Raw genomic sequence first — 72089 nt, 5'->3', positions numbered from 1 at the left:
TCGGCAAAGAGTTCCCAAGCATATGAGAAGTGAAAGAAAACACAAAGAAAAATATAGTAAATGTGTCTAGGTAAAATTTAAATGTTTTGCTTGCCCATTAAAGGCTTTCTTCACCCACTGATGTCCAGGCTATCATGTGTCTGACATCAGAATGCCAGGCTGAGACAACTTACCTCATTTCCAGATCTTCACAGTCCTTTTGACATGTTGACTCTGAGCTGTGCATGTCAGATTTGTTCCCTGAGCTTCAGTATGTCCCAAAATTGTGTCACTCTTCTTCAGTTCTGTGGTTATCTTCACAAAAGCAGGAACTTATGTATGCTCTTGAGTTAGTGGTGGTGCCCAGGTTTGTTCAATAATGCTTGGCTATAAAATTGCGCAACACTAACTGGATTCAGGTGTTACTGATTTGACAAGCCAAACTGCATTGCATCTTGTTGGATGATGTACTACAACAGTCCTCAGGGAACCATAGGGGAACCTTTCCCTTTTTTTCTCTTGGCATTTGGGTTTGAACTAGAATCATGAATTCCGCAATTACAAATGTTTTATATTCCTCCCAGACACTTCCAATAGCCAATAGAGCGTTTAACTCTCAATCACCAATAGCTCTTCCTTGAAGCGGGCCACTTCTACAGCAATTTAGAGGCCTATTCTAAGCACACTCTACATCTTTATCCCTCACTTTGAAGATAGTGCAGTCCATTCAACCTCCTTTATCTGCAAGTTTGAAAGACTTAGTAATCACCTGACCCGCACTGGCAAACAAGTTTCCAGGAATTTTAGTCACAGGTGGGGGACTATGGGAATAACTGTGAAATTAAAGCAGGTTTGCCAATTACTTGTTAATAATTTAAATTGAGGTGCAAATAAATACTGCTTCTAAGGTCTAAACATACAAATGGCAGTTCTATGAATATAAACCAAGAAATTGGCTCGTGATATTTTACCCATCAGACATTTCTAGGCCAGTGGAAAGTGTGTGAGCCCCTTCCTTTCATCCACTCTCTCCTTTCCCTCACTATATGCTTCTGCACCTATTTATACTGCAATTTATACATGAAAGCAGAAACTGTCATGTTCACTCGTGTATCTGCTGAATAGTTCCTGGCATTTAGTAGACATTCAGGAAACATTAATTGAATGAGTGAATTATATAGACTCAATTGCATAAAGCTTCTCTGCCATAAATTATAGACATCTGAACTGAAGATTCTCTAGTTAGCCTACATAACAAAGGAAGGTTTAGCATTGGTGTGGGGACAGAGCCCCAGAAAGCAGTTTCCAAGCTCTCAGCCTCACATAGAAAGGTGCTGGCTAAGGTAGTAAATGGCCATCAACTGTGATTAGATGGCCATCAGCTGTGGCTAGTTGGCCATCAGCTGTAACCAGTGAGCCATTGGCCACTAATACAACTGCTGTGGCTACGCTAGCAGATAAATGGGGGCTAGCAAGAAGATAGTGGCTGAGCTAGCAAGTGGTGGAGTGTGGATTGTAGATTGCAGAGAAGCAGATTGCTAGCAAGTGAGATTGTTTGGCAGAGACAAGTGGATGGCGGGTTGCGGATAGTGTGGCTCCTGCCTCCTGTGTCTCCAACCCAGCCACCAGCAAGAATATAGTGGTATGACTCCCCTATCTATGGCTCTGTGTGTGTTCTTTTTGGCCTCACCACGTCCTGCGTTCTTATGTGGGGAGCGGGACAAGAGACCCTGCAGGCTACCCTGCACGACAATTGGTTTGGGAAAGAAATGGCATTAAAAGGACAGAGAGATGACTACACAGAAAAACTATTTTGAGACACAATTAGACTATCTCTTAGAGGAAAAATGTTGAAAGTAGGAATGGATTGGTTTGATTCAAATAATTCTCAGAATGGCGAGGTCATCTATTTTTTACCTCCATTGTCCTAAGAGTAAAACCCGTTTTACACCTCAGAACATGTGAGTCTTTTGGCCTCCACCAGGCTTTGCCCTGATTTGCTCTATTAATGTCTTCACATAACTTTATTCAATTCTATTAATTCACAGAGCCTTTGAATCCTAAGAGTATAGTAATTTTAAAATATGCTTTTCTTTTGCTTAAAAACATAACAGTATCCTGAACATTGTTTTGTTTGAGTCCTTAGGTGTTCTATTTTAAATTGCATTTTCATGATATATATCTCCCATCCTTTGCCCCTTTTTCCTGTGGGCATGCCTGTAGAATTGGACCATAATATTTTAAAATAAACACTTTCTCCTATTATTTATTAAGCTAAAATTTTACTTAGCTCTTGGATACTTTATTTTCTTTGAAACAGATTCCTAAAATTTGAATTTTAAAAAACAATCACAATTTAAAATTATTGTTTCCTTGTTAGACAAAGAGACTGTCCAGGAAATGTTTTCTTAAAGTAATGAAAACAATATTAACTTAGGATTTACAGAATGACTTTCATGAAAATTATTCTTTGCAATAACTGTAATATTTTGGTTATATCCACTATAATATAATTTAACTATTTGCTATTATAAATTAATTTTCCCTAATGTCATTCCATAATTTATTTTTTGATATCTCAGTGTCCACCTACATTCATTGAAAAAAATCGCTAGAGTGAAGGAAGATAACCTAGGTTCTGTTCTCAAAGGACTTATCAATTTCTTCTCAAACTCTAAAGAAATACTTCAAAAATATGTTTTCAGTGTAATAAAGGAAGGTTTTTATTTTGCTTCAAGTAATATTAAAACATCAATACAAAAATGCAAAATTTGATACTGATGACTTGAGGGTTGAAGAAAGTAAGATAAAATACATACATAAATAACTACATTTCCTTTTCAATAAAATCTGGTAACTTTATATATTTTCCAATAAGATTATCTGTGTAATTTTCAAACACCATTCGTTTTTCATTATTCATTTTTCTTTCTAGAGGAAGGTGAATATCTGATAAGAAGCTTTTAAAAATACTATATTAGTTGGTTATATTGTATACTGTGGTTAATTTTGTCAGTATCCTGATGAATTTTTCCACTAAAAGGATGCATATTTTAAAATTTGAAATAACTTGCAAAATTAGTAATAGAAGATGCAAAACATGTTTAGGAGTTTCAAACATTCTTTAGATATAGATGGCAACTTTGAGACTAACATTCTTAACACAAAGCTCAAATAACAAAAAGATGACATATTGGCTAAGTGAAATAAGTCAAAGACAAATACTATATGATCTCACTTATATGTGGAATCTAAAGAACTGAATAAATGAGCAAAGTAAACAGAAATAGTCTCAGAGATGTAGAGGAAAGACTGATGGTTGCTAGATGGGAGGGGGATTGGGGATGACAGGGAAGGGGAGGGAATTAGAAAGCATAAATTGGTAACTACAATATTGCCATGGGGACATGAAAGAGTTTGGGGAATATAAGTAATAATGTTGTAAAGATTTTGTATGGTGTCAGATGGGCACATGTCTTATTAGGGAGACCACTTAAGTGGGAGACCACTTCATGGATGGTGTAGATCCTGACCACTACATTGTACACCTGAAGCTGAAGCTGAATAATATTTTATGTCAACTATAATTTTACATTATAGTGAATATATATATATATATATATATATATATATATATATATATATATATATATATAGTCACTGTCACAGGATATGTGGTACAGCATAGGGAATAGAGTGAATGGAATTGTAATATAGATTTATATGACATCAGAGGTGCAATAGATTGGGGGAAGGAGGTTATCACTTTGTGAGGGGTGAAATGTCTATTACATTGTTTTCTACATCTGAAAATAATTTAAAAAACAAAACAAAACAAAAAAACATGGCATATTGGGAGAGATTCAAGATGGCAGAGTAGATAAATACTGTGTGTACGTACTTCCATGAACTCATTAAAATTACAACTAAATTATAGAACAATTAACCTGGAGAACCATCTGAAGTTTAGCTGAACAGACGCTCTATGACTAAAAATATAAAGAAGCCACGTAAAAACTGGTAGGAGGGGCAAAGATGCAGAACAGTCCCCAAACCTCAGTGGGGTGGTTAAGAATCAGGAAGGATATCTTGGCCATGGAGATGCCTCCTGGAGAAGCAAGGCTCCTCAGCCCAGAGCAGGTGCCAGGAAGAGGAGGGTCTCCACATCTGGCTGTGAAAATCAGTGGCGATTCCAACCACCGAGGTGGGCTGGAAGGTAGGAAACCCAGACATCCTCTTAAACGGCCTGCACATAGACCCACTCGTTCGCAGGCACTCACCTTGGGCTCCAGCAGAGGGACAATGACTAATGAAGCGTTGGAGACGTACAGGGCACAGAATGAGGTATGTGGCTTCAAGGGAGAAGACTGGATGACCTTCAGCATTTTCCCTGTATGAGGTCCTGCTCTCTTGCATCCAGTAGGCAAGTGTCATTGTTCCTGTGTTGAACCTGCCCCCATCATGGCCAAATCCAAATCTGATTGGACTAGTGAGCTCCACTGCTCCACCCTGCTGTCCCACTGGGACCCCACCTTACCTAACTCCCCTAATGCTGGAGGTACTTTCTCCTTGTGCAGCCAGCCACACCAACATTGCTCTCTTTTTTTGGAAAATTATCAGAGTCTGGTAGGCCACCAGTGGGCAGTGATAGGCCCCTGTGTGCTCTGAGACTTTTGCTGAGTAACTCCAGGCTCAGCACTGGCACCAAACCATAATTTACATTAACCTGGTGACCACAACTTGTCCCACTCTAGTGATCCCCTGAAACCTTGTCTCACTCAATTTGCATGAGGCTTTATCAGCAGATGAAAGTTAGGCTCCGGTAGGTAACAGCAGGCCTCCGGGTGTCCTGACTTTTTGCAGAGCTACCCCAGACCTTGGTTGGTAGCATGGCCTTTCCCATTCATCTCCAGGTTTAGCACAGGCAGTGAACAACTGCGGCTCACTTTGTAACTCCTACCAGGTAGTCCTTGAATGGTGACAGGCAGTGGATGACCTGGGCCTGCAACAGAGCCCCTCCCAAGAGGCCCCAGAACAAACATACTTGAAGGTTGGCTTCAGACCACAACAGAGTACCACGCAAATAACCCCACAAGCAGCACACACAAAGGGTGGTCTCAACAGTCACCAGAGTCTGCTGGGACAAATCCAACTCAGTGGTGTAAGCCCCTCTCCCCCCGCCCCACAGCAGCCCATAAGCTGTGGACATAGCCAAACCCCACAACCAGTCAGCCTGAGGGTAAATCCCACCCACTGATGTGCCAAGCTCAATCAAGTTTCAGCTATAACAGGAGGGCACACACAACCCAAACAAGGGATACTTCTGGAGCACTTGGAACAGGTGACCAGGGAGACTAGGACACTGGGCCCCACAGGAAACCTACTACTTAAGGCCACTTGGCCAAGACTGGGAGACGTAGCAGATCTACCTAATACATGGAAACAGAGAGGCAGCCAAAATGAGGAAACAAAGAAATGTGTCCCAAATGAAGGAACAGGAGAAAAATCCAAAAAAAGAACTAAATGAAATGGAGGTAAGCCAACTACCAGATACAGACTTCAAAACAATGGTTATAAGGATGCTCAAGGAACTTAGTTAGAAGTTCAGCAAAGAAATAGCAAACATAAAAAGGACATAGATACCATAAAAAATAAACAGTCAGAAGTGAGGAATACAGTAACTGAAATGAAGAATGCACTAGAAGGAAACACCACCAGACTAGATGAAGCAAAGTATCAAATCAATGATTTGGAAGACAAGGTGGCGGAAAACACCCAATTGGAACAGCAAAAAGAAAAAAAAAAAGAATCCAAAAAAAGAGGAGAGTTTAAGAGACATCTGGGACAACATCAAGTGTAACAACATTTACATCATAGGGGTACCAGAAGAGGAAGAGAGAAAGCAAGAGATTGAGAACCTATTTGAAGAAATAATGACTGAAAACTTTTCTAACCTGGTGAAGGAAATAGACATACAAGCCCAGGAAGCAGAGTCCCAAAGAGGATGTACCCAAACATACCCACACTTAGACAGATTATAAATAAAATGACAAAGCTTAAAGACAAAGAGAGAATCCTAATAGTAGCAAGAGAAAGGCAACTAAGTAGTAACTTAAAAGGGAGCTCTCATAAGATTGCCAGCTGATTTCTCAACAGAAACTTTGCAGGCCTGAAGGGATTGTCATGAAATATTCAATGTGATGAAAAGCAAAGACCTACAACCAAGATGATTCTACCCAGCAAGGCTATCATTTAAAATCAAAGGACAGATAAAGGGATTCCCATACAAGAAAAAGCTAAAGAAGTTTATCACCACCAAACCAGTATTGCAAGGAATCTTAGAGGGATTTCTTTAAGATGGAAAAAAATATCAAAATTATGAATGATAAAAAAGCAATAGCCTCATATCTATTAACAATTTCTTTCAATGTAAATGGATTAAATGCTTCAATCAAAAAATGTAGAGTGGCTGAAGTGATAAGAATACAAAACCCTTACATATGCTGCCTACAAGAGACTCACTTCAGATTGAAAGACACACAGACAGAAAGTAAGAAGATGGGAAAAGATAGTTCATCAAAATGGAAACAAAAGCAAAACACAAACAAAAATCTGGTGTAGCAATACTTATACCAGACAAAATAGACTTTAAAACAATCGCTATAACAAGAGACAATGAAGGACCCAGTAACCCCACTTCAGGATATCTATGTTAAAACACCCAAAACACTACTTTGAGGGGCCATGTGCATCCATATATTCATTGTAGCATTGTTTACAATGGCCAAGAAGTGGAGGCAGCCTGGGTGTCCACCAATGGATGAATGGATAAACAAGAGGTGATACATATGTACAATGGAATATTGCTTGACCGTGAAAGGGAATGGGCTCTTGCCATCTGCAATAGCATGGATGAACCTAGAGGCTTTTGTGCTGAGTGAAGTATATCAGACAGAGAAACACACATGCAGTGTGATTTCACTTATATGTGGAATCTAAGAACCAAATTAACAAACAAAATAGAAACAGACTCATAGATACAGAGAATATTTTGATAGTTGCCAGATGGGAGGGGGGTTGGGGATGTGGGTGAAAAAAGTGGAAGGGATTAAGAAATACAAATGGATTGTTACAAAGTAGTTATGGGGATGTAGAATATAGCATAAGGAATATTGTCAGTAATATTGTAATAGCTATATATAGTGTCAGATGCATACTAGATTTGTTAGGGTAATGGATGGGAGGGGTGGGGGGCAGGGTGAAAGGTGAAGAGATTAAGAAGTACAAATTGGTAGTTACAAAATAGTCATGGGATGTAAAATAAAGCATAGGGAATATAGTAAGTGATGTAGTAATAACTATGTGTAGTGCTAGGCGGGCAGTAGACTTAGTCGAGGTACGGCTTCTTAAATTATTTAAATGTCTAACCACTATACTGTACACCTGAAATTAATATAAAACAATATTGAATGTAAACTGTAATTGAAAAATTTTAAAAGGGGAAAGTTGAAGGGGAATAAGAGGACCAAATTTTCAGGTATAAAACAAATAAGTCATGAGGATGTAATGTACAGCATATGGAATATAGCCAATAGTATTGTGATAGCATAGTATAGTGTCAGATTGTTACTGGACTTATCATGGTGGTCACTTCTTTGGTATATAAATGTTGAATAACTGTGATGTACCCCTGAAACCGATATAATATTGTATGTTAGCTATATTTTTAATATTTAATATATTTAATGTATTTTAATAAACATCTTAAAATAATAAATGAATAAATAAACAAACAAATAAATATTGCTATTGAGTAGGAAAAGCTGAACTATAATTGAATGCTTGAAAGGTCCATTCCAGCCTGAGAATACTTATTGAATTTGTCCACTGCATGGACATGATGAATTCAACTTCTGCAGTTAATTTCAGGGAACTTTTGTGTGCTGTTTTGGAAAACTCTAATGTGTTTCACATTCCTGGTGCGATTTAAATAGCTTGGAAGTACGTTGAAAATGAGAGAGATGATGTAATTCAATATTATTACCCTGAGTATAGTTTCTTTTGAGAAGCCTCCATTGTATTTCTTCTGTGAAATTCTGTATTTCTGGAAACAACATTTTAAAATATACTACCAGCCAAAAATTTTGAATACTTTATAAAATTTAAATTGAGACAGTATAAACAAAAAAAGAGTATACTTGACAAACCTATTGATTGTTGATTTTCTAGGTGGGAAATAGTATGTCAAACACGTACCTTCTGGTCTATTATCTTACCAATATTATTCAGTAAGAAATGACTTTATGCCTATTAAAAGTATGAAAACTCTAATTTCAGAAGGCTTGTCTTAGACAAATGTTAATATCTCTGAACCTCAGTTATCTAATCATAAATGAGAGCATATACTATCCCTACTTTGTTTTTCAGGGTCATTTAAAAGCTTAAATGAGCTTCCATGTAAACGGTGTATATTGGGAGGATGTCAGAAACATTGGAAGTGAGGGAAGTGTGGGGAGAGAACCCAGAATATAATAGTGTTGAGTTCAAGCCTGAAGACTAAGAGAAGGTCTCTCAAATCTACAGACTTTTAGCACTATTCTCAGACTGGCCGCCTGTTGGAGAGAAATAAGTGTAGAATGTATGGAGACCTAGCATAGAGATCCATCTGTCCCATGTAGATAAATGTGGACCTTAGACAATCTTCAAAATGAAAATATGGATGATTTCAATTATGTGTGTTTTTGTTTGTTTATTTGCTTTTTCAAAATATTTTATACTGGACAGAATTTGTTTTTACACTGACGGAAAAAACTTACTTTACGCAAAAAATACAACAGAAGGGGGAACTTTTGCAGGATTGTTACAAGAACTAAATATGCTGCTGTAATAAAGCACCATGGAAACGTGACCTTTTATTCTTTGCTAGAATGGTGAAGAAGCCTAGCAATAACGCTAGCCAGACTTTTTTATTGGAGAGGTAAGCAATCTGAGGTCTAAAAGATGAATTTATTTAATTAAGTGATTCTTTTCTTCATATTGCTTTCAATGTACCACATTATTAGAAATATTGTAGACATAGAATTTGGAAAATCAGACTGAGAAAAGTAACTTTTGTAGCAAAAAGCAAGGGAAAACATCAGGTTGGCTCAAATGAGCTGAGCCTGGAGTTTGCTCCTCTTGAGTTAACTAGGTAGTGTGTATCTAGCAGCTAATGACCCAGTCAGAAGAGAAAAAAAACATACTGGTGATTTGGGACAGAAGCAAGGTTGGAAGTTGAATAAGAAAATAAGAAAAAATGAACAGAAGGAAAAGGAAGTAGGAAAAGAAAAAGGAAGTGGGAAATACAAAAATTAGGTGCCACTTGCTGGTGTGTCTATTTTGTTATCTATAACATAGATGTTTATATAGTATCATACAGAGAAGAGAGATCTGAAAGTGGGAGCTGAATTTGAATCCTGACTCCACGCAATATGAGCTATCACCTGAGAAACTTAAACTATTGTATAACAGTGTCATTTTCTCTATTAATTATGTTTGCTTTCACCAGATATGGGTTGAATACCTATTATGTGCCAGGCATTGTACTTATTATTTGATTTATTCCTGCCCCCTCCCCCAATTTGCCAAAGCCACTCTATATAGTATCATTAATTTAGCGAAAAAGACCCTTAGGCTTAGCAAGTTTAGGAAATTTACCGAAAGTCACAAAGTCAGTAAACAGTGGAGTTGAAATTGAAATCTTGGTTAGCCATATTCCAAAGCTCATGATTTGTATCATATCATGTTGCTTGTCTTGTTTCAGAGCAACAATAACAAAAGTAATTAAGTGTTGTTCAGCTATCAGTCCTAAATATGAAAGATCAATAAAGTACTATATTTTAAGTGACTAACACTTAAATACTCAATAAATATTTATTGACTGATGGATTTTTACTGCTCCTTCCTTCCCTTTTTTCTTTTCTTTCTTTCATTCTTCTGATTTTTCTTTCTCTTTATACATTGCCCAATAATTTTTCCATGTAATATTTATTTCTTTCTTTTATTGTATGTGTATCCTTTTAAGTGTGACATATGGATATGTTTGATATAAGTTCAATTTGATTGTATTAGGCAATTGTAGTAATATAATTTGGCCTATTTCTATTTTGCCATTTTTCTTTCTATTTTATGCTTATATATAATTTTTCTTCTATAGAATTTTAATTTTAGAAATTAGAATGCAGACACTCAAGAGGTGAAACATTTTAGCTAAAGACACATGATGAAAAATGGAAGTCATGTCTCCTCACCCAATTCTGTGCAAATTTCCCTTTGTTAAAGAACGATGGCTATGTTCTAGGCACTGTGTTAAGTTTCCCTGGATCGTTTTATTCATTAAAAAAAGATTTTTATTAAAATATAGCTACTATAAAACATTATATTACTTTCAGGCATATACCATAGTTATTCAACATTTATATACCTAAAGAGGTTGTCACCATGAAAAGACCAGCAACCATCTGACACTGTACCATGCTATCACAATATTACTTACTGTATTCCCCATGCTGTACATTACATCCCCATGACTTATTTGTTTTATACCTGGAAATTTGAACCTGTTATTCCTCCTCACCTTTTATTCCCCCTTTTAAAATTTATCAATTACAGTTGACATTCAATATTATTTTATATTAATTTCAGGTGTACAGCACAGTGGTTAGACATTTATATAATTTATGAAATGATTCCCCTGACTAGTCTAGTACCCACCTAGCACGACACGTAGTTATTGTCATATTATTGGCTATATTCCCTATGCTTTACTTTACATCCTATGACTATTTTGTAACTACCAATTTGTACTTCTTAATCCCTTCTTTTTTTTCATCCTGCCTCCATCCCTCCTCCTATCTATCACCCTGATAAATCTAGTATCCATTCAACGTCATACATAATTGTCATAATATTATTGACTATATTTGTTGTGCTATATTCCCTATATCCCCATGACTTGTGTAATAATAAATTTGTACATGTTTTTTTATAATTCAATATTTTTTATTTGAAAAATAGCAAGAAACATAATTGTATTAGATGTAAGGGTACTGTGTTAATTGGGTCACAGTTTCTCAATATGTTTATATCTTTCTCAGTCTGGTAACATTTGCCAAAAAGTGTAGTACTATTAGTAGCATAATGATTTAAATGTTCTCATAAGGGATGATGTAGACTGTATGGTTAAAGGAAATATTTTTCTGCACTTCGCAATTCCATCTTTTATTTGCATAGGAAAATGTTATTTGTGAGAAAAACAAAGTCCAAATTAAAAGTCATCCAGGTCGTTAAAGTAGTTTATTCAGAACATCATAAAATTTGAAAGCCTCAGCCTCCAATTTTTATGAACAGTGCAGTAAGCACTCATTTGAATTAAATAAATAAATTAAATACATACTAGAATTTGCACGTCTTAATCCCTTCAGTGGGTGGTCTTATGGGTGCTCCCTTATAGGTAACTAACTGCTTTTCTCTTGTTGCTTTTAAGATTCTCTCTTTGTCTTTAACCTTTGGCATTTTAATTATTATGTATCTCGGTGTGGGCCTCTTTGGATTCATCTTGTTTGGGACTCTGTGCTTCCTGGGCTTGTATATCTGTTTCCTTTGCCAGATCAGAAAAATTTTACATCATTATTTTTTCAAATAGGTTTTCAATTCCATGTTCTCTCTCTTCTCCTTCTTGTACCCGATATGAAGCAAATGTTGGTATGCTTGATGTTGTCCCAGAGGCACCTTAAAATATCCTCTTTTTTTTTTTTCCTTTTTGCTGTTCTGATTGGGTGTTTTCTGCTACCTTATCTTCTAAGTCAGTGATTTGATCTCCTGCTTCATCTAATCTACTGTTGATGTCTTCTAATATATTCTTTATTTCAGTTATTGTATTCTCCATTTCTGACTGGTTCTTTTTTATGCTTTTTATCTCCATCTTTATGTTTCCTATCTCTTTGTTGAACTTCTCCCTGAGTTCACTGAGCAACCTTATAACCAGTGTTTTGAACTCTCCATCTGGTATATTGCTTGTCTCCATTTTGTTTAGTTCTTTTTCTGGAGCATTATTCTGTTCTTTTATTTGGGACATGTTTCTTTGTCTCCCCATTTTGGCTGCCTCCCTGTGTTTGTTTCTATGTATTAGTAGAGCTACTATGCCTCCTGGTCTTAGTAGAGTGGCCTTATTTAGCAGGTGTGATGTGGGGCCCAGTGGTGCAGTCTCTCTGGTCACCACAGCCAGTGATCCAGGTGTGCCACTTGTGTGGGTTGTGTGGGCCCTTCTTTTATAGTTGAATCTTGGTTGCTGTTTGCACATCAATGGGAAGGACTGACCCACAGGTTGATTTGTTTTGAGTACTGGTCATGACTATAGTGTATGAGCTGCTATGCAGGAGTTGTCCCTATATAACAGGATTTGCTTTAGCAGGGTTCTGGTGCCTGCCCAGTATGCCCTTTGGGTGTTTCATCCTTGAAGGTGGTGGGGTGATGCTCCAGCTTGGTCCAAAGGTGGCCACTGAGGTGCCAGTCCCAGGGCCTTCTATGAGGGTATCCATTCCAGGCCAAGTTCAGCTGCAGCCTATGTCCTGCCTGGGATCACCTGGCATGACCCACAAAGCAATTTGCAGATGATCACCACCCACACTGGGCATGGAGGTGCCTCAAGAGGCCAAGCCACAATCCAAAGCTGACTGGTGCTAGTGCTGGTCTTAAGGCTGCTCAGCCAGAGGTACAGGACATATTGAAGCCAGATGATACTTTTTGGGTTTTTGTTAACCTTTTAGAGATTTTATGAAAGTCTATAGCATGAGCTAACACTGGCTATTTGTATGGAAAAGCCACTAGAAGTGGTTTAGGTGTGTCTGCAAGATAGGTGGGAAGGACGCTCAGGGAACCACTAGAGTGGGCCAAATGAATGGTATTAGCCAGGTTGATGGAGACTCAAATATTACAGCCACCTGCATCTGCATGTCGGGAGGTGGGGAGAGCTCAACAAAGAAACAGTGGCTTCCACCAGCTCCTCCAGCCCGACAACTCAGTTCCTTTCTGTATGTATGTCCCTGGCACCTTTCAAGCTGCTGCCCCCACACTGGATCTCAGAGCAAGTGAGCCTGTCAGCAAGTAAATCCATGCTCAGACCCTTTAAGAGGAATGCCTGGGGTTGCAGCCGCTTTCATTTCACGCAGCCACAATCTCCACTGTTTTTCACAGCCAAAAGTTTTGGGGACTTCTCTCTCCAGCACTGGAAACTTGGGCTGGAGAGCATGATGTGGAGCTGGAAACCCCTCACTCCTCTGAGGGTGGGGCAGGGCCTATGCAACTGAGATATCCCTCCCAATTTTTAATGGTCACTCATGTGGGTGGGACCACTCATTCCACATCTCTGACTCTCCTTCTTGAGGTGGCTTCTTCTGTATGTCCTTAGTGTTCAGCTAGACTTCAGTCAGCTCTCAATGATTTTTTTTCTGTAGTTTAATTGTACTTTTGATGTGGTCATGAGAGGACGTATGCGCAGCATTTACCTAGTCCACCATCTTGACCAGAAAATTATTTATACATTTTTTTTCTGTTGTTTCTTCTATATTGACTTGGCTGTTGCTATTTTTTTCTTGATTTAAAAAGAATATATCCTTTGAATATTTTTTACTGAATTACTTTGTTTTTCCAAAACCACTTTCAGCATTATATTCTTTAATTATTAAGAACAAGAACGAGGAGAATTTTACTACCCTGTTTCCCACCACCACCTCTTAAAAGTCTTCTGTTTGACTTTTCAACAGGATGTAAAATAGTAGAGAAATTGATTACTAAAATTGATACAGATACAAGGATAGCATTTGAGGGTTTTTGTTTGTTTGTTTTTCTGTTTTTAAAAAAGCATATATCGTGAGAAGAGTAAAATTAGATATTCTATTCCAAATAGAGCAGCCAGTGTAATCTGTTCCAAGCTGTGTCAGAATATGTCATTTTTCTTCTCAGGAGGCTCCAATGGTCTTAATTCACTCAGAGTAAAGCCCTAAGTCCTCTCAGGGGCCCTATACAATATGTTTCACATTACCTACCTGACCTCATCTTCTATTCCATCTATTTCCTATCACTCAATCCACTCTAGCCACACAGGGCCTCCTTCATCATCCTTCAACACATGAGCCATGCTCTCACCTTTGGGCTTTCCCATGAACTCTTTCCTCCATCTGAACCAGTTTTCCACCAGATATGCATATGTCTAAGTTCATCACTTCCTTCAAATCTTGGTCAAATGTCATTTTATGATTATCTTATTTAAAATTCTAGGCACCAGATCCCCCAATCTCTATTAACTTGCTCATTTTATCGATGGCAATAACATGCATATTTCTAGTATACTGTATCATTTATCATGTTTGTTGTTCATTCTTTTCCTCTGTCTCTCACTAGAATGTAAGCTCAATGAAAGCAGAGGTTTTGTTTGGTTTTCTGCTATATCCTAAGATACTCATTTACTTAATGAACTTTAGACTGTCTGACAGAAATTTTAAAAAGAACTATAAGAAGACATTAATGTTGATTTCAACAGAATTGAAGTGGTAGCTATAGATTAATCTTCACCCTTGCATATACTCTGCCATGACAAATGATCAGTTCCAGTATAGTTAGCACATAGGTTTGTGTTTGAACAGATTGCCATAAATTTAAAATAGAACTAGAGCCCTGGAAGTATTGTTTTTAACACATATGAAATCACCTTCAATTAGGATAGAAAAATTGCAGTTCATAAAACAGACAAAGAAACTGCTGCAGATATGGCTCAAAAAAATCACTCCTGATTAATATCTAGACATGAAAGCATTCTAGTGTGGAGCAAAAGAGCACTATATTGCATTAAAAAAATGGAAGGTGTCGTTTCTAAAATCACAAATCTATTACAGTACTAATCACAGTGTTACTGGATACAGCAAGGACATCTTGAAAGTTCAAAATAAGAGGAAAGATGATATAGATGAAATTAAAGTATCATTAGTATCTATTTTTTCATTAAAATTTATTGGGGTGATAATGGTTAGTACAATTACATAGGTTTTAAGCGTACAATTCTGTAATACATCATCTATATATCACATTGTGAGTTCACCACATAGAGTCAGTTCTCCTTCCATAACCATATATTTCATCCTGTTTACCCTCATCACCACTCCCTTCCCCCCTTACCTTCTGGTAACCACTAAACTATTGTCTGTGTCTATGCGTTTTGTTGTTCTATTTGTTTTCCTTGTTTCTTTGTTGTTTTCAGTTTTATATCCCACATATCAGTGAAATTATATGGCTCTTGACTTTTTCTGTCTGACTTATTTTGCTTATATAATAATCTCAAGATCCATCCATTTTGTCGCAAATGGCAATATTTCATCTATTTTTATGGCAGAGTAGTATTCCATTGTGCACATATACCACATCTTCTTTATCCAATCATCTATCAAAAGACACTTTGGTTGTTTCCATGTCTTAGCCACCATAAATAAAGCTGCAATGAATGTGGAGCACATATATTTTTACGGATAAATGTTTTCAGATTTGGGTGTATATACCCAGGAGAGGGATTGCTGGGTCATATGGTAATTATATTCTTAATTTTTTTTCAGGAAACTCCACACTGCCTTCCATAATGGCTGCACCAGTCTGCATTCCCACCAACAGTGCACAAGGTCTGAAATTGCATTCGCAAACTTGCCACCATATGCTTATATTGGCAGCACTGTACAAACAGCTTGGTAAGGTTTCATAGCCTTGGTATATCAGTGTCTCACAGCTGTGTTCTTGTCAACATGTGGCAGTGTCTTGCTGAGTGGCATTTATTATTGTTATTGTGTGTTTTTGAGTGCCGTCACAAGAATGTCTAAGCTTGAAATAAAGCAATGAACAAACAATAAATTTCTTCTTAAACTTGGCAAGTGTGGAAGTGAAATCAGGGACATGTTAGTCCAAGTTTATGGGGATAATGCCATGAATAAAACGGCAGTGTACAAATGGATTAAATGTTTTTCTGAGGCGAGAGAATGCATCACTGATAAAGAGATGTCAGTGTGACCAGTAACAAGCAGAACTGACAAAAACATTGCAAAAATTCATTGAATTATGTGTCAGAATCATCAGCTGACTGTGAGAAGCATAGCAGACCAAGTAAACATCGATAGAGGAATAGAAAAATCTTAACTGAAAATCTTGGCATGAGAAAGTTATGTGCAAAAAATGATCCCAAAGGAGCTCACCAATGAACAAAAGCAAAGGAGAGTTGAAATTTGCCGAGACCTTTTGGAGAGGCAAGACAATGCTTTAGGTCGTGTTATCACTGGGGATGAAACATAGGTGTACCAATATGACCCTGAAACAAAACGTCAAAGTGCACAATGGAAGTCAACCAATACTCCATGACCAAAAATTTCCATCTGTCCAAATCAAGAGTCAAAAAGATGTTGCTAACCTTTTCTGATATCAGAGGGATTATTCATTATGAATTAGTACCAAATGGACAAAGAGTTAACCAAGTTTACTACTTGGAAGTGCTGAAAAAGCTGTGTGAAAAAGTTAGATTAAAACGACTTGAACTTTTCTCCAACAATTATGTCTCTTGCATTACGACAATGCACTAGCTCACATGGCACTGTCTATGAGGGAGTTTTTAGCCAGGAAACAATAACTGTATTGGAACACCCTCCCTGCTCAACTGATCTGGCCCCCAATGACTTTTCTTTACCTGAAGATAAAGGAAATATTCAAAGGAAGACATTTTGATGACATTCAGGACATCAAGCGTAAGATAACGACAGCTCCGATGGCCATTCCAGAAAAAGAGTTCCAAAATCGCTTTGAAGGATGTGCTAGACACTGGCATCAGTGCATAGTTTCCAAAGGGTAGTACTTCAAAGGTTACCATAGTGATATTCAGCAATGAGGTATGTAGCACTTTTTCTAGGATAAGTTTGCGAACTTAATTGTCCAATCTTGTAAGTATACAAGCATATTTTTGAAGATAAATAATGAATTTACTTTCAAACAATATAAAAAATATTAACAAATGAACTGATTCAAACTTTCACACAAGTCAACAGAGGAAAATTTCCTTACATAAGTGTGTATTTCTATGTTTACCACACCAAAAATTGGGCACTTGAGGGATAAAAGTGCTCAGAACGTGTGGCAATGTGTTGTGAATTAGAGACAATAAACATTAATAATGTTGACTTTAATAAACACTTAAATAGATGCTCCAAAAATTCTTATTTAAACTGTAGCATAAAAATCTGAAAAAAGAAAAAAGTAAAAAGAAAACAAAATTAGCCAGTAAATCAGGTAAGAAATAATGAAGCTGTGAAATGAATGAAACTGTTCAAAAGTGGAATTACTTTCTCAAAAGAATGAAAATTTGGCATCAGCGTAGGAAACGGGAGGAAATTCTTATAAGATTAAACACTACATAAGAAATAATGAAAGCTCTACTTCCTTTAAAGATGACAGAAAATGTTAAGATGATTATATAAAGGAAAAAGTAATACCAATGACAGTGAAAAATGAAAGTATTATTTCTAGTCAGATGTTTATAAGGAAGAAAATTTATAGAAAGAAGAAAAAGATTTTCAGCTGGAGTTGGACGAAAATCAATGAGTAAGAGATTTAATTCTGACTAGACAAAGTGTAAATGATGAAAGGATAAACAAGAAGAAGGAGAGAAACATGTTTGGTGGTAGTTTTAATAATGCAATAAAGAGATGGTACCAAAATAGGAAATATGTTTAATAAAAAATTATTTATGTAACTATTTTAAAAGGAAAAAAAAGGTAAATGTCAAAGGTGAAATTCCAAAGAAAAGACCAAGAAGATGCACAACTTAACAGAAAGCGTCAATATTGAAATGTGAGCAGTGTGCTTTTTCTTAGATGTGAGGATCCATATCTGAATTTAATATAGGAATTTTAAGTAAGAGTGTGCAGTCTTTTGGTGCTTTTTCCAATGGTTTATGTGAGAATAAGAAAATGACCAATAACATGGGAAGAGGTTTTAAATTAATACAGTTTTAAAAGAGAGGTAAAAAGGCTTATGATTGGAAGTGCCAGATCTGATTTACCAAAAAAGTTGCTGAAACATCCATTATCTTCATTCGTCATACCAAACTATAATTTATTTTCTTATTATATTCTTCCACATATAGACTTAAGCTCCTAGAGGCCAGGAATCATGTCTAATTCATCTTTGAATACTGAGTGCTAGAACAGAGGAAACGTTTCATAGATGGGCGCTGAACTGAATAAGATATGTGAGCATAACATATATTGGTTCAATGACCATCCTCATGCTAGTTCATGAATGAAAAAAGAAGTTTACAGTAATCTGTGGTCTGAGTTGAGGTTGCTCCTAACTGTACACATGATCAATAGAATAACTGAAAATAAAACATGTATCAACTTTAAAAGTAATAAAGAATACAGTTGAAAAGGAATTTGGTGCACAGTATTCAAAATGTATACAAACGATGTAACTTTTTATAGCCTTTCTTGATCCACCAAGACCACAATTTTTACAGGAGTGATACTGCTAGAGATCAGATGGAAATAGAAGGTAGTGAATATTTATAATATACAAATTGTTCCTCATCTGTTTTGTAGGTTAGTTAGAGAACACTGTGGGCACTGGTGGACTTCAGATAGGCCAGACTGCCAGCAAGGAGGTCAATTGAAAAGCTCATGTGAGATGCTAAATAGAATGAGAATTGTGTACCCCCAAAACTCATATGTCAAAATCCTAATCCCTAGTACCTCACAATGTGACAGTAGAGATAGGTCCTTTAAAGAGGTAATTAAGTTTAAATGAGTTCACTGTGAGGGCTGTAATTCAATATGGTTGGTCACCTTATAAGAAAACGTGGTTGGTCCACAGGAGCTCATAACTTTAATTTAGGTCAGATGATAGAGAGATAAATGATGATGATGATGATGATGATGATGATGATGATGATGATGATAGATTGATTGATAAATAGATGATAGATAGATGGATAGATGATAGATAGATAGATGATAGATAGATAGATAGATAGATAGATAGATAGATAGATAGATAGATAGATAGATAGATGATAGAAATGAGACAGAGAGAGAGAAATGAAGGAAAGAAGGAAGGAAGGAAGGAAGGAAGGAAGGAAGGAAGGAAGGAAGGAAGGAAGGAAGGAAGGAAACGAGGGAGGGAGGGAGGAAGGAAGGAAGGAAACGTGGGAGGGAGGGAGGAAGGAAGAAAGGAAGGAAGGGAGGGAGGGAGGGAGGAAGGAAAGAAGACAGAGATTTAGAGATAGATAAAAAGAAGCCAGGCATGAAATAATGCACCGTGTTTCGTTAACCAAAGATAAAATTAATCAAATTCTGTACATCAGATTTCCAATAGAAGAACAGAGAAAATGGGAGGTGAAAAAATAACCATAGATAAAGCATTTGGCTTTAATCCTGAGGGAAGCTACTTTATTTTCTGTGACTTGGCTAAAGCGGCAAGAATAGGTGTAGATGTAAATACATTTTTATGTCCAAGGTGAGAGAAGAAATGTTGAGTCATTCATAGCTGATGTTTCCAGTTTCATTGACTAAGTGGAAAGTCAGATAACCTTGAAGTGAGAGGAGTGATGGTTTGTTAAAATGGATACTAAAGATTTGGAACAATTAGTTATAGGAAAAATAGAATCAATAATATTTATATTTTTAAGTTATTTTTCTTTGATAGCATATACAGTAATAGTTCTAAATTTTGTGAGTTCATATCAATATTAGATAAGGAGGATCTTTTTTCTTTTTTATTGCTAAATGTATTGGGATAGCATTGTTTACATGTCGAATGCTATAATATTATATACATTGTTTACAGTAGAATGCTAAGAGTTGATGGGTTATTGTGGAGGAAGTGCTGGAGTTGGAAAACCATCACTTTACACTATCGTGGTAAAGATTGGATCTGATCAGGACCCTCAAAGGAAGCTAAATCTAGGGAGAACTTGTAACAGGCAGCAGGATATTTACATGATCAAAAAGTGTCTTTCCACTGATCACTTATGAACTATAAGGGAGAAAAAAGTGTAATTGTACAGTGCAGAAATCAGACCATACTTTGACCAATTTATGGCAATATTGAGAAACAGATAAACATTGTGTACCTCTAGATGTGATATCCTGAGAAGGACACAACATTATCTATTTATTAATATGAATATGCGGTGAATGAAACATCTAAATTAAGTTGTTCATTGTTTTTAAAAATTGGATTATATTTCAGTGACTGAAAAAGAATTCTCTAACACGTTTCACATCATTTGCGATAAATTATGAGCATTAATCAGATGGGAATGTTTTCTCTTCTTGTATAAATTATAAGGTTGACTTATCTTTCATGTTTAGCAAGGCTTAACAACATAGCCTCTAGAGATCGAAAAGTAGAAACAACTTTATTAATTAGTTAATGGAGGTATATCAGCATATACACTTCTTACTGTCATGTTATGTCTTTGCTTAAGCTTGTTTTGCTGGCATCTTTCATCTTGTATTCTTGTAATATTAAGGACAATAAGTGAAAGAAGAGCTCAAGTCTAACAATTCACCTTAGAGAACCAATGATAATAATTTTAAAAATTAATTTCCCTCCCAAAAAAAAGATGGATGCAAAAAATTGAACAATTTATGGTGTTCTTTTAGTGATTATTTAAAATTGTTGAAGTCCTGACTTTTCCTTAAAATCCTCTTGTTTTCTGACCTGAGCACTTACCATAATGTTATACACATTAAGTAATTAATGGATATTGTTTTCAGTGTTTGGGCAGGAATACATTTTGCGTAGGTCTTTGTCTCACCAGTCATGCATACAGGTCAACTTTTTATTATTTTAACGTGTCTGTTCTATTTGGTTCCTGCTTCTCAGGAGCATTTTGCTGCCTACCCATACTGGCACTGCCCACCCTACATCTGATTCTTCTAGGTCATCTCTGTAGTATTAGGATTTGTGAAACCATACATGCCCCATATTGTAGCCTTTCTAGTATCATTCTTCATTCATTAAATATTCTGAGGTGTAAACTATGGTACCATAGTTGTAAACTATGATATAAGTAGATGATTAGAAACTTCAATTGCAGAACTTCAACCCCTATAAAGCACAGACAGATGTATTAACTTATGTTGTAAATAGTTTCCTCCCTACTGGATATGAAGTTCATTCTAGCCAATATTTCTTTATTAAAGGATAAATATAGTCCCCAGATGGAATTTGGAAAAACATATTACCACTCCAAATCATTTTGTCCCATTGTAATAATCACAAGAGACCACAGGGAAGAGTTGTAGTAGTGCAACCAGTTTAGGTATATACCAGGTGCGACTTGGAATTATGTCTCTAGCTATGTATGCACTTGTTGAACAACAACCAGAAGAGATGAGGAGAGAGAGACACGGAATCCCATTTTGAACTTTGGCTTCTGTAGGATTTCACATGGGTTACGCATAGTGAAAAGAGATAACACACACATCGCTCTGTTGGATTTATTTTGTCAAGTTTGCAGAATTTTAAAAAGAGGAAGCTACCTAGTACAGGAGCTAATGCAGCATGGCTTTGCCCTAATAGGACAAATTCAAGAATACTTTCAGTACAAGGTCCTGCCAGAACTAGGAAATCACCAAACTCTTGTTATACAACGGAACTTTTATGCCTGGGGTTTCTATTTCCATTTGAAAGACTAAATAAATCCCAATATCTGTGTTTCCTTTTGAGGGAATGTTGATGCATGTAAGGCCCTAATGGTTCTTGGTGCAATTTAACCATCAGCAAAGTAATATCAGCTTTCATTGTCTCTGGTTCTTTTTCAGAGACCCAGGAATCCATTTCCTCACAATGCACTCCCTGATTCTTGAGAGATTTAACCCTGAGCTTGGTCTAAAGATTGTGATCACCAAACTCTTTCCCTTCTAGCTATGTTTCTTCTGGAGTTTATACAAAAAGACCAGGGTCAAACATTATAAGGCAATTACTTAATCGTTCAGTATTACTGCTTAAAATGTTTATGCATTTAAACCGCTGAGCAGACATAGCTCTCTTTGAACTCTCTCTATATAAAATGTCAGTTCTAACAAACACCAAGCCTTCCTTATTTATTAAGTAGGGAAAATAGATTTTTTAAAACCCTCAGCAAGTCTCCTCTTGAAGTTCTTTATGTGGTTTAAATAGCTAGTTAATGTCAGTTAATTTGAAGCACTACTGACAATTTTCTAAGGGAAATCCTCTCTGAAAGCAGCATATAAGATTAAATTTTTAAGCAAAATAAATGATTGTAGTACTACTCTTCTCAAAAAGTCAAAACCATCATTATGATATTTCTTATTAAGATTTCATTTCTCTTATGTGCCAAACACAGTACTGACAAGCCTTGTCTATACAGGTTGAAAAACAAATGATGACACTCTAAGATGATGCTCCATAAAAATGATTCTTAAAATTATTTGTGAATCAGAATATTCAAAAAGAAATGAATAACATTTATGAATCCTCAATTTTCTACAAATCCATCTATCTAAAATAATTTATAAATAAATTTAAGGATTTCAAATATCCCGAGGGTCACTGTGTCCTGAGTGTACATGAAACTCCAACTAACAGTCCAGTTCTAGGACAGTTTTTGATAACTTCTGGGCCAGAGTCATGGACATGGCTTTCAACCTGTCCATCTAACTTACTGGTAATGCAACTTACTGGTAATGCAACTGCTCTCTCCATGCCTCAGTTTCCTCATCCATATAAGAAAGATAATATAAGTACCTTCTCCATAGCAACTGTGTGAAAAATATTCTTTCAAAAAATATTTGTTACATGATTAATATATTATGGTCATTTGTTCAATTGTATGGTAATGCAAGAGTGAACAAGACAAATAGTCTTCATTAAACTTAGAGTCTAGTAGGGAAGATAAGCAGTAAATAAATAAAAATTGAATTCCATTTTGGTAGGTACTATTGCAGTGACACACAAAGAAAGTATAGTAGAGATCTGAAGGATAAGCCAGTGTCTTTTTTATTCCCTCGGTAAAGGAATCTGAGAGAAGTGTACTGTGGGCAGAGAAGGGCCAAGGGCAAAACCTTCCTTCAAGGAACTGAAAAAGGTCTATGTCATTGTAATCTAGAAAGAAAATGTGAGACAGAGGCTGTAGAGGAATGAAGGCCAAGATCATATAAGTTACTGTCCATCTTAAGGGCTTGGGATTTTATCCTAAGAGCAATCAGGAGTCATTAAAAGATGTTAGGTACGTCAGTGACAAGACAAAATTGTTTTTTAAAAGTAAGTCTAAATAGACAATCTAAAACAGAAAGCACTAGACCCATATTGGTCCACTGATGAACTCTACCAAATATTTAAGGAAGAAATGATACCAGTTCTCTACAATTTCTGCCAAAAGTTAGAAGCAGAAAAAAATACTTCCTAATTCAATCTACCAGACCAGAATTCCCCTAATACCAAAACCAGACAAAGACATCACAAAAAAAGGAAGCTACAGACCAATATTGCTCATAAACAAAAATGCAAACTCCTCAATAAAATTTTAGCAAATCAAAATCAACAATGTTAAAAAGAATTGTACACCACAACCAAATAAGATATATTGCAAATATGCAAGGCTGGTTCAATGAATGTAATCTCTCACATCAGTAGGCTAAAGAATACAAATCACATGATCATATCCATAGAAACAGAAAAAGCATTTGACAACACCCAAAAGGTCATTCATGATAGAAACTCTCAGCAAAGTAGAAATAAAAGACAAGTTTCTCAACTCAGTAAAGAATATCTACAAAAAACCTACAGCTAACATCATACGTACTTGGGTAGAATCAGGAGTATCAGGACAAGGGAAAAATGTTCTCTCTCAGCAATTCTTTTTTAGTATTGTACTGTAAGTCCTAGTTAATACAAAAAGATAAGAAAGAAAATAAGTGGTATACAAATTAGGAAGTAAAAAATAAAACTGTCTTTTTTCACAGATAACATAATCATCTATGTAAGAAACCTGAAAAAATCAACTAAAAACCTCTTGGAATTAATAAGTAACTATAGCAAGTTTGCAGGACATAAGATTCGTATATAAAAGACAATCATTTTCCTCTTTACCAGCAATAAACAAGTGAACTTTGAAGTTAAAAACACAATACGATATATATTTGCACCCCCCAAATTGAAATAGTTAGGTATAAAAAATATATGTACAAGATTTATAATTGAGGAAAACTACAAAGCTCTGATAAAAGAACTCAAAGAACTAAATAGAGAGATATTTTATATTCATGGATAAGAAGAATCTGTATTATCAAGATGTCAGTTTTTCCCAATTTGATCTATAGATTCAATGCAATTCCAATCAAAATAGCGGTAAGTTATTTTGTGGATATTGACAAACTGATTCTAAATTTATATTGAGAGGTAAAAGACCCAAAATAGCCGACAAATATTGAAGGAGAATAACAAAGTTGAAGGACTGACACTACTTGACTTCAAAGCTTACTATAAAGCTACAAGAATAAAAACAGTGTGAAATTGGCAAAATAATAGATAAATAGATCAATGGAATGGAATAGGGAACCCAGAAACACACCCCCATAAAGTCAACTGATCTTTGACAAAAGAACAAAGGTAATACAATGGAGAAAGCACAATCTTTTCAAAAACTGGTGCTAGAATAACTGTACTTCTATGTGTAAAAAATAAATGAATCAAGACAGACTGTACACTTGTCACAAAAATTAACTGAAACTGTATCATAGACTTAAATGTAAAGCATAGAACTAAAAATCTTTTAGAAGATAACATAGGAGAAAATGAGAATTGAACTTGCATTGCCTGGCTTCAAATGTAGAACAAGGATCAAGAAATTAAAATTTCATGGAAAAATTTCCATTCAAAAGTCATAAAGAATACTCCATACTGCAGTTATCCAAGGAAGGAATATGCTGCCTGGCAAGGTAGTGAGTTCTCTGCCAGGGGAGAATCTGTTTTTTAGCGAGGATGATATAGTAGTGGTTCTCAACTTGACAACCTAGCAAAATAAGTTGGGAGAACTTTACTAAATTAGAGATATCTGGGTTCCAACCCTAAACCAGCATCTGAAGGCACTGCTAAATGAGATTTAAGTATGGGAATTTTTTTCATTATGTTGTATTACTTTTAAGATCCTAGAGTTAATAAAAATTAGTAAAGTACTCTTCCTCTTTGCTAAAAATACATTAGGTCTTTATGTGTCTGAACACACTTATCTTATTCCCCACCTGCCCCGAATTTGTGCTACTCACTGCTACATTCACTTCCTTTCTACATTCCTTTCCTTTCAGCATTTCCCTCTGAACTGTAAGTTCCTTGAAAAGAATAGGACCCTTGTATAATTCATCTGCCATTTCTCAAGGAGTCTAGTGCAGTGTCTTTCACATATCATTCACACAATAAAGAGTTGTTAAATTCCAACCCTGGGGATGCTGCATTACAGAGTTTCAGTTATCTTTTTCCATCAGTGCACTAAATGACTTCTTGGTAAAGTAATTGAACCAATGGATCTTCCTTAGCTTCCTAAGTCACAACCAGGGAATAATTTAGGAGACAGAATTGCTGAAAAACATCTCTAGGGTTTCTATTGCTATAGAAACAGAGGAAATTTCTTACCCTTTACCATAATTGATAACTAATTTTATAGATTATACAAACAAGGCTATCAAATAACTAACTCATACAACCATCTACAGAGAATTTCACTGTGTGGGAAAATAGCAATTACCTGAAATTTAGAAGGTTGAAAAAAATTCCAGAAAACAAATTGGGCATTATTATAATATGGTAAATTTTTTAAAAATAGGATCACCAAATTAGAATTCAAAAAACTGAAAATACCTTCTAAACAGATTGTAATAGATAGAAAAATGGTCTGCTTTTAGCAACATTGCATGAATTTTAGTAAAGCATTAATGTTTGAAGCAAATGAAATCAGAATATTTTGGGGGCGGTTATACGGTAAATTTTCACTCCTAATTGTGTTGATAACACTATACATCTACTATAATACATTCATTGTTATGAGGGTTATAATTGTCATTGAAGGTAGAGGACCCCTTCACTCAAGACTTTCCAATTCTAGCCAACAAATATCTTTTCAGCAACCTCCAGATATTAGGCAACTCTGAAGTGCAATATAAGGCACGGTCTTTTCCCTGAAGAAATTCTACTTCTGTTCCAATGCTGCTTCACTTTCCATCACGCTGCCTTCATCATACCTATGAGACTTTCCTTAATCATACCCTTCTTCCCTCTCCTTTCCCCTTTCATTTTACCTCTGGGAAAGCTGTGTTGGATTAGAATTGGATTTGCTTATGTGGCCACACCATATTTATATCATCTTCTTACTAATATCTTACTTCACCATCTTCATTATATAGAGGCACTTGCACATTTGCTGGAATGAATTACAAGCTCTATAAGTACAGGGGTCAAATCTAAGACCTAATTGCAGCAACTTGAGTTTATAAATGAATAAATGAGTGAACTTCATGGAAAAGTATATTATCTGAAAATTATATTTATTCACATTATAACATTTCTATTTTCAAATTAAGGAGAAAATAGAAATTTTTATTTGAAAATTGGCTTTTCAAATAAAAAGCCAATTCACTAGAATTTTGATTGTCAGTTTAACTCCCTGTTACTTTTTGTCGAGTTGCCCTCTCTCCTGTATTATGCTCTGGTTTCCTTTTGGATACTGTTGTGTCCAGACTACAGCACGCAATGTGAAGACAAGCAAATCAAAACAGGAGCACTTAGGCTTTTAGGTAAGATGTTGTTAGTGGATTTGTTTTCATAGTGCTCCAGAGTAGTCCAGCTTCATTTCGGGACCAGGTTGGGCTCAGTGGTAAACACACCTGCATGTCCTCCCAGGGGAATACGATTTTTCTTGGTGGTCAGGCACATTCATCTCCACGCCTGGTACATGCTCACTTCTAAACAGACAAGTGAAGGACGGCAAGCCTTTGACTTTGGGGTGCTACCTTTGGGCAATAGCACGCTGTCTAATACCCCAGGCTTTCTTTTCCTCTTTTTCTTGTTTCTGTGTTGACTTTCTGCTGGTAGCATTTTATTCCAGAGGAATAGAAATGACAAAGGAGTTGTTTTAAATTGTTATCAGAAAAGTACATGTTTCCAAGGCCCAAGTAATTCAGAAGCTGAGGAGAGGCAAAGGTTTGGAAAGGAGCAAAAGCCACAGTTCTTCCTAATGTAACTGACCTTGAGGTGGAGAAGCACTAAAACCACAGCATGAGGGGGTTGATGTAGCTTTGTATGGAGGAAGTACAGGAGAGGGATGTTTGGGCTGTGGAGAATGCAAGAATGAGGGGTGGAGGGGTACAAGGATGTACTTTATTTTGAAAGGTATCTGGTATTAATGTGGCGTATTGCTGAGCTTCAGGATAATGCCCATACTATACTCAACCCAGAAGTACCAGATTCACAGGCCCTAATGTGGGGTGTTAAGTAAAATAATGAGAGCTTATAGGAAAAATTCTGAAAGGCAGGTGGGCTGTAGGTAAGGCATGGGAGCTGGAGGTGTCTCCTAAACACATTTCTAAAAATTCGCATAAGATAGAAATGTTTTGGATGCTATTTTCCAGAAGGAAAGGCAATCTGGAAGCTTGAAAAGCAAACCCAACTTTCTCCTCACCAGGATATAAAACTTTTAATATCGCTATGAACCTCTTCATGGAACATTTCTCCTGGCTGAGTGTTTGGTTCAAAAGTTGACTTTGAACTAAAGGCACCATTTAACTGGCATTGTGACAAAGCTGTTATCATCAAGTCTGTCTATTATCCTCCAGATAATACTTACATTCTGCTGTGCTCTATAGTTATCAATAACAATATGGGACTAGAATATAAGATCTTTTGGCCTCTGGGGGGAAAAATTCCTCATGTGAGATATATTATGGTAGAAGGAAATTGGTGCTAAACTTTCAAGTGCTACAATTCTGTGGTTCGATGCTTTCATGAATTTTTACATGCCAGAAAAATGTTATAACATTATTTTGTGTCCCGTTGCTTTTCAGAAACTTTGGGAAAATGGGGGCAGGGGGGGAGGGGGAGTCCTGGTTGTAGGGAAAGATTTCTCCCTCAGGAGCTGCTCGAAGAAACACATTCCAGTCATGCTACAGCATGAGAAAGCAGCGGCTAAAGCAGAAAACATAAAAATGATTCTGAAGATGTTTTATACACATTTGAGGGTTTTCATTTTTATGTGGTATATTAATCAGGGTTCTCCAAAAAAGTAGCTTATACAATTACAGAGACTCAGTGAGATCAAAATATGCTGGGGGAGGCCAGCAGGATGGAGACTCAGGAAAAAGTTGCAGTTGGAGTCAGAAGGCAGTCAGTTTGGAGACCAGGAAGGTTTGGAGACCAGGCAGATGAAGCCCACAGACCATCTGCTGGCAGAATTCCTTTTTAACTCGTAGGTCAGTCTTCTGTTCTAATTAGGCATTCAGCTGATTGGATGTGGCCCCCCCATATTATACAGCATAATTTACTTTACTCACAGTCCACCAATTTAAATGTTAATCTCATCAAAAAACACCCTCACATAAAAATCCAGAGTAATGTTTGACCAGCTATCTGGGCACTGTGGTCCAGCCAAGTTGACACATAAAATTAACCATCACATGTGCAAAAAAGAGAAATGAACCTCATTCATTTGGATCTTAGATGAGGGAAGAGAAACTGATTTGAAATGAGGATGGCTTTTTAATGTCTTAGAAGGTAAAAAAGAAATTGAGATCATTTTTATCTAGTGTAAAATGTACAATTCTGGTGCACACTTGACTGGACAGCATGGTCAACTGTAACATAAGATGAGGTATAAAATGTGGGCAGGGGGGCAGTTGTGTATATAGTGTGACCTCCAGGTGAAGGTACCCTGCTAGTAAGAGTAACTACCTAAATGTTAATAACCCATGGAAGTGGCTTCTTAGGCCAATGTCAAGGAGACATGATACACAAGTGAGGATAGGAGAAGCAGCTTCACTGAGATGCCTGTAGATCTTTTCTGACACTTATTGGTGATGTTCCCTTGAGAGAGACAGCAAGGGTAATACCCCTGAGCAATGCCACAGGCCTAGATGAAGAAAAAAAAGGAACAAAGGTGTTGGGGAACCTTGGTGGCACTCTTTAGTCCTCACTGCTCACCTGCAATCCCTCCCAGGAGGATGTCTGACCAGATGAAGACACAGTGTTGAGTCGTGATGCTGCATGGTCCAGCAGGGGAAGTGAAAAGCACTTCATTCCACATGGAGGACTCCTTTTGTACCTTTGGCTTAAATTGGACTGTTAGTTCCATCTTCCTCTCTCAAAACTCTGTGATGACTGTGCACTGAGCCAGCCCTGAGCTTTTCCTTCTCACTTAGTGTGGGGACAGAGCCAGGAGTGCAGTTTCCATGCTCTCGCCCTCACGTGGAAAGTTGCTCTCTCAGGTAGTAAATGGCCATCAACTGTGATTGGATGGCCATCAGCTGTGGCTAGTTGGCCATCAGCTGTAACCAGTGAGCCATTGGCCACTAATATAACTGCCGTGGCTACACTAGCAGCAAATGGGGGCTAGCAAGAAGATGGTGGCTGAGCTAGCAAGAGCAGATTGCAGTTAGCAAGTGAGGTTGGTTGGCAGAGAGAAGTGGACTGCAGGTTGCGGATAGTGTGGCTCTTGTTTCCTGTGTCTCCAATCCAGCTGCCAGCGAGAATATAGTGGTATGACTCCCCTACCTATGGCTCCATGGGTGTTCCTTTTTGGCCTAGCCATATCCTGCGTTCTTATGTGGGGAGCGGGACCAGAGACCCCGCATGACACCCTGCATGACACTTAGCTAAAGTGAGAAACAGTGTGAAGGCCATGGATAGGGTGGAAGGAACAAGGAGTTCAGTTGCTGTTCTAGTCGGAGCAAAAGCCACACTTGCTCTTTATTTTTGCTACAGCTGCTTTCCTTTGTTTAGGTTGATTCAAATCCTGCTGAAATACCTCCACGCATAAACTAGAACGTTAGTTTTCCTGGATGTGTGTTTATTTGATTTACAAGCCTCTTCAAGGAGATCCTGGGGGGATAGTGACTGTGGTGGCAACATAGGTTTGGGATCTTCACAAACCGCCCTCCTCACTCCCTACTGACCCACAAATACCCCTCTCCCCGCAAAAGGTAATGAGGTAGCAAAACCAAAATCCACAGACACATTTACAATAACAAAAGTAATAGATAGGGTGTCCCTACCAATCCCGAAACACAAGCAGGTGGGACAAATCAACAATAGACATGCCTCTGTGTTATATGCACAGCTGTGTGTATTGGTGTCTGTGCCAGAGAAATTAGAGGGAGCCAAAGGGATGTCTGAAGGACCTGAGATCAGCAGAACCTGACAATAGCTGCAGAGTCTCACTGGAAAGTGTGGCGGGCTAATTTGAGAACAACACCTGAAGCTGGGAGCAGTGCTGCTCCTTTTAATAGCAGGTGAATGCAAGCCTCCCCATCCCCACCGGTGCCTCAAACTAACACACAAGGGCTCCCTTGCAGGCTCCATACTAAAGAGAAGCTATTAGGAATGAAATCCAAACTTAGCAGGACAGACAAAATAGAGAGAAAAGGAAAAGGATTATCCATATAGAAAGAAGGAGATGGACCAGGTCAGCATATTTCAGAAAGCAAGCTGCCTTAAGCTAATGCTACACAAAAATAATATAAGAGAGGGAGAGATTTGTGTGTAGCTGTAAGAGCTCTCTGAACCCAATCTTCTTCTAAACATTAAGGGAAACTAAATTTACATAAAAATAAGAAACAAAAAAAGTATTGAGGTCAAATCTCATCCAAAGTTACTCTAAGAACAAAGAAAAAGAGGCAATGAAAAATATGGTTGTCGTGCGGGAGACCCTGCTCGCTGCGCCATTTGTCGTGCGGGGAGGCCTGCAGGGTCTCTGGTCCCGCTCCCCACATAACGCAGGATATGGTGAGGCCAAAAAGGAACACCCACGGAGCCATAGGTAGGGGAGTCATACCACTACGGTCTCACTGGAGGCTGGGTTCACTGGACGTGCGACCTGCTGTCCGTTTTGTCTGCAACCTACCGACGACTCTCTTTCACTCTCCTCCACTCTCCTCCGTAGCCGCAGCAGTTATATTAGCGGCTAATTGGCTAACTGGCTACAGCTGATGGCCAATCAGCCACAGCTGATGGCCATCTACTACCCGAGCCAGCACTCCTCCACGTGAGGCTGAGAGCCTGGAAACTACTTTCTAGGGCTCTGTCCCCACAATGGTTCTTAGAAATCATGAAATATATGGTTAAAGAGAAAAATTGAAACTATAAATACTATTTCAAAACAAACTACAAGAAATTAAGAAAACTAAAAAGCTATGAATGCGAATTTTTTTTAATTAAATTTATTGGGGCATTAAAGGTCAGTAAAATTACATGGATTTCAAGCGTAAATTCTATAATACATTATCTATACATTCGATTGTGTGTTCACCACCCAGAGTCAGTTCTCCTTCCATCACCATATGTTTAAGCCCCTTTACTCACTTCTACCAACCCCCCCTTTACCCTCTGGTAACCACTAAACTGTACTCTACGTCTATGAGTTTTTATTTTTTTATTTGTTTATCTTGTTCCTTTATTGCTTTCAGTCTTATATCCCACATACGAGTGAAGTCATATGGTTCTCAACTTTTTCTGACTTATTTCACTTAGCATAATAACCTCAAGGTCCATCCATGTTGTCACCAATGGAAGTATTTCATTTTTTCTTATGGCTGAGTAGTATTCCATTATGTATATATACCACTTCTTTTTTATCTAATCATCTATCAAATTGAAGCCCCAGAAATAAACCCACATAAATATAGACAGATAATCTTCGACAAAGGAGCCAAAAACATATAATGGAGAAAAGAAAGACTTTTCAATAAATGGTGCTGGGAGAATTGGAAAACCACATGCAAAAGAATGAAACTAGATTGCTATCTGTCACCGTATACCAAAATTAACTCAAAATGGATCAAAGACCTAAACAATAAACTGCATAGAAGAAAGCATAGGTACTAAACTTATGGACCTTGGGTTCGAAGAGGATGTTATGAATGTGACCTCAAAGGCAAGGGAAGCAGAAGCTAAAATAAATGATTGGGACTATATCAAACTAAAAAGCTTCCACAGAGCAAAAAAAATCAGCAAAACAGGCAACCAACCGAATGGGAGAAGACATTTGCAAACAATGCCTCTGATAAGGGGCTAATATCCAAAATATAAGAATATAAGGAACTCATACAACTCAACAACAAAAAGACAAACAATCCAATTAAAAAATGGTCTAAAGAAATCAACAGACACTTCTCCCAAGAAGATGTACAAATGGGCAACAGATATATGAAAAGATGCTCAACTTCACTAGCTATTATGGAAATTCAAATCAAAACCACAATGAGATATCACCTCACCCCAGTCAGAATGGCTATCATCAACAAGACAAATAGTAACAAGTGTTGGAGAGGCTGTGGAGAAAAAGGAACCCTCATACACTATTGGTGGGAATGCAGACTGGTGCAGCCGCTATGAAAGGCAGTGTGGAGGTTCCTCAAAAAATTAAGAATAGAATTACCATATGACCCAGCAATCTCTCTCCTGGGTATCTACCAAAAAAATCTGAAAATATTTATCCTAAAGATATATGTACTCCAATGTTCATTGCAGGATTATTCACCGTGACCAAGACATAGAAACAACCAAAGTGTACTTCAATATATCAATGTTAATTTCAATTCAGGGAATATCTATTGATCAATCATATTCAGTTACTTTATTATGTGAGAGGAAATATAAACACGATAAAAAATCCTGTCTTATAGATCAGTGAAGAAGGAAACTCAAATTCACTAAATTGTAGGAATTCTTTTAAGTAAATGAAACCTCACATAAGCAATCTTTCAGTTAAAAGTTGCTCCCCAAAATTCACCATTGACCAAATTCCCAATCATTCTATAGATTTTACTTTGGAGAATTCCAAAATACCATTTAGTTTACTGTTTTATGGCAAGTCTTAAATCAGAGATAGTGTGCTAGTCCAGCTGCATAAATTATTCTGGAGGGGGGGGGGAGAGAGAGAGACAGACAGACAGACAGACAGACAGACAGACAGAGAGATGGAGACAGAGAGACAGACAGAGACAGAGCATTGTACATTTTGAATAAAATTCTTCAGTACAGTGTGACTAAGTCACAGTAGGAAAGGCACATTTTCAAGCGTTTTAGGCCACTGCATGCATTCACAGGTGAAAGAGGCCAGAGGCCTTTGTGAATAAGGAAATAACAGAAGTGAGGTGTCAAGTTCCAAGGAGAGGAGGGAGCATAATCTCCATTTTCCAGCAACAGACGACTGACCTCTCCGTCTGCTTTGGCTCTGCTTCTTTCCTTTCATTTTTTTCTAACAGGGAGTCACTGGGGTATAATAGCTTCCTTGAGTTCTTATCCTTCCTATCTATGGCTGTGACTCCCACAGTAGGCAACTGCAAGGGCTTGGCTTGACCTGCAGGTGGCGCTACTGCAAACATTGGGGCCTGCCGGGTTCCTTTGACAGAGCATTTAAAGAACGCTAGTTCAATACTGAGTTAATCCAAACCAAAGCACTTATTATTAATCATTTTAGTCTGATCAGATGTCTCAGATCCAATAATTAGACATTTTCCTTCCCTAGGACAAATCTCCCATTTTCTGTTCCTAACTGGGCAAGTCATTTCTGGCTGCTACCTTTGAGTGCTCCCTTGCCTATATCCAAGACCCTCTAATGCAGGCCCTCTCTTCCTCCTGTCAGCTGCCCCAAAGAACTCGGGCCCTGACCTTATTTCTAGCTGCTGCCACACTTTTCTGAATGTTGTCTGTGTCATGATTCTCAGGAGCCAGGCCCCAGTCACCAATTGCAATGCTCTGTTATCTGTTGTTTGACCTCCCTGATATAACTGACAGCTTGCCTGGGCTGCAGCCTGTGGCCGTATTTTGGGTACCACACTAACTGGTCTGATTGAGCATTTTTTCCTTATGTATATTGTGGACCATCTACTAGTGCTTTCCCTGTTTTAGGGAGATTAATGGATTATGTGCTTTTACCTTTTGTAATCTGCCTTAAAATGATGGAGTGAACATTTCCAAGCCACAGCATGTCAAGAACAATCCTTGACTTTTCTCTCTCACATCCATCTTCAACTCAACAGTAAGTTCTGTCAATCTTCCAGGCATGTACCAAATGCTACCCCTCTTCTCCATCTCCCACAGCTACTATCCCAGTCTTAACCACCATCATCTTTCCCTGGGACTATTACAATATGTTTTGCTTTCCCTTTTGACTCCTGTAGCCCAGTCTCCATACAGGAGGCAGAGTGATGTTACCAAATATTTTTATGTCATTCCCTTCCTCAGGACATCCCTATAGCTCTGATCAAATCATAATAAATTCACCTAGGGTGAATCTGTTAGCCCCAGTATATGGTCTTTACTCCCAAGGATGGTCCCTTGTGGGTTTAGTGCAAATCTCAAGGTATTTTCTAAGTCTCTTTATCTTGCTAGGACTCAGATATTCTTGTACCTGTGTGGTTGGCAATTGCTGAAATATGGGTGCAACTCTCTTAACTCTCCAGCTATTTCCTCCCCTGGGATCCTTGTTATCTTGTCTTACCCAAATCATGAGTCAGCAAGGATTTAAGAGAAGTTTATGTAAACTTATGGAAGCTTGCCCCTCGTGGTTCTCTCCTTTCTAGGACCCATCCTCCCCTCCCCCAATCAATTTCCAGCAACTCTGGCAGTCTCACTTTCTCCCTTCATTTAAGTAGGTCTTATGTCAAATGTCACATTTTCAGGGAGGTTTCTCTCACCTCCTCTTTAAGCTGCAACCCCATTATTATTCCTTATTTTTTTTCCTCCATAGTATTTATTGCCACCTGATGTATTCTATGCTATATGGACTTGCCTTATTTATATTTTCTGCATTTCCCCTAAAATGTAAATTAACTGAAGGCAGGGATTTTTGCCCATTTTGCTCACTGCTTTTCCCCAGTCCTGTTTTCTTCTGGCACAGAATGTTGTTAAATGAATGAACAAATAGAGTGTAATTAAGTTTGCTATATGAATTACCGCATATCTTCTTTTGTTAGATTTGTTTGTTACCAGGTCAGTCTGTATGATCTCATGACACTCCATCTCCTGACTTTCTAGTTCTATTTTTATAAGTTAAGATCAAGACCATCTCCTTTACATGTATGTCTAGTTTATTTTCTAAGACCTCAACTCTCCCATTAAATAAGTAGCTCTACTTTCAGTTATTGATATTTTCTCTGTCTTCTTCTGTTTGCAAAACATTTTATTCTTGTACTGTTTAGTAAGTAATGGTAAATCAAGATAAGCTTTCATGAAATAGCAGGACCAGATCAACATCGTATGCAAACTGAGATCTACTCTGGAGACAAGCAACAAGAGCAGAAGATTTAAACATAATACATAAAAATGGAAGAGTTAAAAGTTCTGATTTTAGAGCCAATCAATAACATTCATATCCCAACAGTGCTACCTACATGCTCTACGTCTTGGGGAAGTTCCTTATGCCCTTTGGACTTCAGTTTCCTTATGTTTAAAATGTAAAGATATCTACTTCAGAAGGCTGTCATCTGTCTTGAGTGTATGTAAAATACTGAGAACAGTGTCAGGCACATGGTAAGCACTGAATACCTACTCGCTGTTATCGAATAACCTCATAGATGAGCCTGGGGGTGAGCCTGCTTCAGCATTCCACAGCAGCGCAAAGAGTTGCTGAGAAGCTACCACTACCAGCATGGCCTACTTCTCTTGGGAAAATGTTGGGCAGTGGGTTTGTAAAGAGAACGCTTTCAGGAGAATGAAATTGAAGCAGAGAGAACATAAATAAAGCCTTACAGATCAGATGTACAGGAAGAATTGGTCAAGTACTGGGGGGGGGGGGGGGGGTCACAAGACCTATAATAAATTCCCCTAAACTATGGAAAAGAGGAAAGTGGGGATTATGAGGAAGGAGTTTAGTCAAGGCAAAGTTGATTTTCACAATCCAAAAAGCTTTCCACATCTCCAGGTGCTGAAGGTGTTCTCAACTAATGTGGAAATAGTCCCATTCGCTGTTACATCCAAATAGTAAACTTTTTCTGAGAAAAGAAACAGAATAAGTGGCAATTTAAAAAGAAAATTATCACAGAGTTGAAAGTGTAATGATGAATGAGTCAAGGGCAAATGGGTGTTAATGAATTATCTGAATGCACAAGTTAGAAAAACAAAAGTTGCGCATAAAAATTGGTGAGGTCAATTAGAGGTCAAGGAAACACGCCAGCCTCGAAATCTTAAGGCATGATTAGAGACACTAATTAATTCAGAAATGGAATAAAAATGGATTACTGTAGTTCCAGGCTCCACAAAAATAGGCAAATTTAATTTTGCATCTCAATCCATAACTCCTCCACCTTTCCTTCCAAGCTTCCTATCTTCCTTCTCTCTTAAACCCTCAAATCTTTGTACCATTTTACTCCTATGTAGAGCACTCTGCTAACACCCAGAAAAACTCCATGAAGTTTGTTTTTCCCTCCATCCCTCCCCATACAAGGCCTTGGTCTCAGTAAGATAGCAGGAGGGCAGCAGGATATGAGCAAATATACTGTGAGCTAAATGCTTTTAACTCTTTAGGTTAAAAGCTCTCTGTATGTGCTAGTGTTTAGGAATGACCTTGAATGATGACACTTTATACAACATGAGAATCAATAGGGAAAAATAAAATTAGATCGTTTGAAGTAATACCATATAAGCCACTATGTGACAACACCACACAGTAAGGCAATCCTGAGCATTTTGGTATCTACATATACTTCTTTAGGGAGCACATGTTAGAAATTCATTTTCTTTGAACCTCTGAATTGATCTTTCTCACATTGTAAAGAAAAATAATTGTCCAAATGGCAGCTGTAGTCACAGAGGTGGGCATGCAATATTTTCCTAGGAGAATTCTAAGAATCTGGGATTTCTCTCCATTTTTAATGTTACTGAATATTTCCTGCATTAGAAATTTTCATTTAATGTATATAGATTGAATGAGGTTTAATAACAATGCATAAGGCGTTACTCTGCTATGCCCATGTTTAGTGTAAAGAGATGAGGTTTAGACAGGATAACCCAGAATCGTACAGTTCTTATGTTATGGAACCAGATTCCCAGAAGTCTGGATTCCTGTCCGTGACACTGTCACCTGTGGGAACACCACCTTCTAGGTCTTCCAAGGACTCAGTATGTGCTTGAGCTACCCTTCCTCACCATGTCTGATGCTTTGATTCATCTCGGGGTGCCCTCTCATTACAAATGCCAGCTAACTGCCAGGAGGTGAAACCAGATTAGGAAATCTCTGATCTTCTTTATGCCTCTTCAAAAATAAAGATTAAGAACAAAAGTTCATTACTGTTTCCATATATGCAAGTTCTGTCCTACCTCAGCACAAGTTTCACTCTCCAATTTTGTTCTCTCTTTCAAGCTCAGGTCACATCCTCTTTATTCTATAAACAGAAGCGTTGTAATAACAAAACTTAGTCTTACATAGGTATGCATAGAAACTTCCACCATTCCATAACATCCGGTGTGCACATCTGCCTTAAATTTCTCTTCTAGAAATTAGAGCACTTCATAGCTCCTCTCTCCTTCAAATTCTGACTGAATAACAGATCTGCAAATTATTAAGGAAACAAATTATACAACACTTCAAGAGGCTAGTGTGACAGAGTTTGAAACATTCTTAGCTTGTATGTGTGTGTTTTACTTCATTTTCTCTTTGGAGAATAGTTTCTCTTATGACTCAAGTTTTTGACAATTAATTGGCTAGGAGACAAAATTTTGGAGTATCTTCAACAATTTTCAAGCTCAGTTTCAATAATAGGGTCAGAAACATTGTGTCTTATCTGGTGAAGATGACGTATGCCCTACTTGCTCTTTGTGGCACGCCGACACATGCCCTATGACCTAGTGAACTTACCCCTCAACTGTATGCTCAGCCACAGCATTTGAGCAGATGAAAGTCAAGCTCTGATTTCCTCACCTTTGTACATGATGTCAAGGTTCACACAAAGCTCTGCTAAAACAGTAGAGAAAGCTCTCTCATGATCAAAATGATTCTGCCACCTAAAATAACATCGTACCACCACCAACACTACCATAACAGTTCTTTCAAACTTGCTCTGTTGGAAAGACTGAAGGAGAACACCAAATGCAGCGGTGGTAAGAGGTAGGTTAAAGGGATGGGGTGGGATTTTGGGGTAGCTGAATTAAAAGCTGTAGTATCCTTAGAGTTGTTTATTTGGTGATAACCTTACCTGTCACTAGTTTCAAATTAAACATGCCATTTGGGTAACATAATAATTATTTTAGCCACTCCAAACACTGGTTTTTAGAAAGGGGTTCTCTCCTTCTCTCTGCCCTTCAGCATGTGTGCAAGCTGTCTTAATAAGACTTCCAGCCTCGTGGCACACCTATAACAGTCTACATGCCAATCATCCTCTCTGGTTCCTACCAGATGCCGCTGACATAAACCACTGCCTAAAACCCTGCAGTCTGGGAACTCTAATTCCTGTGACAATTATGAGAGGCCAATTAGTACACCAGAGTGGTGACAACCTTGCCTTTCCTATGCAGTCACAGTGCAGTGTTTGCTCCCAAAATTTCTCCACACCAATGTTCAGGCTGTTCTTTTTTACCCTGAGAGGTGAAAACAAAATAGGAACTAAAATTGGAGTGTGCAAAGCCATCTGGATCAGATGTGGCAGAGACAAGACAGCCTGGAAACTTTTCCAGTCCTTGTTATAAAGAGAGAGCTGCCAAGAGCCAGAAAGCAAACTCTGTCCAAGTGGATAGAGGTGATAAAAGTGATTGTACACTATAATTTCTCTGTCAAAAGCCTTCACTTGAAAACATCTCAAAGCACTCAACACTTCCCTTTCCCTAGTTCTGTGTCCCTTTTATGGAAAAGTCACAGTGAAAGTTCTCTGGTATCTTTCCAAGAAGAGCTCTAGGAGAATCCCTACACAAGTCTCTCTGTGTTTTTCTTTTTTAATAACTAAAAAGTAGAAATTCAATAACACAATATTTCACTTCTGGTCTCCTGAATCCAATTTCATATTATGGAAAAATACAGACTTTCAAAGGATATGATCTAGAGTCAATTTCCAAACTGACTACTTCTGGCTAGTGTGCTATTGAGCAAGTCACTTGGTGTATCTGCACTTCAGTTTCTCCATCTGTACAGTGAGCGTAATACTACTAATGCCGGCCTTACTACCCCATAACAGCAATAAAATAAAGCGTGCAAAAGTACCTATACTATCAGCTAAACCCTAGATAAGTCAGTCCCTATTATTTTAAATAGGGTTGTTTTATCTTTCTGATTATAAAATTATATTTGCTTATTCTAAAACTTTTCAGAAAATACAAAAACAAACAAACAAACAAAAACAACAGAGAAAATTGTTTCTATTTCGAAAAGGATAACCACTACTAACATTTTGATATATTTCCATCCAGGTTTTGTGCACACACTCCCATTTCACAAAAAATGGCTTCATACTATGCCAATTGTTGATAAAATGTAATTTTATTTAACGGATGTGAAATAATCTAAGTTGTTTTTTACTATAAAAAATAAGTAACCTAGATGAAAATTGAAGACAGCACAAATATAGCCAGCATATGGCATTTCTCCACTGTGTCAAAGTGAATTATTCATAAGCATTTGTCAGAAATATCCAAGGTTACTGAGATATTCTAGAACAAAGGGTACAAATTCTGAGGCAGAAATTGCTAGATGTTCAAAAAAAGCTTTCTTCCTTTTCCTCCTGAATATGTAGCAAAACTATACCTTCTACACCCTTTTGCATTTAGATATGGTCATATGCCTGAGTTCTAGCCAATAGAACATGACTGGAATGGATACACGTCAATTCCAGTTGGAAGTGGTTAAGAAGAGGATGTCTTGTTTGTATAATCTCTATTCTTCTGCCAGATGAATGGAAAGAGCTATAAACCTCGGTCCTGGAATGACCATGAGGTAGACCACCTAGCAAGTACATATTAAACTTGACATACATAAGAAATTAATTTCTACTAAGCTATTGAATTTCAGAAGTTAGTATTACAGCATTAGGGTAGTTTTACCTATCCTAAAAAATCAAACTTTTAACATACTTCAAAGTAACAAGTATAGATTGAACTTTGGCACAAATCCAGAATTTTTCTTAATCGCATTGAATGTTTTAATTTCAGAAGGGCAGAGAAATAATCTCCCTTTCTCCCTTAGTTGATACAAATAAATCTCTACCCACTCTCTTATTAAAAATTCCTAGCTTGCTGTTCCCAGGTCTTTCTTCCTATAAATAAAATTAAGGCTTAAATGCAAATATTCTTGAAAGAGACAGCACATTCTTTTCATTAAATTGCCTAACTGCATTAAGAATGGTGTTAGAGATTATGAAAAGAGCTTTAAGAGACTCCCTACCCTCAAAGAATGAATTATAGCAAAGGTAGCAAAACTAACATAGATTTAATTACATGGGTACAGAACCATATATAATTCCTCAAATATAGGTTTCATGGAGTAAGAACTTTGTCTTTCTCCAGTATGTTAATAATATCCAGCACATAGTACACTTTCAACAAAATTTGCTGAAAGACCATTTAATTCAATGATTGGAGAACAACTAATTATTAAACTGCACATTACTAAGAACTAGAACTAGAATGGTCAGAGAAGGCTTAGTGAAGAAAATGGAATGTGGACCACACTTCCTAGTTTTTACAAGAGGGGAAAATGTAAAAAAAAAAAAAAAAAAAGATAATATCTCCTCAGCCCACTGGGTGAACAGAGGGTTTCTTGCAGTCAAAGTGGCAGTTACTAGGTTATCAGCTCTTACCTGTGCTCAGCTCCGCTTGCAGTGCAGCCTCTGGCTGGACAGCCCTGCTTACAGAGTGTGTGGCTGCAAGTACTAGAGGGGAGAAGCAGACATAACAGTGAGGAGTCACGTTGGACAAAGGCTCTGTTACACAGCGACTATGGACAATATAGGAAATAAGTTTGCATGGGTGCAATTGGGCAAGATTTGGGAGAATATTTTTAACACCTCCAGTGAGGTATAATTTCATTCTATTAAATGCACCTATTTTGAGTGTAGATTTGGTCAGTTTTAGTATATTTATATAGTTGTGCAAGTATTCCCACCACCCAGTTTCGTAACACTTTCATTACCCCTAAAATGTGCCCTCATGCCTGTTTGCTGTCAGTTCTTGATCTCCACCCCATGCAACCAAGTGACCTGTTTTCTGTCTCTGTGGCTTTGCCTTTTCTGATGTCACATAAATAGAATCATATATGTTCTTTTGTGACTGGCATATTTCATCTTGCATAATATTTTTCAAGTGTTTTCAAGTTGCAGAATGCATCAGTAGTTTATTCCTTTATATCACTATGTAGTGTTCCACTATATGCATATACTATATTGTATCAATTCAACAATTGGTGATTGGATTATTTCCCACATAAGTAAAAATTTGTGTCTTTATTCTGCAAATCCACAGGTTTTTGCCTCTAACCCCAATGGATTGTATCCCTCATCGCAGCAAAGCTGCTGATTGTGTGGCCAGCCACATCTTTTAAAACTACCCTTCCTATCCTAAAAAGATTAGGGGGTCAGAAGTGCCCTAGGCAACAAGGTCACTTGTTCTTACCTGAAAGTCTATCAGTTTTTCAAGAATAAATGCTTCAATTTGTTCTTCCTTTGGCCAATTTCCAATACCCAGAAATTATTATTATTTTTTTTTTTACAATTTTAAACAGTTTTATATAAAGGAATCACCAACCCTTTCCTGCTACTCTAACCAGAAGTCTGTCATCTTCTGAAGTACCTTGAAGGTCAGGAAGCAAAGCTTAATTTTCTTAGAATCAGTAGGAAACTGAGTTTAGGAGAGAAACAACCTATGTGACACTTGAGAGATGGTAGCATTGGAACAGCTGGAGGGCAGAGATTTCAACCAGGACACTCATATATTAATCAAATTGGAAGATTTTTTCAAAAATCTTAAGTCAATTAAATGCTACACAATTCAATTCCATAGTTGGTTTTTTAAAGAATGTTTTATTTATCCTCTATAATGCAACTTTCATTGTATTTAATACATCCTTTTTAAAAATATGAGACCCTATTTTTTCTACTTGTCACCCTGCTTCTGTGCATATGTGTAAAGAACGCACTTTAAAATTACTAACAGTTTGGAGCCTTCCCACATGCTATGATGTCCATTATCACTGAGTATCTCGGGGGTCCCATGCTTTCTTTGGCCCATAGTTATTTGCATATAGTGTTTCCTCTACTTGGTACTTTATTTCACTGACCTTTTGTCACCTGGCTAAATGCTGCCCATCCTTCAGTCGTAGTTTAATATTACGTCCTCCAGGAAGTCTTACATGACATTAAGGGCTGACAAGCCATATGATAATTGCATATTTGAACATCAATTTCCCCTATTAGATTTAAATCCTTCGAGGGTAGGGCCTGTGCTGCCTGGTTCACCGTTATATTTCAAAAACTTAGTGAATCTTCAGAAACAGAATATGTGCTTTGTCAATAAATGCAAAATTGCTTTAATGGGAAGTTGTATAGAATTGTTGTTAAAGGGACCAACTCCTTATGACCTATGGCAAATTGCATAATCTCTCTAAGCCTCAGTTAGATTTTGAAAAATGAGGAAAAATCTTCACTTGTTAGGAAGACTAAATGGAAAGATGTGTTTAAAAGCTTTTACAAAGTGCCTGGCATATAACAAATGTTTAATAAATATTAACTATTAATCAGGAAGCAATTACAGTCCTTGTTGGTGGCAACAGGAAGGTGCCACTAGCCTGCTGTGGGGTACACGGTTGACCTCCACTCTTGGTAACTGCCCTTCTGTACCCTAGTGTGCGAATGTCAAGGCACAGTTTCCTCTGGACTGCTCCCAGCTAATGACTGGGCAGTGGGGGATGTTTCTAGACAGGGGACTTCTCTAACATCCTCCTTTGCCATGAGGACTCTGCTTTAGTGAAGCAGAATATTTCCTAGCACTACCTGGTGGTTTGATTCTCTTACTACCCCATCCTCTATTGCCTCTGAACCTATCTCCTTTCACAGGTGTCAGGACAAGCCTCTCCCTGCCCATTCCTAATTATTCCCTGCCATTCCTTTAATAACTGTCCTCCATGTCTGATCGTGCTCTGGTGTCTGCTTTTCAGAGGATTCAAACTAACACAGGGGTGCCAGGGTTGGGCCAAGGAAACAGGGATTGAAAAAAAGCCTGGGGGCTGTCTTGCTAATTGCCTGGAGGATAGGAGGATACCATCCTAAGTGATGTGTGGTACACACAGACTCTGATGTAAGCTGTGGTCCATTGCTGCAGAGTGCTTTGTTGACCTGGAAAAACATCCTGGGAGAAGGGTTGCCCCCGCAAGGGCAATAGTTGAGGTGCTTAAAAGATATAAGGGAGTAATTGCTACAAGGACAGCAGAGATGGCTGGTTATTACTAGGTTGCACTGAGATCCTGCAGGAGCATAATAAGAAAGTGAAGGCCATGAACAAACAATTAAAGACAAGAGAGAGAACCAGAGAGCCTTTTCCAGTTACTTTCAAAGAGGCCCATACCATCCCATAATGAGAGCTATAACTCAGCTGAGGAACAGACTCAGTTGATAGAAACATGAGAAGTTTACATGTTCAGCCAAGGCAGTCTGTTTACTAAGTTTGGTGCCCTGATTGAGAAACCCTGGGACCCTGAAGCATAGGATATGACATGTGGATGGGTGTTCCAGTGGAGTTTGGCTCTGTGGCCCTAACCCTCAGAGCTTGCAGATATGGCCCACTCCTTTCTACTAGGAGCAGTCCAGAGGAAACTGAGCCTTGACAGTGCTTCTTCCATGCTGCAAGATGTTGCAAAGCCCTCTCCCACACAAGACACATAATACCTCCCTCGAGAGTTGTTCCCACATAGTCTCCTGGGTGCCAGGCTGATAACTAGAGTTATAACCCAATTGGAAATATTTTGGAACAGAGAAAGCAGTAAAGAGATTATATATTAAAAGACATGCAAGAATTAACTTGCATGTAGCAGCAATAGCCAAGGCAGCGCCCCTGGGAATGGTTTCGGAGGGTGCATGGAAGGCAGCTGGTGAGAGGCCACCAGCATCACCAAGAATAGCAGTGGTGGTTCTCCTCTGAGGCAAATGCTGATAGCAAGGGAGGCTGTCCCAGAGCTGGGTTCATTAATTCCCATGGGCTGATGAAGACTGAGGTAGTTAGGACCACCAGAACCATCACCAGCACTGGTGATGTTTACCCATCAGAAGCCGGGTGGAAAAGTCAGAGGGGAAGTCAGTGTGAATTGGCTCACACAGAGTTGTGGAGATGGTGAATAGAACATGGAATCCCTAGGGCAAAACACACCAACAAGGATGCTGCTTAATGTGTGGAGCAGAGTAGAATCAAGGAGCAAGAGGCTGAGGGCAGTTGTCCCAATAAAATGTCACAATCACTTGTTCAGACCCATCATTCACTGACTGGAAAGAAGAAATTTGCAAAATTTCAGCAATGATTCCCCCATTTTTCCTTTTGGAAAGGAAAAAAATGACCATTACTTGGGTGGTTATACTGGGAAAAGGGAAATACTCAGATCTAACGAGGACTGCTGGACAAGGGTCTTAATACTCAGAAATCCAGAGCACCATCGGAAGCCATTCAAAATAAAAGAGGTGCTGAACAACCAACCACGTAGAAACAAAATTAATCAGCCAGTTGACATTAACTAAACTTAGTCACCATCATGATAGGCACATGAATGGAATGTCCACAGTGGCAGAGATGGAGACTGTATATAGGACCCAAGAATGAAGTTCTACTTATCAAGACAGATCTAGTGACTACTGCCTCTGAAGATTCAGCGTGCCAACAACAGAGACCAGTGCTCAGCTCTTGATATGGCTCTCTTCCACGAGAAGACCAACCAACACATGGTGGCAATTTGACTACACGATTTCCCTTCCAGCCTGGAAGGGCCAGCAGTTAGTTCATCCTCACAGGAATAGGTGTTTTTTTAGGTATTGACTTCTAGGACATGGAACCCCTCTGATGGATGACTTTGCCTTCAGGACTCTCCATTAGCCTGGTTGAAACTTTCTTAGAACTGCACTGCAGTCTGAGATTCTTTCTATACCAACCACCTTCCTTTCTCCCCTCATTTTATATGCATCAGGTGAAAGATTCTCCCTGTACACTCCTGCTTTCCCCCTTGTCCTTCACAAGTATTCCTCCAGTAACCTCTTGCATGTCTGATTCAATGTTGAATGTGCTTTTCTGAAACCAAAGTCATGAATCCAGGGATAGGCAGAATTGCTTTTGGCTCAAGAGAGTAGCAACACACTACAGAGAGTCTTCCAGTTCAAACACATTTTTTGTTTCTGAGCAGGAAAATTATCCCAATCTTTCAAGAGATATTGCATGCCAATGTTCTTTGTACATTTCATGCTCATACCAGCACATGGACTTTATACCAGCAAAAAAAGAGGGATCCATTTGTTCTCCAGTGAAATGTACAGGCTCCTAAATATACAAAAAGAAAGAAATGCTTTAGAGACCCAAATATAAGAAGATAAAACTAGTCTTGCAGATAAAGTTGTAGAAAAAAATAAGACTAGGAAATGATATGTGTCTGGATAGGTAGAAGAAGGCAAGAGGAGAAAAATGAGGGCGAACTATGCTTCCTCCTCTCTGACTTCTCTCCATTATTGTCTCTAATCTACTGGATTTTCTTGCTACCACATTTGTGATTGCATCAAATATTATAAAACAAATGAAAGTATTATGTGGAATTACTACAACTTAGCCCCTTTCTCCTCAGCTACAGAATAATTTATTCATTAATTCTCTCATTCATTCAATTAATCATCATTCAATGGAGGCTTTCTTGTGTACTATTCTGAGTTCTTGTTCTGCTCCAAGTTCATGTTTGATACAAGGTTCCTTGCTAGGGCACTGGTCTTGCATAAATCTCCTTTCTTTACCCAGATTCTAAATTGCTTTGATCCTTGCTCTCCATGCAAGACTCTCATGTGTCTGGTTTCCAAGGCAGGGTAAACCCAACAGACATTTCCTACATCTCAACAAGTCAATTGTAGAAAATGTGATTCATCTAGCCTTTGAAAAATCCTCAGATCTCTGAGATTCCTAGGTTAGTCTTTAATGAGGAGGAGCAGAAAACAAAGGAGTAAATCTCTCTTAGAGCTGTAGAGAAACACAGTATGGGAACTTGTAGTACGGAAACTAAATACGTAAAAATTCCCTGGTGTGAAAGGACATCAAGGTCACCACTGGAGAGAGCATCCCCCAGTACCCCAAAATGGACATTTATCACCCAAGCACTGATAAAATATTCTACAACTAGGATACTTTGAGTTTTGATAAAATTCAAATACTCCAAGAAAAGTATTAAGTTAGTATCAGGCATTCATTCGTTTGTATAAAATAATTCTTGACTTTTCCTACTCTTAACAGGGAAAAAGCAAGACCAAAACTGGGTCCCTTAGGAATATGCTGGGCCACAAGTGAATGAAACAAAACGTGAAGTTTAAGGCACTGAAATTAAACTTGTCCCGCCTCACAACTCTCCAAATTGGAGCCTTGCATTTTCTTGAGAGCTGCGGGTAAGCATTCTCAAGAAGAAAATCATTTCCTAGACAATAAGTTGTTTTGAATTTTGTTGTTGTTGTTGTTATGTCCACATTCAGGATGTAAAATATAGCCACTTGCTGCTAAGAGTGTGAGCCCCACACCAGCAGCATCGTTGTCACTGCAGGTTGTCATAAATGAGAATCCCTGACGCTGCCTCACACCCATGGAGTCAGAACGTGCATTTTAATAAGGTCGTCAGGTATACTGAACATTTCAGCTTGAGAAGCATGGCATGGCTCTGTGGACAGGCTAAGAAACTGGAAAATTGGCTTAGATTTCTGACTCTGCCACTTACTAGGTGACAAATTACTTAGCATCCTTGTGCTTCAGCCCCCTTATCTGTTGGATGGAAGTAATCTCTGCCTATTTTTTCTCTTATTTCTATTCTTTGTTTTTACTCTTCCTTGTATTTCTCTACTGATAATTTTTCCATGTTTCTGATATGTTAGCCTTCTCTACTTATTTGTGTTTTTGCTGGCTGCCTTTGCATAAGGAAGAGAGAATAGACAGGCAAATATAGGCATACTTCGTTTTATTGCACTGCAATTTATTGTGCTTCTGCTTCATAGATGTTGCATTTTTACAAATTGAAGGAAAGACCCTCCACCAGCAGAAAGATGACTACTCACTTTATTGTGATACTTGTTTTATGATGGTTGTCTAGAATTAAACCCCCAACATCCCTGAGGTATGCCTTTATATCCATCCATATGCAAGCATTCCACTCCAGCTCTATTTATTCAAATAAGATTGACAAAAGAATAAGGTTGTTTAATGAATAGAAAAATATTTGACTATTTAAATGTTTTCCACTGCATGCCAAACAGTCTGCCAGATTCTGGGCCAATATCTGAATGAGTAGCTAATTTGTATGTAACTGGTTAATATAAATTTTGTCTTTCTAGCAAATTTTAACTAACCACTGTATTTTGCTTTTCTTTGAAAAATTAAAATATGTTGTTTTTAATGAATGATATATAAATTATTCTCCTTACGTTAACCAAATCAATATGCTTCGGTTTCCTTTATAGAAAATGAAGGGTTACTCTAAATTATCACTCTGGGCTCCTCTAGCTCTAAAACCCTATCATTCTAATCTGAGGATTCCTCAGACAAAAACATTTTTTATTAAATAGTAAAAAGAAGAGAAATATAATTTAATGTGTTCTCCTCAGGACTTTCCTTAGATGCACCCATCTAAATAGGAGACTTGGTCCTAAAAGCCTCCCAAATTCTCTTCATTTTGTTCCAACAAATCTCAGTCTCTCAGAAATTCAAAGACTATCTGGACAAACACTTTTAAGTAAGCTTTTAAAATTTTTAATCTCAAGCCTCCTTTAAACTCAATTAGTTATCTCATTGCTAATGTCTAAACATCTCTATCAGTTTCCTAAAGATAAATATGCATAAGGTTTGGATCCCAAAATTAAACGCTGGGATTTTGAGATTGATTCGAAAGTGAAGCTAGAAAGCAAATTCAGCTTCTGAATAAAAATGTACAGGAGTGTATAATTGAATCACTTAGCGCTCCTTACAAAGGAGAAAATCCTCTGTACAAACATTTCTTTTCCTATAAATTCCACATAATCTTCTGACTGTAAATCTTGATGGAGCTGGTAATCTAAATACTGACTCATTGTTTCATCCTGAATTAATCACACAAAATACAAATTTAAAGAATAGCTAATATGTTAGAGAATTCATTAACAGTTCCAGAATAGAAATAAATGTCCTTCCCCTTAGGAAATAGAAAAATATGTCAATGTCCTTATGTTCAGAACAATAGACATTTAACCCTCAAGGTGTCCAGTCATTTCTAATAGAAATTTAAGGTTTGTGGTTGCAATAATAACACATCATATTTAAATGTTAGCTACTAACTTCTCATTAGTTCCTGTTTGCTTAGTTATGGATTCATAAAAACTCAATAGATGTATTAGGTCTGTCGATGGTAAGGAGTGAACCACTTTGGATAAAATAACACCAACAATTAACATTTACTGTTCACTTATTTTACACCAGAGATGTCCTAAGAGCTTTCCTTGTGATAGCACATTTAATCTTCATAAATGCCTTATACAGGTGAGGAAACCAAACTACAAATAATAACTTACACAAGGTCATACAGGTGATAGCCAACAGGATGACAATTTGAACCCAGGTTGTCTGACTTCAGAGTCCATGCCCTTAACCTTGACATTGCTGTCCAATCCAACTCCAATCTAATATACACTTTATTATATTAGATCAGGTTATGTTATAGTCTAATATACTCATATTACGTTTTACCCATATGATAACAATATATGATCACACCATGTTACATTACTTGATGTTACATTTTATATGATGGTAGTACTAAGAGTCAGAAACAGTAATTATAAGTCAGTTTCATTAGGCTGAAGGACCCCTATTTTCTTCCCTAACTCTAATGACATAACTTCTAATTACCTATTCGGCTTATACCTTAAAAGAAAAACAAGCAAATAATCAAAACAACAATAAACCCATTTGCTGTCTCTACTTCATAATAAATACTAGCATCCTGGGGTCCTATTGTCAGGGTTCTTTCTCAGTGGTTGAAGATTCAAATACCTGGAGGAACCGAACTAACTGCACACAGCTGACACAGCCTGGTCAGGTGGGCAGTTTTCACCTGCAGAGCTTGTGCCATCTGCACAGGTGCCACTCAACGATACCCCTGGCCTGTTGTGTCAGTGAGGGAATGGGAACCCAGTATTATCAGACCCTCTCATTTGTCCAGGGAAGTCAGAAATAACAAATTTTAAAAGTTGAAAATAAATTTGAAACACTCAAAAGGCTGAAGAATCCATATAGACAAACAGATGATACTCGTGGTCTAGACATCATCTGTTCTTCAGTTTGTTACCTCAGTTCTTCAGGTCTCTGCTTTCTTGCTGGATAACATCATCCACCTCCTTGGCCTCAAAGCTCATCTAATGTTTAGGACTCCCAAACTTATATCTGACCTTACTCCTGAGCTCCAGATCCCAATCTCTAATCACCTCTTAGGCAAACCCTTGCCCAGAAGAACCTCATACACAGTGGATGAAAATCTTCTTCTTTGTAAATCTCCTCCAGCTGGAGTAATCTCTCCTTTGGTTAATGAGATCACTTCTGTGTAGTCACCCAGTGATCTTTAACTTCTCATTTTTTTAAGCCTCAGGTGTTATTGATAAGCAAGTATGACTGACTCTACCTCAAGATACAATATTTCTGAAATCTCTCCAATAATTCCCATGTAGTCTGCTTAAGGATAGTGAGCTCTCCGTTTTTTAAGATACAAAATATTTTCTTTTAACAAAACTATGCTTAGAAGCCTAGTTGCAATAGATATAAGCAAATATTGTCAGGTTGACATTGGACTGGAGACCCAGGTTCCCACCCACTCACCCTCCTTGTCCACTGAGGTGGCCCATGAGGCATCTGTAAGGGATTTGCAGTGTTCCTTACGACAGTCTGAAAACCAGGCATAAACAAACCAGCTTCCCACCTCCACTCATTTCATCTACCATACTGCTACAAGAATTATCTTTCTAAAACACAGGTGTGATCAGATTTCTATTTAAAAAAACTTTGGTGGCGCACCATCAACTATAGGATGAAATCTAAACTCCTTAACATGAACTTCTACCCTTTATAGCCAGAGTATATATCCATCACTCATCACACCGCAGTTCACACTTTAGCCACACTGACCTTGTAACTGTCTACCATGCATTTTGCTTGGGCATTCTTGTACTTCAGCCAATAAAAGTTTGATCTGGGTCTGATATGTCATTGGACAGAAAATGTTATGATGCAAATTGCTTCCCTAATGCCACGACTGCCTATCCAAATGTAATTGTTACGTAGCAGGGGCAGGATCACTCAGACTGGAAGGAAGAGTACAGCTGTTTCTGTCACAGCAATGAGCTATACATACTTAGTCTCAATCAGCGGATCACCTGGAGAGTGGCATTCACAAGTATATGTGATGGACATCTGATATCATCTTGTTCATTAAATCAAAATGTTCCTATTGCTGATCATTGTTATCAGGCAGTGCTACCGAGCCTTGAAATAACCAAGACATTCCTAGTTATAGTACACAGGCTATTCATTTTCAAAGACACAGTCACTAAAGAAATGTTTTAGGCACCTATTTTGTGGCCTGTATAATTAAGACCAAATAAAAAGAATAACACATTTTCTATGGTCAAAAAATGTGATCTAGTTTAGAAAACAGAACTAAAATATTACATGATTTATGATCAGCGTAAAGCAATATGCAATGAAGCAATTAGACTTTACAGTGATTCATGCTAAAGGAATTTAAAGGTAGTGTGTTCTAGAGTCTTTTCTTTGTTTGCTTTTTATTCTTAAAATTTTTAAATTACAGTTGACAGTCAATACTATACTTGTTTCAGGTGTACAGCATAGTGATTGGACATTTATATACCTTAAAGAGTGATCCCCTGAAAAGTCTTGCACCCACTTGACACCATGTATAGTTAACAGAATATCACTGACTATATCCCCTAAGGTGTGCTTTAATAGCCACATGACTATTTTGTACCTGTCAATTTGTACTTCTTAATCTTTTCACCTTTTTCACCCTGCCACCCCTACCCCCCTCCCATATGGCAACCATCAGTTTGTTCTCTGTATCTATGAATTTGTATCTCTCTTGCTAGTTTGTTTATTTTGTTTTTTTAGATTCTGCATATAAGTGAAATCATATGGTCTTTCTCCAACCTATTTCACTTAGCACAATACCCTCTAGGTCCATCTATGTTGTTGCAAATGGTAAGACTTCATTCTTTTTTATGGACAAGAAATATTCCATTGCATATATATATATATATATATATATATATATATATATATATATATATACATATATATATATATCACTTCTTCTTTATACATTTGTATTCTGATTAGAGCATTAAATCCACTTATATTTAAAATAATTATTGACAGGTATGTATTTATTGCCATTTTATTTGTTGTTTTCTGCTTGGTTTTGTAATGCTTTGTTCCTTTCTTATTCTCTTGCTCTCTTTGCTTGTATGTTGGTAACTTTCTAGTGTTGTATTTGGATTCCTTTTTCTTTATTTCTTGTATATCTCTTGCAGGTTTTTGGTTTGTGGTGACCATGTGCTTCATACATACCAAATTATGTTTATAACAGTCTATTTTAAGTTTATAGTTGCTTAAGTTTGAACACATTCTAAAATCACTACAATTTTTCTCACCCCCCACCCCCAGGTTTAAGTTTTTGTCCTTATTTTTTACTTCCTTTATGTGTTTGATTATGTGTATCCCTTAATTTACTGTTGTAATTACATATCATCGTCCTACTTTTGCCTTTTAACCTTTGTACGAGCTTTAGTGCTGGTTGATCCACTACATTTGCTAAGTGTTTGCCTTTGTCAGTGAGAATTTTTTTCTTTGTGATATTTGCTTCTTCATATTTTTATTTTCTTCTTGTTCTTCTTCAAGAAGTCTCTTCAACATTTGTTGAAATACTGGTTTGGTGTTGATAAACTCCTTCAGCTTTTTCTTGTCTGGGAAGCTCTTTATATGTCCTTCAATTCTAAACGATAGCTTTGCTGGGTAGAGTAACATTAGTTCTCGGGCCTACTTTTCATCACTTTGAATATTTCGTGCCAATCCCAATATTTCATGCCAACTTTGGCCTGCAAAGTTTCTATTGAGAAATCAGCTGACAGTCTTATGGGAGCTCACTTGTAGGTAACTAACTGCTTTTCTCTTGCTGCTTTTAAGATTCTCTCTTTGTCTTTAACCTTTGGCATTTTAATTATGATGTGTCTAGGTGCGAGCCTCTTTAGGTTCATCTTGTTTGGGACTCTCTATGCTTCCGTGGCTTTTATATCTATTTCCTTTACAGGGTTAGGGAAGTTTACAGTCATTATTTCTTCAGATAGGTTTTCAATTCCTTGCTCTCTCTTCTTCTTCTTCTGGTACCCCTATGATGCAAATGTTGGTATGCTTAATGTTGTCCCAGAGGTCCCTTAAACTATCCTCAGTTTTGTTTTGTTTTTCACTATTCTGTTTGGGTGTTTTCTGCTAACTTGTCTTCCAAATTGCTGATTCGATCCTCTGCTTCATCTAATCTGCTGTTGATTCTATATATTGTATTCTTCATTTCAGTTATTTAATTCTTCATTTGTGATCAGTTCTTTTTAATTTTTTTCATTTCCTTTTTTACGTTTCCTATCTTTTTGTTGAAGTTCTCACTAAGATAATCTATTCTTCCCCCAATTCATTGAGCATCCTTATAAACAGTGTTTTGAACTCTGCATATGGTAGATTGCTTGCCTCCATTTTATTTAGTTCTTTTTCTGAAGTTTTGTTTTGTTCTTTCATTTGGGACATGTTTCTTTGACTCCTCATTTTTGCTGCCTCGTTGTGTGAGTTTCTATGTATTGGTTAGATCTACTACATCTCCCAAACGTGATGGATTGTCCTTATGTAGTAGGTTTCCTGTGGAGCTAAGTGGCATAGTCTTCTTATTCATCTGAGTTGGATGTTCCAGTGGATTGTGTGTGCTCTCCTATTGTAGTTGATCCTTGATCGTTATAGGCACATCAATGGGTGAGATTGACCCTCAGGCTAGCTGGCTGTTAGGACTGCCCATGACTACAGCAGACCAGGTACTGTGTGAATACTGACCCCACTGAATGGGATTTGCTTTAGCAGGGCTGTGGTGCCTGCCAAGTCCACCCTTTTTGGTGCTAATTGACTGATGCTCTAGTGTGGTCTGAAGCCAGCCACCAGGTGGTTGGTTCTGGGGTCTCTTGGGAGGGTCTCTGGTTCAGGCCAAGTTCAGCCACTGCTTGTGCCAGCCTGGGGCCACCTGGTAGGAGCTACAAGATTATCTGCAGTTGGTAGCTGCCTGTGCTGGGCTTAGAGGCACCTAGGAGTTGTTATACTGTGGACTAAAGCTGACTGCTACTAGTACTGGGCTTGGAGATGCTTAGCAAGAGGTATAGAGCATACCAAAGCCAGCTGCTATTTGTTTGGTGTTTTGGGACCTTTGAGAGGTTTCAGGAAAGTCCACAGCATGGGCCCAGGTAGGCAAATAGTGTGCATTAGCCTCTGAAAGAGTTTTCAGCTGAACTCATGAATTGAGTGGGGCAGGGTCTAGGAGAATCACCAGTGGAACAAGAGAAGTGTTAGCCTGGTTAATAAAGACTGAGAGTTGGAGGCCACATCCACCTACAGGCTGTGTGTGTGTGTGTGGGGGGGGGCTCAACAAAGGTACAATGGTGCCTGTCTGCAGTTTAGTTCCAAGAGAGCTGTCCCTCCTGCCCTCATGCTGAAGCCAGACAATTCAGTTCTTCCACATATGTTCCTGACAGTTTTGAGCTGCTCTCTCTTTACTGGAGCTTGTGGAGAGCATTTGGGAGTGAGTGCTCGGGTCCTTTAAGACAATGCCTGCTGAGTCCCTGATGATTTTTCTTAGCCAGCTGTCATGGGGACTCTTCTTACTGGCACTGGTGCTCTGGGTGGGGGAGCCCAGTGTGGGGCTGGCACCTGTCACTCCTCAGTGGGGACCTCCCTAGCCAAGATATCCCTCCCAATTTTAACTGCCACACATGGGTGTAGGACCAACCTGTTTCTTGTTTCCCTTCCTTCGATCAGTCTTGATGTGGCTTCTTCTTTATATCCTTAGTTATAGGAGGTATATTCAGCTATTCTTCAGGTGGTTCTTAAGGGTGATTGTTCTATAATTCAGTTGTAATGTTGATGTTGTCATGGGAGGAGGCAAGCATTGCATTTACCTACTCTACCATTTGACCCTGTTCTAGAGTTTTTATGTTAAACCTCATGAAAGGGATTGTGGTAAGCTGGAGATTGGAAAGCAGAGACGAATCCTGTAAGAGGAGGAAAAGATGCCTCAGGCCAAAGAAGTAATGAGCAAAGGTGCAGAGGTTAAAAATGAACTGACCTGTGTCTACACCAGAAAGCAAGGAATAGATTGGAGTGTTGGATAATTGAAAATATTACAAATCAAGAAAGAGTTCCATGTATTTATAGTAGGCCATGAAGCATCACTGAGGATTTTGTTGTGTATATTTGTGTGCATGTGTTTCTGGAGAATGAAATGAAGGTGATGTTTAAGGAAGATCAGTCTTGTAGCCAGGTAGAATATGCAAGATGGATGTGCTGGAAGGAGAGACTTGAGTTCAGAGAATCCAGTTAAGAAAGCAGACATCTGTGCAGTAATAGAGGTATGATTGGTGGTGGGAACATGGACAAGGTTAGTACTGGTGGCATGAATTAGGGAGGCGATGCCTCTCTAATGTGAAAGAAGAATGAACAGGGCTTTTGAGAGTCTGAATTTTATCAATAAAAGATAGAATGAGCAGTGGTAAATGACCACAGAGTTTACATCTTGAGTGATAGGATAATAGTGTTATTTTTGACAGACATAGGAGCTAAATTGAGTTTTTTAAAAAAACTATTCCTTTTCTTTTTAAAAACATTGAATTTGAAGAGCTCTCTTAACCTGGATTCTTCAGAAAACAACCTGATGCGATGATTAATGTGCTGATGCATTATTTGCAGGTACACACCCTGAGCAATGAGGGTCAAGATACAGGGAAGTGAGATGAAGAAAGATGTGAAACATAGAGTGATGCTTCCCTGGACTGGTCACCCTTTCACAAGGATCCACAGATGGGCTTCACAAGGAGAGACCCAGACAGTGGCTTACCAAGAGACACAGATGGTGGCTTACTGAGGGTTTCTCTCAGCTCACGGTACTTTCCATACAGGCTGGAAGGAAAAACTGTGCTTGAGTTTAATCTGTGGGTGAGAGGAAGAGGGAAATCAATCTCCTTGGCTCCCTCAGACTCTTGTTTCTCATTAGTAAATATTCACTCCAAAGAGCATTCACTCTCTCATCATCTGGCCCTTAGGTAGGCACTTAGGATGCCAGAGCCATAACTGGAAGTGTGGGGTTTCATTCAAGATCTGACATGGTGTGTGGGAGACAAAAATTGCAGGCATAAAGCTGGTCAACCAGGAATGACCTCCAAAGGGAGGGACTGGCACTGCCCGGGAAAGTGACATGTGCCTATGGTGTTGTTCTGGAAGTGGTTGGTACCTTTGCAAGGGAGAATACATCAGATGTCATATGAAACTCATACCTTATATAAGAAATAACTCCTCTAAGTGGAATTAACTTGCAGAAAGTACGATATATGGGATCAAAAACTGGAATGAACCTTGTAAGAAAAGGTACAGGGTCTGAGTTAATAATTTTCTCCTGTAAATTTGTAATTAAAAATTGAGAGAATAGGTAAACCCTTGAGAGAAAGAGCATACAAAGACAGGAGGGAAAAGACAAGAACCTAACACTGGAAATAGAGAAGCACAGGGGAGAGTAAGGAAGAAGAGAAATATGACATGGTCACATTTAAAAAACCAAAAAAACAAAAAAATGAAATCCAGGGGAGATTTATGCCCTTGAACCAGGAGTTGGGAAATTGAGAGGAATACGTATGGAACAATGTCCAATGCAGCAGAGTGGTCCAGAAGAATGAAAAGAGAATAAATGAAGTTGAATCTGGCAAGAGTTCCCTTGTGTTGTTAAATGAAACAACATATTTTTTACTCCAAAACTAGATGTGGGATAAAATATTTCTCTGTGAGTCAAAGTCCCCAAGGGGGACATTCCATGAGCTCATGGAAGCTTCAGCTTTGGATCTTTTCATCACAGATCTACAAGTTTAGATGGGCCAGCCTGCTGGTCTTCTGTGACTCAAGGTCCTGGTCAGCCATAAGCCCAGATGTCCCTAGCTGGAGTCAGTGTTCTCTGGGAAGCCAGGAAAGTTGGCAGTGAGGGTACCCACTCAGAGAGCACACTAGTAGTTGCTGGGGAGCTCAGTGCAAGACAACCTGAGAATGTACTTAAAGTAGGAGTCCCTGGGTAGACCTAGGGAATACATAAAACTCAGAGTAAAGAAAGAAAATCTGGGTATTTTGAGGGGACACTCAGGAGTGTCATCTATGGAGAACCCTGAGAGATCAGTCCGGGAGGTGTACGTGTGTGTGTGAGAGAGAGAGAGAAAAAGAGAGAGAGAGAGAGAGAGAGAGAGAGAGAGAGAGAGAGAGAGAGAGAGATCGTGGTGTGTACAGAAGGTAGCGCTGACACTAAGGTGAAGACCAGGCTGGCATTAATCATAGAGAAATGAATAGTATAGAATATTTGACTTTCAAAATAGACTACCTGGGCCTAAAATCAAGCTCTACCACTCTCTGGCTATGACCATGGCAATTTACTTGGTCACTCCAGGTCTCAATTCCCTCACTTTAAAAAGATTTAATAACAGAATCTATTCTAAAGGATATGGTGATAAAAAATGGGGGTTAAACCATAATGTGCTTAACAGAGTCCTAGCATATAATAAGACTGATTTCATGATGCTCTCATCCCACCTGATGCTCTTCTACCTAGAATAATGTTAACACCATCCATTCAGCAAGCCAGACTCCTAGAAATCATATTTGACACTTTCTCCCCATACCCCATATTCAAACCATTAATTTTATCAATTTTACCTTCAAAATATCTATCAAATCCATATACTCTGTGCATCTATATGCTTACCATGCTAATCCAATTTGTTATTCTTCTTTGGCTATACAGTGAAAATGGCTTATTAATTACTCCCCTTGGACAACCCCTTTGTTTTTTCTCTAACCCATTATTAGACCCAGACATCCCCAGCAAAGGCATATACCAGTGCCCAAGAAGCAATGTGTGCAACCCAACGTCTGACCTCTGGGACCTACAAAATAAGCCAGATTAAAGCTTCTGTATGTTCAGCTCAAGACATACCCTAAATCTCTGTGTCAAATAAACTGGTGTTTACTTCTGATGTGTAATTTTATCAATATCCAAGTAAAGTCCAACATGACTATTCTAAACATCATGTATGCAAGTGCATTTCACAAATTAGAGCCTCAGCATTATATTGCACATTTTTTACAAATTCAATTTCTAATATACATCCTAGTGCTTTGTATTTCATTTGACTTATTAAAATTATATAAAGAACATGTAATTAATTATTTTTCATCAAATCTCATTTAAATACCCCTAAATTCCCTCTTAATTGCACCAGGCATGTAAAAAATATCATTCTGTATGTGTGTCATAACATGGATAATTTGGGAAAGCAGGGCTCTAATTGATAGTTAAATTAGCTTTAAACAAAGCACATCTGACCATAAACTCATCTGCATAATGGCTTCACAGCACACCTAGAATGAAGGGTAAGATACAGAATGGACTCCAGGCCTTGCCCATGCTTCTTTCTCTAGTTATCTTATGCTTGTTCTCTTCTCACTCTTTGCACTCTAATTACCTTGGCTTCTTTCATTTCCTTAAAAGCATCATGCTCCCTTCAATCATAGACGTTGTGTATGCAGATCTCTCTCTGAAATGAGAATGTTTCACCCTCACCCTGCAACATCACCCAGTTAATTTCATTTCATCCTTTAGCTTATAGCTCAAGGACAACTTCCTCAAGGAAGCCGTGCACCCTCACCCTTCCCAGTCCAACTGAAGACTTTTCAATGTACCTATATAATGTTATGGATATTTATGTTTACCAGTATATCTCCAACACCTAACATGGTATGTGTCATTTAACAGGAACTCAATACGTAACTCTTCAAAAGTAGATTGAGGTGAAGTTTCAGCCAGTGCTGGGTCAAGCCTGAGGTCGTGAGCTGTGGCTATTTGGCCTGAACTCAGGTATCCTGACTCCCACTGCACATAGTCCCGGTTCATTCTTAAAAACTGGCCAGAATGGAAGCCCTGTTTCCTTTTGCTTAACTTTGAGTATGTAAAGAACAATGAAGGACTTTCCATAGTAAAGGGTTAATCATCATTAACTTTTCTAATATGAAATAACTGACTCATTTTTGTGTTAATATCTTTTGTTCTTTGTCAAAATATGTTCACATTTTATATAAATGGTGCACATATATTTGTTTGCTGATTATCTTTTACTCAGAATATCACATCCTTTTTTCTTAAATCACTAGATAGTATTTTCAGCTATCATTTTGTACAACTACATAATTAGGTCTTTTAAAATACTTATTGAGTGGTCATGTGCTAAGCACTACAGAACCACCAGAAAATCAAAGCTTCATTAAATTTATATGAATAATATTGAATAAATAAGTGATATAGAAATGGATGAGAAAGGAAATGGGTCAAGAGGAGGTTTTAGGTTTTATTTATTTTTATTTATTTTTATTTTTATTTCAAGGAAAAGATACATACTTGTATGCTCATCCTCATAAGAGTGATGTGGTAGAAAGAGGAAAATTGATGTAGGAGAGAGAGCTTTGCTGGATACCCTGGGGTTAATGAGGGAAAGAATTTAGTGTACAGGGCAGGCAGAGGCAGAATATATGGGACAGACTGGAAGGTATGTAGATGTGTTGGTTGGAGAGTGTGAGAGACGTCCTCTAATTGTTTCAGTTTTCTTAATAACTGTAGAAAAGTAGAAAGCAAAGTGATCAGTGAAAAGTCAAATGTTGGAGCAGGTGATGAAAGTTTGAGGAAAAGAGAAGGTACAGAACAATGGTGTAGACCAGTGAATTGGTCAGGGAAGTATTGTTTGAGTGTTGTGAGGATGAAAGTCCCATTAGAAGTTTGTGATCATTAAAAATGACATCAGTTAGGGTGGTTGTGACTTTTTTCCTCCGGCCATTTTTACTTACATAAATGAAGCTGTGAAGTTAGTTCAAAATTAGCTTTAACCAGCATTGTGGTTTTGACAAGTTAGGATTACATAGTGATAGAGGAACAAAGGAATTGGAATGGGTGGTTATTCAAGGGAGTAATTTGATGATGTTTATTTGTGACATACTGTTGTTCCCAGAGGGCTCACAGTCTGGTGAGGGAAAAGATAAGAAACAATTATGTAGCTAAAAAAAAAATAAAAAAATTCTAGAATGGAAAAATACATGAGAACATAAAGGAAGGATTCTATGTACCATATTTTATTAAATCATTATAGAATATTGTTATTAATATCTATCAATATAGATAATGTCACAACAGATATTTTGGTATATATAACACATTTTAAATAATATGTCTAGAAATAAGTCTAAATTGTTTTATCCTCTCACCTTATTGGCTTAACTAATGTTTGGGTTTATTTTTTTCCATACCCAAACATTTCAGAGGATTAAAAGAATGCTTAAAGTTTTAGGATTTTTGTTTAGGCTTTTAATATAATTATCTTATTTATATAATAACTTTCTCTTATAGATCACAGAATTTTTTTAGGGATATTGGAGTCATACACAGATCTCAATTTGGAATTATCACTGAATTTGGAATTATCACTGCATGTGCTAACCAGCTTTGACGATGAATTTCTTAATAAAAGATAGTTATCTCAGGAAGCATAATTTTCAATTTTGTATTTTGTCTTTTCTAAGTTCTCACTAATATATAAGACAAATTGTGCCCTCATAGTTTGTTAGAAATGTATGTTCATAGCTGAACTCCAGTTGGGGAATGTACCAAATTCTCTAGCATACAAAAGACAAATAAGGGAAGGTGATACATGTCTTATCCATATGGCCATATCCATGCAGGGTAATGATATAGGAATCTGGTGTCTGGTGTGTTTCTGGGATTCATGGTCTCACATACCCGAAGAATGAGAACGCAGACCAGAGAGGCAAGGGTTAAGCAGTACAGTGTTACTGTAAAGCACAAGAGAAGAAGCCCTCTGGAGAGAGGGGTGATCTGAAAATGGAATGCCCCCTCCCCCTCCCCCTCCTGCCCTCAACAGGGCTATGCTAGGAACTACAATGTCTGAGTCAGAGCTGATTGGTCTCCTGTACTTGGGCTGTTAACTTTGGCGGGCTTTGTTACAAGCTAAATGGTTCTTACCCCACTACACATGAGGTGATAGTTTTGGTGGGCTGTACAGCTTGAATGGCTTTGTTAGCTATTAAAGTTATTTCCTCTGGCTTCCTATGGTCTCCGCCTTAATCCCCTTCATCATGGCTATGTCCCTGACTGCCTATGGTTTTTCCATCTCAGTTACATGTTACACATATTTTGAATTACTATCTAGAGTTTAGTTACCAGTGGGAATTAATCAAAGTCTCTTACCAATTGATATCCTTTCAGCATTGTTTGTGTCTACTGCAATTTTACTGCAATCTTTTCATTATTGTGTGCTATAACCATATTTTTAAAATGTTTCCAGTGTTAATTGCTGAAAAATATTTGGGGTGGTGCCAAAACATCAGTTTTTTTAAAACAAATGATTAAGTTGTCATTAAATTACTTACAATGTATCTTTGAATTACTTAAACTTTCTTTTTCATCCCTTCTGACATATAAATACCTGAGGAGATGGCACTCCAGGTTTCCTGGCACCTTGGGGGCTTTAGACCTTCATTGGAGCTTTAAGCTTTTGGCTCTCTCAGGGAGATAAGAAAAGTTGTGCAGTGTCTTTTTAGATAGAGTAGTTAACTAGAAAAATGGCTGCATAACTCTTCTCAGGATATGGGAAGAGTAAAACGTTTCTAGGGGACAGGAAAACAAATGTTGTGTTTGCTCGCTCACAGGCCATGAAAGAGTTCACAAGTCAGGTAGAAATATAGAAGGAAGATTTATTAAAGTAAGAGAAGGGTCACCAGGGCAGAGTCTGCTGGAACTATTGCCAACTACTGTGTCTGAGTCTTAGTTTGGTCTCAAGTTTTGTATTTTCTAAGCAGGATGTAAATTGCTTTAGCCTGTAGTTGGGGGTGGGGGAAGGTGTTGTTAAGCTGGTTATCATAACCTTTGCAAATGTTATATAGACTTAAGTTGCAGCAAGAAGTGGATCCCATACAGGTGCAAAACCTCTCCCAAGTCATGGGGCCAGCACTGGGCTGAAGTAAATAGAAACATTGAAACTGGTGTAATGTATTGGAAGCAGAACCATTAAGAGGAAGAAAGAAAAGAAAGCTTTCAAAAAGTCCCAAGTAAAATTACACTTATTAATTTGAATTATACCAGAGATCCAAATCTCAAAATAGAAGATTTAGTGCCACCATTACAATCCCATCTCATCAACAAATATTACCTATCTTTCTATTATATGCATTTCTATGTCTCATTTCTATGTCTCCTTTTTTTTACAGGAGCACTGAGAAATTCGGGGAAACTTTATTTCCCCACATTATATAGCCTGTAGTAAAGTTGTTTGATAAGAATTAAAAAAAAAAAAAGAACTATTGATTCATGTAACTGTTATGCAGGGAATAAAAACAGGGCCACAGGGAGAGAAGCGGGAAGAAAAGAAGAAGGACGTGAGGGAAGACAAAGAAAAGAAAGGAGATGAGATCATTCTTAAGAAATAGTGCAGCTACAGCTAATTGTAATGGATTAGGACACTATTAGCATTTCAGGCAGGGAAAAATCTCTACCCCCTGTGTCACTGAGGTAGGTGATGTTGGATCTGCTGGCAGTTTCTGAGTGTGGGCCGGGATCCTGTCTCGTGAAGCCAAAGAATGGAAACACGGACCAGGGAGAGGCAAAGAGTTTTAAAAAGAGGATAGTTTATTAGAGGCAGGAGAAGAGGTTGCAGCTCCCTAGCAGCAGGGGGTCCCGAATGGGGGTTGTCCCTTGACTGAGGCAAAAGCTCTTACTTTTAACCTTCCCTTGCCTGCTTGGGGAAGGGGAGCTGTTTGGAGAAGGGAACTTGTTTGAAGAAGGGAACTGGCGCCTTCTAATGAAATTTGTCTACCAGGTTTGTTCTGCTTGCCCATCCTGGAGGAATTAGCAAAGTAACCCACTCTTATCTATCAGATCTGCTCCATTTGTCAGGCCAAAATGAATTTTATGATTAACCTCAAGACCTTGTTACATTATGTCCTGGAGCAAAGGAGTGATTTCAAAACCTGAAGTTTTAGGATATGGCTGCCTTTTGTTTATTCCACCAGGGACCTCCCTGTCGACCTAGGGATATGCTAACTCTTCTGTATCACCACCATGTAGTTCCAACAAGGGCCAAGTAAGAACAAGAGAATCCCACCCCCTGATGGGAAGGCGTGGTCAGCTAGGACAGCAGGGATTTGTCCTGGGAATGGCTGTGATGCCACCCCTAAAACTTGAATATTTTGTGCCCTCATTCAAGTAAAATCCTAAGCCTCTTTGTTCTTCAGCACAGTTGCCCTCCTCCTAGCTTGCTCTCTCCCATTATTTTGGGAATATACTTTTTCTTTACTTTAATAAATCCACTGCTTACTTGGCTTTGTTCACGTGACTCATTTGTTACATCCTGGAATTCCTTTCTGTTATGATTTTTTTCTTTTTCTGGCATCACAACAACATTATGAATGTTGATGAATCTCCAAAATATTATGTTGTATAAAAGAAGCCATACACACAAGAGTACATACTGTATAATTCCATATAAAGATAAAGTTCAAAAACGGGCAAAATTAAACTACTGTGATGAAAGTCAGAACAATGTTTGCCCTATAGAGAGGTGGGGATAAATTGTAAGGGACACAAGGGGACTTCCTTTGGGCATGAGGCTGTTCTAAATCTTGATTCAAGTGGTAGTTACAGAGGCGTACACAGTTAATAGAACTCAATAAAATTGTATACTTTAATCTGACATTTCGCTGTTTGTAAATTTGTCTCAATTTAAAAAGTATTCTGAACATATATTCTTATTTTGTATGCTGACTACATTAAAATCCTTGGTGTCTAAGTAAAATACTCTCCACTATTAATTCTTCATTCTTAAAATGAACAACAACAAAAAGTCCAACAACAAAAGGATGTTGAATCCTTTCTCTATCTCTACCTGCTGTAGGGCTCCTCAGCAAGAGTGAATGCTGCTGCCTGTAAGACAGACCAACATGAACTCTATTTTATAGAGTGAAACTGCCCAAAGTGATACAATAATAAAACCAGGACTGTGCTCCTGAAATGCTGATTTCTAAATCAGTCTCGCTATTTTTGACACAAACTTTCCTGCTAAGTAAAAACTATTGTCATGGTGATAAAGTGCAAGGGACAGAATAATATCTCATACACTGAAGATGTCACCAAGGAAATAGGATGACTAGTGACTAGGAAATATATGACAAATGGCTGAAAAACTAATGAAACTAGAACACCATCTACAAAATGTCAGCCATAGAACTAGAGTTTTAGAAGCCTCAGTGGAAAAAAACTTCAGAGAATATTTTAACAAATAGGTACTAAAATAGTAGCAATATATCCTATGGATTACTCACAGAGAAAAATATAGCTTGTTTATTATCTATTTTTGAAGTTTAACCATTTTAAAATTTAAAATTTCCTGCAAATATATTTGTTTTCTGTTGTTGTTGTAACAAATATCATAGACTTAGAGCCTTACAGTAATAGAAACTTATCATCTTACAGTTCTATAGTTCAGAAGTTTGACATGAGTCTCACTGGCTTAGTCAAATGGTCACATGGCTGTGTTCCTTTCTGAAGTCTCCAGAGAATTGCCTTTTCTATATTCTAGAGGGCACCTCCATTTTTGGGCATGTGGCACCCTTCTTCCATCTTCAAAGCCAGAGCCAGCAACAGAAGATCAAGCCCTCTCACTCAGCCATCTCTTTCGTCTTTGCAGCTAGAAAAGTCCTTAACTTTTTTTTTTTTTTAATTTAGTTATTTATTTATTTTCAGACAGTTAGCATTCAATATGTCAATGAAAAATTATGTAGCCTAAGAGAAAGCTTGTAAGAGTTTGAGCCAAACTGATGACAATTGCCAGGAAGCAAAATCTCAATGGGTTGAGAAAATACACCAGAATATGGTGATATATTACAATCAAAAGAGGAGGGTTACATGAAATCCACTGGTGTTCAATTAAGGGGGTGGGACAAAGCAAAGCAGGGAATCTCTGGGATTGGATAAAAACTACACTGGAGAGACAGATGCTTCTTTTACATTGGTGAGTACAGGATAATTAAAAGTTAACATTTTACAGCACATAGAGATGTTAATAAGAGGACAAGAACACCAGTGAGAGATTCTGTAATTTCCTGCTCTGGTGTGGTGGGTTGTGCTCTGGGGGGGTTCAGAAAAAGGGAATACTCTGACATTCCAAGAGTATGTTATATTAGATTCAAAATACACAACAGGCAGGCTCACTTAAGGTAAAATTGACCTTTGTCAAGGAAGTTATAGGCCAAGGATGTGACTACCAGCCATGACCCGCTTTTCATTAGGAATTTTTATGTTCAGACCATCCTATGTGGTTAATTTTGGTATCTGAGTTTGTATGGCCTGCCTTGCAGGCTTCCCCTTGAGCTTGTTAGGTTTAGTATGTGGCCCCTTTTTCGTCCACAAATATTATTTTATATTAGTTTCAGGTGTACAGCATAGTGGTTAGGCATTTATATAATTTAAGCAGTGATCCCCTTGGTTAGTCTAGTAACCACCTGGCACTATACATAGTTGTTGCAACATTATTGACTATATTCTCTATGCTGTACTTTACATCCCCAGGACTATTTTATAACTACCAATTTGTATTTCTTAATCCCTTCACCTTTTTCTCCCAGCTTCCCATCCTCCCTACCCCCTGATAACTATCAGTTTGTTTTCTGTATCTATCAGTCTTTTTCTATTTTGTTTGTTCGGTTTTGTTGTTGTTGCTGTTCTTTAGATTCCACACATGAATGAGATCATATGGTATTTGTCTTTCTTATACAGATGGCCAATAGACACATGAAAAATGCTCAACATCACTAATCATTAGAGAAATGCAAATTAAAGCCACAATGAAATATTACCTCACACCTGTCAGGGTGGCTATCGTCAATAAATCAACAAATAACAAGTGTTGGCAAGGATGTGGAGAAAAGGGAACATTTACATATGCTGTTGGGATTACAAATTGGTGCAGCCACTATGGAAAATGGTTTGAAGACTCCTCAAAAAATTAAAAATAGAACTACCTTATGATTCAGCAATTCTACTTCTGTGTAATTGTCTGAAGAAATCCAAAACACTAATTTGAAAAGATATATGCACCTCTATATTCATTGCAGCACTATTTACAATAGCCAAGATATGGAAGCAACACAAGTGCCCATCAACAAGTAACTAGATAAAGAACAAGTGGTCATATGTGCTATAGAATATTACTTGGTCATAAAAAAGAATGAAATTTTACCATTTGTTACAACATGGATGGACCTAGAAGGTATTATGCCAAGTGAAAAAATCCTTCACTTTTAAACATTTGTGATTTGATTGAGCTCCCCTGGATTATATAAGATAATCACCCCTTTCAAAGTTCTCCTTGATCACATCTGCAAAATCCCTTTTCCTATGCAAAGTAACATATTTACAGGTTCTGAGGATCAGAGCATGGACACCAGTGGGGATATTATTTTTGCCTACCACAATGGTTACCAAATTGTTCTTCACAGATAGGGTGACACTCAAATGGCTTATTAAAGAATGAGTAACCTACCAAGATGGAGGCACTGCTTTTCCACTTTCAGCTAAAACAACAACAAATGACAAAATATATGGTTTTTAGGCAACTATATGGATACTAGGCATCACAGGGCAGAGATCCCTGAGAGTGAGAAAATAATGTGAGCATTAAGATTTCCCCAGCGTACTTCTTGGAGACAGTGTCCAGCTTGCAGCTCCTGGAAGGAAAACTCAGGGAAGTCCAGAGATGTCCCTCAGTTGATAAGAAGGAGTTGTGAGTAGAGAAGCCACGGCTACTATGCATCACAGAAATTACCAGAAAGGAGAGAGTCCCGTAAAGACAGAGTTCCAAAGATCTGCAGAGAATTCCCAGGAATCATTAGCTGAGCACTAATTAGCACATGTGTGTATCTACCTGAGGCCATGGAAGAAGCCACCCAAAGGAAATAGAGAAAATAAGTTCTAAAACACATACAGGGCTGAGAACAGTTTCAAACACTACCATTTATAGTAGCACCCCAAATATTAAATACTTAGGGCCAAGTCTAATACTCTGATAAAAGATGTGCAATATCTGTACAGTGAAAACTATAAAACATCACTGAAAGAAATTAAAGAATATCTAAATAGAGAGATATACCATATCCATGAATCTGAAGAGTCAATATTTTTAAGAAGTTGCTTTGTCCCAAAATGACCTATAGATATAATACAATCCCAAGGAAAATCCCAGCAGTAGTTTTTTGGTAGACATTGACAATGTGATTCCAAAATTTATACAGAAATGCAAAAGACCTAAGATAGCCAAAATAAACTTTGAAGAAAAAAAAAGACTGAAGTTGGAGGACTTATATATGACATTATTACAAGACTTAATATAAAACTATTGTAATCAAGACATTGTGGTACTCACATATAGATAGATAAATAAAAAAATTGAACAGAACAGATAGTCCAGAAATATGCTGACACAGAGACGGTCTGATTTTTCACAAAGGTGTCAGTGAAATTAAATAGGAAATGATTATCATCTTTTCAACAAATGGTGTTATAACAATTGAACTGTCATATGTAATAAAATAAAATAAAATGAAGCTTGAATCTCATCTAACAACACCTACAAAAATTAATTCAAAATCAATCATAGACTGTAATGTAAGAGATAAAACTATGAAACTTCTAGAAGAAAACATATGATAACATCCTAATGACCTTAGGTTTGGCAAAGATTTCTTAGTACAAAAGAAACGAAGTTTAAAAGAAAATAAATAAATAAATGATATTTCACCATGAGTAAAAAAAGTTGTTTTGAAAAGTACTGTTAAGAAAATGAAAAAGTAGAAATATGCACACCCATGTTTGTTGCATTATTACTTACAGTAGTCAAGACATGGAAGGAAGCAACTTGAGTTGTCCATCGACGGATGAATGAATAAAGAAAATGTGATGTGATGTGTGTGTGTGTGTGTGTGTGTGTGTGTGTGTGTATTTATTAAAGAAGAAAATTTACCAAATACAAAGTAGAAAGAAGAGATTAATCTTTAATGATGGACACAAATTTAACTAACTCAAGGTTAACTTAAGCTTTCTGACTTTGGTCTCCATATCTTTAAATTAGAATGATAGTACTAACAAAGAAGGTCTATTTAGAGACTAAATATGCTAATGACATTGCAAGTTAACATTGAAAACTTAGTTCAGGATACACACAAACACATTTTTCTATAAATATGTGTAATTGAGGGCTTTATAAAGGATATTATTTAGCCATAACAATTAGTTAACCATGTTTCCTTTGTGGCAACATGGATGGACCTTGAGAGTATTATGCAAAGTGAAATAAGTCAGACAGAGAAAGATGAATACTATATTATCTCATTTACATGTGGAGTCTAATACAAACAAACAAACAAAAAAAAAACAAGCTCACCAAGCTGCATATCCACCAACAGTGTATGAGAGTTCCTTTTTCTCCACACACTCTCTAATACTTGTTACTATTTGTCTTGTTGATGATAGCCATTCTAACTGGGGTGAGGTGATATCTCATTGTGGTTTTTATTTGCATTTCTCTGATGATTAGTGATGTTGAGCATTTTTTCATATGACTATTGGCAATTTGTATGTCCTCTTTGGAGAAATGTCTATTCAGTTCCTCTGCCCATTTTCTAATTGGATTGTTTATTTTTTGTTGTTGAGTTGTATGAGTTCCTTATATATTTTGGATATTAGCCCCTTTTCAGTGGCAATGTTTGCAAAAATCTTCTCCCATTCGATTGGTTGACTCTTTGTTTTGTTGATGGTTTCTTTTGCTGTGCAGAAGCTTTTTTGTTTGATATAGTCACATTCACTTATTTTAGCTTTTACTTCCCTTGCCTTTGAGGTCAAATTCATAAAATATTATTTGAACCCAAGTTCCATAAGTTGAGTATATATGTTTTCTTCTATGCAGTTTATTGTTTCGGGTCTTATGTTTAGGTCTTTGATCCATTTTGAGTTCATTTTGCCACACAATGACAGATAGCAGTCTAGTTTCATTCTTTTGCACATGGCTTTCAATTCTCCCAGCACCATTTATTGAAGAGGCTGTCTTTTCTCTATTGTATGTTTTTGGCTTCTTTGTCAAAAATTATCTGTCCATATTTATGTGGGTTTATTTCTAGATTTGCAGTTCTATTTCATTGGTCTGTGTGTCTGTTTTTCTACCAATACCATGCTGTTTTGATTATTGTTGTACTAAGAATGGAATTACCATATAACCGAGCAATCCCGCTCCTGAGTATCTACCCAAAAAACCTGAAAACATTTATCCGTAAAGATATATGTGCTCCAATGTGTATTGCAGCTTTATTTATAGTGGCTAAGACATAGAAATAACTAGTGTCCTTTGATAGATGATTGGATAAAGAAGATGTGGTGTATATACACAATGGAATACCTCTTTGCCATAAGAAAAGATGAAATACTGCCATTTCATAAAAAACCAGCGAGGACTCTGTCTGTTCGTCCTGGTGAGAGGGAAGGTGGCTGGAAACCCAGACATCCTCTTACAGGGACCACACAAAGACTCATCACTTACAAACCCTCACCTGGTCTCCAGTGGAAAGGCAGCATCTTGAGAGGCACCAGAGACATACAGGGAATGACAGTTGGGTGGCCTCAGGGCGTGGGCTGGAGGGACAAGCCATTGTCCCTGTGTGGAGCCTGCCTCACATGTAGCCTACAGGAGGGTGCTATCTTTCTTATGTTGAACCCTTACCCAAAGGGCCAAATCTAAGACTGCATTGGTTTGATTAAATCCATGCATGTGCACCACCTTGGTGATGCCATGGGTCCCCACCCCACAAGGTATTATTGCATCGTCAGAGGCACTCTTGGCTACTGAGTGGTTGGCCCTACCCCATGAGCTGCAGAAGCCTTTTACAGCAGTGGACAGCCTGTGGTGGCATGGCAACTTTTGGTGGTGAGCTATGGTCTACACCCTGCAATGCAGCCTCTCATGGGCAGTTCTAGGGGACCTGCAGGCCTGAGGTGAGTGGCGGCTGGCTTTGGTGATCTTAGGGCATTTTTGCAAAGTGGTCACAGTCGGCACCAGTGCAAAAACTGAAACTGCATTAACTTTGTAAAAGCTACCACCAATACCCTGTAACATCCTGGAACCTGACCCCACCTATCTAGGGCTGCATTGCTGGGCGCACTGTTGGCTACTGAGCTACAGGCCCTACCCCATGAGCTGAAGAAGGCTTTAAAAGAGCAAATGACCTGTGGAGGCCTGGCCAGGTTTTGGTGGTGAGTAGCGAACCACCACCTTCACCAGAGCCAACCATGGCAATTCTCGGGAACCTGAAGGCCTGAGGTTAGTGGTCACTAGCCAAAGTGTTCTCAGGATGATTTTGTTTTCAGGGTCACAAGACTGGCACTGAGGCAAGAACCCAAACTGCATTAAAATTATAAAAACCACTGTCCATATTCTGTAACTTCCTGGAAACCTGCCCTGCCCACACAGAGCTGAATTGCCTAAGGCACTCTCAATACCAAGTTGAACAGTCTGGCCTGTGCACCTAAAAAGACTCTTTCAATGGTTTAGTCTTATGGGCAGCTATCAAGTCTCAATAGGCATAGGGGCCACTGGGCCTTTTGCTAAGTTCCCTCAGGCATAATACTGGTGGCAGCCATACTCAGTTCATAATGAGGCCACCACCACATGACTCCAGGTCATGCATAGGCAGCAACCAGCCACATATAACTGTGTAGCTCCTACAGCGTAGCCTCAGGCAAGTCACAGGGAAGTCTGAAATGGGCCTGCATGGGAGCCTCTCCCAAGAGACACGAGAGACAACAACCCAGAGGTCAGCTTCAGAACACACCAGAGCATTACCTGGTTAGCACAAGTGGCACCCAAAGGATGGACTCAACAGACACAAGAGACTTGGAGGGGTCAGCCCACAAACAGCAGCCCATACACTGTTAGAATTGCCAGTCTTCACAGTCAGTCAGCCTGGAAGTCAAACCCACCCACTGACACATCAAAAGCAATCTAGGCTCAACTATAACAGAAAAATACACACAAAACACACAAGGGACACTCCTGGAACTCACGCATAAAAAATCAGGGAGACTGCAAGATTGGACTACACAGAACACATAACACATAATGCCACCCAGCAAAGACTGAGAGACATAGGAGACATAGAAGCAAACACAAAGAGTCAGCCAGGCTGAGGAAAGAAACATATCCAAAAAAAGAGAACAGGAGAAACCTCCAGAAAAAGAACTAAATGAAAGGCAACCAACCTACCAGACAGTGTTTAAAGCACTTGTTATTAGAATTTTTAAGGAACTTAGTAAGAATTTCAACAGAGATAGTAAGCATAAAGAAGGACATAGAAACCATAAAAAAGAACCAGTAAGAAATAAAAAATACAATAATGGAAGTGAAGAATATACTAAAAGGAATCAACAGCAGATTACATGAAGCAGAGGATCAAAACAGTGATTTACAAGACAAAATAGGAGAAAACACCCAATCAGAACAACAAAAAGAGAGGTTTACATCACAGAAATGGTAGCATGAGGAATGCTTCTGGAAGTTACAACAAATTAATCTCCCCTGGAAGTTACAACAAATTAAACAGCTATAATTCAAAAAAGGATGACCTAAACAACACACAAGCACATCTGAGAGATAGGCACATCAAATCACCTAAAGATGGGCAAGTCGGGCGAGCAGGGGAACAGGGAAGGGTAAAGTGTAGAGACATAGGTGTGGGCTCAGGACACAGCCCAGAGCTCACTGTGGTCTCAGGAGAGGGAAGGATTCAGGCTGCAGGCACATTCCCTGTGGCCCACAGTCCTGCCTGTGAGATCAGCATATAATAAGGCTGAACCCAGTACTTAGGGAAGAGCCCTCGGAACAAACACCAAATACAGAAAGGTAAAACCTGCGGTTTAAGCCCCCACTGCCAGGCAGAAAACAGAAAACAAAGACACGGAGACTGGCTGACTCCCCCTCACCTCCCAGAGTTAGAAGCATGCTCCAGAAAAAAGTGTAGCAGTGTCAAACTAAAGAACAGTATATCTACAACCCAGAGAACTAGACAGATGATCCTGCAGCTGCAGACATATAGCATGACTAACTCCAGCAATAGGGAAAGAACTGTAGGGATGAGATACCTATGGGCCGGAAGTCGCCATTGGT

The sequence above is a fragment of the Rhinolophus sinicus genome, chromosome 4, assembly GCF_057876585.1.
Source record: "Rhinolophus sinicus isolate RSI-liver-muscle chromosome 4, RSI-T2T, whole genome shotgun sequence".
NCBI lineage: Eukaryota > Metazoa > Chordata > Mammalia > Chiroptera > Rhinolophidae > Rhinolophus > Rhinolophus sinicus.
The sequence above is the reverse complement of the archived record's forward strand: the minus strand, read 5'-3'. Positions refer to the sequence as shown.